The sequence below is a fragment of the Strongylocentrotus purpuratus genome, unplaced genomic scaffold (assembly GCF_000002235.5).
Source record: "Strongylocentrotus purpuratus isolate Spur 01 unplaced genomic scaffold, Spur_5.0 spur5_scaffold_21, whole genome shotgun sequence".
In the NCBI taxonomy this organism is placed as follows: domain Eukaryota; kingdom Metazoa; phylum Echinodermata; class Echinoidea; order Camarodonta; family Strongylocentrotidae; genus Strongylocentrotus; species Strongylocentrotus purpuratus.
In genome coordinates, this window is record NW_022145607.1 from 19,007,312 (window position 1) to 19,079,400 (window position 72,089).

Genomic DNA, 72,089 nt, shown 5'->3' on the forward strand with positions numbered 1-72,089 from the left:
AATTCTGAGAAAGTCATAATTTTTCAGTATCATATTTTCCACTTATTTTTACACATTGATAAGAATTTGGATTGGATTTTTTCAAAATTCTAAGGGCAACATTCATATCACGGTGCAATTCCACAAAGAACATGAATATCTGATCATAATTATTCAATATAAATAGTCTTTGAAAAGGTATTAGAACGAATATGCTTACGTTCCGAGTACTTGTTAACAAGACACAATATGAAGATGATGGGGATAAATATCAAAAAGACTAAGAAGATTGATTTATCTTCAGCAGGTTGCGGTGGTATCGTCGTAGAAGCTCTGAAGGGAACACCTGGAGAAGTGGTGGAGAGTCGTACCTCTTGGTCTATGGATAAATCATACACAATAATCATGAATTTATCGCTTTTTTATTTTGAGAACGTAGAGGCTAATATACATAATACCGGTAGTTATATTTGATTTGTAGACATTGTCAATGTCCGTTTCGTTGAAGATCAGCCATAGACGAAAGAATTCATGCATGGCTGGTTGTCAACGAAACGGGGTGAAGTCATTTGTCAATTCCGCTTGTTGCTACGGCAGGTAGCCAGTGAAAACGAAATCATTTAATCAAATTATGGAAATGCAAGCACTATTTGACATAAACAGAACTTTGTTATTCCTAGCATATTTTTTCTGATTGAGGTGTCATATGAAAGGGCAGAAAGTGAACTTTCTAGAAATGTGATTTCCTCTTTGAAATTCAGATACCGTCTGCCAGATGGTTTTTTTGGTTCCCTCTCTTCAAATTGATTTTAATCACTCATGCGTGAGATATGCATCATATAAGTTGCATCAAATGAAAGAAGAGGATCTAAGCTTTACAAACATGTGTCATTTATTAATTATCATTGTGATTAAGTTATGATCAAACTTCGATAATTTTCGGTTTCGTTTTTCCTGGGACGCACTGTATAGAGAGAGAGAGAAAGAGAGAGAGTGAGGGGGGAGGGCTTGAATATATATGTATTTATTCAGGTTCCTACCAGCAATGACCATGTTAGAATCTTACACATATTTTGTAAAACATGCATTAAAAAAATCAACATACCTGACTGAGAGGTTTGTCTTCTGATTGGCCCTCCCATCGTCAAAGTGACTGCGAACATACAGGTCATGCAGGTAATAATGCCTTCCATTGTTTAATTCCTGTAGTATATAGACAAAATATGATCATATATCAAAACAGTAGCATAACGGGCAAAGGGGTTCTTGGCCGAACAACTTGATGTTCTCCTACCCCACGCGAGATTGTCTTCAATTTATTTAAGGATTCATCCCTAATTTCATGAAGTCCACTAAATAATTTGTATTTTTTTAATTGATATTTTCATCATTACTATTATTATCATCATTATTATTATTATCATTAATAGTAGTAGTATAGTAGTAGAAGTAGTAGTAGTAGTAGTAGTAGTAGTAGTAACAATAGTAGTTTTAGTAGTAGTTCAGGTAGGAGTACCAATAGAAGTAAAGTTGTTACATTTTTACTATACAGCAAAATGTCAAATTAACTATGATTCATTACAACTTTTAAAGATATTCTCCAGTTCTAGCAGTACAACGGAAATTGGACTGTAACTTTTAAAATATGTCCTTATACTTGTATTGTTCCAGTTGTATCAAATTAAAGACACATTTTCGAGTCATGTTCATGTTTCGTGCATGATTTCCGATGTAATCCTGGAGCAGTATACGATCATCAAATACATATACAAGGATAAAATCAAGCAAGACACTTGTAGAAGCTCGGGCTAAAAGGTGGGATGGTTGATAAGGAAATCGACTCTCAGGATTCCTCATGGTACAGATTCACCTAATTTGAAAGAAAAACAGGCCAACTATCAGGCATTCATCATGTTAATATTTATAAAATCCAGATGCTCCATTATCTCCCCTCATATGATTGGAGCTTGAGAGAGGGCAATTTTTGCCAAACTGCACTGAAGACTGTCACATAGATTCAGATGCTAGTAGTTGTAACAGTGATTCTGACCTGATTCTGATGGATATGACACCTAACTGGGCAATAAAGCAGGATAAGCATCATTGAACAATGCGTTTCGAAATAACTGTGTTATTGTTAACCAATGATCCTGATTTAAGTCTCTCAGTAGCCCTTTTGGCAGCCAGTTTGGATGTTCATGGTCAAGGTAAGCTTCTTTACTTTTGAGAGTTGTATATTTGAATTTGCCATGCCAGAAAACTTATTACCAGACACTAAAATCATTAGAATCGGACAATGTTAACGAATTTGACCACCACTTAAAAGTGCGTTGACCTACCAACGTTTTTGACACCAGCGCCCTCATTTAAGGTTGGAGGTATAATAAACTATAGATTTTTAAAATCCTCATGACTAGACGAGTAATTTAATTTGCATATCGACACGTTTGGAATATATTCAAATGTTGACCCCTGTCTAACCGGGCCCCCACCCCTGGCAAAAAAGAGTAAAAAACACCTTTTTAAAAAAAAAGGGCCCCCACCCCTGGCAAAAACAAAAATATTTCAAAAAATGGTAACTACACTTTTCTCTTTTTTGTTGTTGTTGCTCAAAGAGGGGGGGGGGAGGGGGAGGGGTAAACAAAAAATAATGCTCACTACCCCCATCCCCCCCCCCCCCTTGAGAAAAAAAAAGTGTTCATTACCCCCCCCCCCCCCCCCCCCCCCTTCGGTCTTGGCCCTCACCGCCGGCTGAATCCGCCCCTAGTTTCACACAAGCTAGACGTCAACTGCTTTTCTAACCTTCGTATTAAATATGAATTTAAAAAGAACGTTAACAACGTAGAGAGTCCTTCGATAATGAAAACTTTGTCGGAAGAAGATTAATTCATCAATATCTACTCCTAATTTGTACTTCAGACGCAATTAAGACGGCGCTGAGTTGCGTATCGTCCAACTTCAAACTACTGCCAATTTGGCAGTGATATCATGATATGCATGTACAGTTTTCAAATACAACTCACAGTATGCAGGCATACAGTGCAAAAGAAAAGCAAGCAAGAAGAAAAGAATACGACAATTGCTAGGCACCGTTGCACTTTGTAAAGAAAATGATATGAATTTAAATAACAGCAGGCTTCCTCTGTGTCCCTGTTTCATAAAAAGTATTATCAGTGACAAAGTACAATATCTGATAATAGTATATGCTAGTGAAATCCTTGTATTTGTCAATTGAGTGTGAACAAAATTGTTATAGCATTTTTGCGCTTGTAATTGATAACAAGTCTAATGAATATAGGGCCCAGAAGATTCTTTCAGCATTAGTCATTGGGTGCGAATGATCTTGCTTTTTTCCTCCTGTTTGACTCTTAACAATTATTCTCATCCTTCATTACTCATTGAATACTATGCATACTAATGACTCACAGATTACATCAATATCAATATTTATGGGAAAGCCTGCCAGACCGACCAAGCCAGCTTTTATTCGAGTTGTATCTTCTTGAACAATATTGAACAATCTTGTTACATAATGCCTTCTAATAGATGTTTTGAACATCAAATAATTTCAGTTTTTAAGCTCATTCTTGATTTTTAAAAAAAATGGTTTCATATAATGTAAATATTCTAATAGCATTGCATAATTTCAATCTCAATCGTAAACGTTCACACCTAAGTATAAACTGACGGTGTATAGAACCTTGCAAATAATAAATTTGATCTGCTTTGATCCGTGCCTGAATGGGGCTTTGCCTTTTCGCCCCACGCCCGGACCGATTTCCTAGGTTAAAAAAACCAGAGATAAACTGAATAAGGCAAATGCTCTGGAAAATCCTAATGGCAAATCGTCCCAATAAAATTAATCTATTTGAGTCTCTATACCACCAACAAAAACAAACACCAAACTATTTTTCTTTATTAAAATTTTCAATTGAAATTTGTGTCGTGTATGAAGTGTCTGACAAAGCTAGAATGGCTACCACACCATTTCCCTCTCAATACAATAACTTTCACCTGCCCAAGTTATTTAAACCACCCCGCATTGCGGGATCGTGGCGTCTAAGCTAGCTCGCCACTCCGCTATTACGTAATCATTAAAAGGATCTGCATATACAACATTTTCCTGCTATACGTTGTACCGCAGGTAAATACAATTATTATCACAAGTGAATAATCCATCCTAATACATAGCCTACCCACATACTATCGTTTCTCTTGTTTACACTTCCGTGTTTAAAATATGACATAGTTCTTACCCCATCAAAGTGACACACAATACAATCTCACCCAAGCTAGACGTCAGCTGATATTCTATCCTTCGTAGTATGACTCCTTAGTAATGAAGGCCTTGTCGGAAGAAGATTAATTCATTAATATCTGCTCCTAAGTTGTGCTTCAGATGCAATCAAGAGGGTGCCGAGTTGCACATCGTCCAACTTCAAACTACTACATATTTCGCAGTGATCGTATGCATGAACAGTTTCAAAATATAGTCACATTATGCAGGCATACAGTGCGAAAGAATGGCAAACGAGAAGAAAAGAATATGACAATTGAAAGGCACAAGTCTAATGATGAAAAGGGCCCAGAAGATTTGTAAGCATTAGTCATGGCATGGAAATACTACAAATGGACACTGATCGGTACCATAATACATTCATGTACCTGACTCTGTCAAAAGTATCATAATGACATTCCAAACATGCTTCCAAACTTTGATCTCATCACGACCGCCGCCAGTCAGCCAGTGGCGTACATATGAATATTGACGTATATGCAGTTTTCAATAGGAAATTAGTTTACAAGAGAAACCTTTAAATTTGGCTGTAAGTTCCTGTAACACAATGATTTTGAACTTCATTCTAAAACTTATCCTATCCATTTACAAGGAATAGAAGGTAATAGGACAGTAAAGAATGTGTATTTGTTCAAAGTCTGGCAAGTCCAGGTGAACAGGTGTATGTCTACCAGTTTCCACTTCTTTAATAATCAATCTAATATCCCACAAATTGTCATTATTTGGGGTTCACTGCTCCTCTAACTGGTCTTAAATGACGATACTTTTCCTGAAACTACACTCTGGGCCCTGGCCCAGCGAAAAGAATCTGAAGAGATGGAAAAGGCTCTTTAAATTTGTCTGTGATGATGCGTGATTACATAATCAATATTGTTGCGTCAAATTAATGTCCTCATCACCATACACATATCAGGTGGCGGTGGTCATGATGATTAAAGAAAGACTCTCAGTATTAGTCCATCTGTAATAGGGCCCATGGTCACGGGGTGCGAATGATCTTGCTTATAGAGGTGCTGTGGTCTAGTGGATAAGTCGGGGTCCGCATCTCGAGTCCCGCCGCGGCATTAAGGTTCTTTGGCAAGACATTATTCTGCACTACCACTCTCCACCCAGGTGTTAAATGGGTACCGGTAGGAAAGTATTCCTTGGATGCTGTGATATTGGAACGCCTTGAGCACCTTGCATTGTGGATATGTGCGCTATATCCAATATATTTACTATTATTCGGTGGTTTGTTATTATTATTATTATTATCATTTCCTCCTGTTTGACTCTGAACACTTCTTCTCACCATGGACCTATTACGGAATGTTACAAACAGAGTTGACAAAAGACTTAACTCCGTTTCGTTGACTATCAGCCATGCACAAAGAAGTCGAAAGACTTGATGCATGGCTGATCGTCAACGAAACGGAGTTAAAGGGCCCATGACATCGAAATACAAGTGTATTCCTGTCGGTGTGCAGTCCTACATATTATATTTTTTATATATAAACTTCTGAATTTGTTTCATAGATTTTTAAATATTTTTTGAAATACTTGTTTTTCAAACTTGCGAAAAAAACCCCCAAAACCCCCAAAACCAAAACCTCCAGATCTCATTCCCCTTGTGACATCATCTGTCAGTCATCAATGAGTTAACTTGAGAAAGTGGCATGTAACTTTGCCAAAGTTGACCACCTGTTACAATACCACAAATAATAGCAACATATAAGTTGCTATGTCAGACATGTCAGACTAAATTAATATTCTAGAATAGACAATGGTATGTAATTTCCCCAAGCTTAGCACACGTTCATAATAGAATTGCATGCTTCCATACATTATGTACAATACAACATCATTGCCTTTGTCTTCCTGGTAATGCTACAGCATGTCTGACATAGCAACTTGTATGTTGCTATTGTATTACGTATTGTAACAGGTGCTCGACTTCGGCAAAGATACATAACACTTTCTCAAGTTAGCTCATTGATGAATGACAGATGATGTCACAATGGGAATGAGATCTGGAGGTTTTTGGGGTGGAACAAAATAATTCAGAAGTTTACATATCAAAATATGAGATGTATGCGGGACTGCACACCAACAGGATTTCATTTGTATTTCGATGTCTTTTGTCAACTCTGTTTGTTGCTACGGCAGGCAGCCAGTGTTAACGAGTTGGTTTAATCAAATTATGGAAATGCAAGCTTTACTTCAAACAAACAGAACTTTGTTATTCCTGGCTTATTTTTCTTGATTGAGGTGTCATTATGAAAGGACAGAAATTGAACTTTCTAGAAATGTGATTTTCGCCTTGAAATTCAGATACCGCCCGCCAAATGACATTTTGGTTTCCTCTCTTCAAATTGTTATAATCAGTTGTGCATGAATTATGTATCATATGAGTTGCATCAAATGGAAAAGGAGGATCTAAGCTTTACAAATATGTGTCATTTATTAATCATAATTGTGATTAAGTTATGATACAACATCGATAATTCTCGGTTTCAGTTTTTTCTGGGACGCACTGTATATTGCTTTCTCTATAACGTTACAATTTCACTTTTCTTTATTTTTCTCCTTTCTCTCACTTTCTCTCTCTCTCTCTCTCTCTTTTTCTCTCTTCACCTCTTTTGATGGGGAGGGTTTTTTATCTTCTATTTTCGTCATTCGATTAGGAGGGAACGTGCCCCCTGTAGATAGGATGAAGGGTCGGAATGAAAATTACTATAAATTGCTGATTGCTTGTAAAGCACTCGTATCCACCCACTGGCAGGTGACCAAAGCGTTTTGCTACGTATTTGGTGCTCTCAGCATTCAATGAACACACACTTAACAAACTGATTTGAAAATAATTTCTTTGATTTATTTTACATTTTCATTGCAAATGAACACAATCATGATATAAAACACCAATGCATAATTACTTGTATTTATCATATTATTTACATTTTAATTGGATTGAGAAGGGCTGTGTCATTTCAATCCCGAAAGTGCGATACGTGTATTTCTGAAGGGGGGGGGGGTGATTAAATGTACGAAATTTCCAGGCTAAAATATATTTCAGGCTAGCATTATTATCAAAGTGAATTTTAATTGTTTTTTTTTCGCTGAACTGATCTTTACAAGCCCTATATTGATTGAACAATGTCGTGTGCAATACAAGGTTTCTTAAAAAAAAAGCGTATCTCTATACCGTGCTAATATAATGTAATGTACATGCAAGGGTTTTTCACACAAATACAAGCTCTGATTTTTAGAGGATTTCTCTTTACCTTTAGAGTTCGACCTTATTTATTATACGCTTATATATTTTGTATCCTAAAATGCTTCGATGACCTGTCGACATTTAAGATTGTATAATTACAAATAACTTTCATTTTCTACGTTATATTCCATATGTCTTTTATATTAATTTTATGAAAGCATTTACTTATATTTTGATTGAGTTATGGAAATAAGATTATTTTAATAGAATTGAATTGAAAAGTGTCAAGTTAGAGTCTATGTCTGAAGCTTAGGTGATACAGTTGCTGTGTAAAACAATGTCAAGAACAAAGTCATGTGAATATAATTATATTTGTTGTATTTTCTCTGACAATTGCCCAAACTGAAACCAATCTTCCTCACCTTTAATTCAAGAGCTCTTCAAAAGACACTCAAAGTTATCGAACTTACTTCGATACTCTAGATAGACGCTATCATATCACTGAAACTTCTTAGTTTAGAAAGCGCGGATAATAGGAAAAAAATGTTCCTTCACCAATAAAAGTAAAAACTCATTTGATTCTTAAACGAATCATGCCAAACTAAATCAAATCAAAATTAAAAATTAAGATAACTGCTTCTCAGTGGATCCCTCTATTTCCAGTTTTCCTTAAAAACAAGCGTACATATTTTACAGCAAGTTAATATATTTTCTTTTGTAATTCGAGTAATGATTTGAAAAAAATGCATTATTTTAATGTACATTGATTTCTTTGATTGACTTTTGTCATAATTGCTTATATTGATCGTTCTGTTGGAAAAGAGAATTAAAAACTGAAACTAAAACTGAAAACTAACTTTACACTCTTCAGAAAATTGAATAAACCTAAGAAATATTATCTTCATAATTGGGCAAACCAAAAATAATTGTAACGCACTTACACTTTACAGAAATTGCTGTTGTACTATAAGCGCTAAATAAACCCGGAATATCATTATTACAATGATTACTTTAAACATCGTCACCATAAATATTTATATTATTATTATTATTATTATTGTCATTATTATTATTGTTATCAGACAAGTATGGTGTATACTACAATCTAGTTTTGGAAAATGCAGAATAATTGCAAAAGTCTAAATCTACAAAGTTGTCTTACATTTCGAGGGTATGTACATAAACCCTTTTCCCCCTTTTAATTCGATCAATAATTTGTGCAAAATTTGAACACCTCATCTTCATAACGGATGAGAATGACTTAAATTTTAATCATGAATGAACAAGTTATTCGCTTTTGGGTATAAGGCTTTTAATATAATTATAACCCCAATATTGGCGTAAAGGTGAAGCGTGTAAAGAGTGACGCTATCAAGACAGTTTAGCTATCAATGAATAAAATCCCTTTGAAATTAATTTACAGTTGTGTGCGAATATTTTACCCAAGCAATTTTGAGAGTACATAGAAATTATAATAATAATATTAACAGGCATTTCTATAGGGCCGTCTATCTAGATATTCTTATCCAAGGATCATTTATTATTACCCTGGCTTTAGCCTAGCTGCCATTACAGCGCTCCAGCATTTCAAGGAATTAATTCCTGCCAGGTACCCACTTACCTCACCTGGGTCGAGTGTGGCAAATGAAGATTAATGCCTTGCCAAAGGACATCAGTGCCGTGTCGGGGATCGAACCACGACCTTTGAATTTCAAGTCAAGGGCTTAAACCACTCGACTCGACTCAAATAAGTTCAGTCACGAAATTTCGCGATGACAGATATACACTGTATATATATTTATATTCATATATAAAAAAAACACTTATAACACGATTGCAAATGCTTTCAAGAAATTAACCTGAGGAATATTGTTTATCACCTTTTGAAGCGTGCGAAAATCAAAATGACATGTTACGTAATCAGAAAATTTCTTCTTTAGGCCGACAATACAATAGAATTCTGAAATCGCCCTTAAATTGATTTCTTGAAAGTCTCTGCGACCGTGTTTTATTTAATCATTCATGACACAATAGCAAATTCATATTTACTTGATAAGGAAGTATTTTTTGGTTTGATAGATATACAATTCGAAACCCCGCTGAATACAGAAAGTCATAAAGAATCATTTGAGAAACTATTTACATAAGATATAGTATATAATTTACGTCAAGAGGTATAATTATTTCAAATAGTTGTCTGTACAGCGTCATATAAATCGAATACAACAATATCTATCATTCAAGTTATATGAAAAGGGAACATGTCACAAACATTCACGCAGAATACGATATAGCGAATAAGTAAATATTTAAATGGTTTGGTCTTTTAATGAATTTCCTTATCACATTACGTGCAAATAATTTCATGAGTTCGTCATAAACTTGTAATATCAAATAATGTTTAAACAATTTGATCATGTCATGTGAATAATCTATTCTATTCGGGGTAACTGTTTGCGATCATGTATGTAATACAAATAAAGCGATATGAAAAGTAGCTCAAAATCATAAAATAATATTCTACAGTGAAAGTGATCATTTTCTAACCCTATCTACTTCTATCGTGTTTCCATCTACCAGGACAGTGTCTAGATGAGGGGAGAGGGTACGAATCCCCCCCATTATAACATTTTATCGGTGAATACAGCATTTGTATATGGTGTAGACAAAATCTCAAAAATTAATGACCTCTCTGCTTCTCTTTTTTGAACACCTGATGGCAAATCTGACGAACAATTTTTACCCCTGTTGGGAATTTAAGACTCTGATATTCATTCCGGTTTTCTAAAATGTTCAGCTATTAAATAAATATCTTCTAACATTTCGCCCCCTCCCCTGTCTAATTCAAGTTGGTTTATTGACGCCGCTGCTTTTAGCCAATATTCACCTGTCATTGTATTCAAATTTTTTAGGCTTTTGCTTTTGATCAATGTTCAGCTTATTGATTTTCCACCTGGTCTATTGACATAAAAAATAAACAAAAACAACAAAAGAGATCGAAAATGAGAAATCAGTCACCCCAAAAATATTGTGTGATTTTCGCATCTACGTGTTTTTAGGAAACAAAATAATACAAACAAATGAACCTTTTACTGACAAAATGTGAATCACTTTACTTGAGACCTGACTATACGAGTTTTCAATCAATTTAAGATATATTCATACACGATGCGTTCATTTTACCGTTCACTTATAACTTACACAATTAATGAGTCATAACTTTGAGCATGTTAAGCGGATGCACTGAGCTGAGAACAGAAATGTGAACGGGATACATAGAGTGAGGAATTAATATTTTGAAATTATAAATGACATGAAATTTCAAAACCAATGAGAAGAATTAACGATAAGACATTGGGAAAGACGCATAAACCTTTGATATACCGGTAAATATTTGATTCAATAATGGATGTAGGTAAAGACATAATTTGTACAATGGATGCCTAGTTCACTAGTATAGAGGTAGATACAGCAAAACAGGGACCCAATATTGGTACACACCAACTGATACATTTGCAGAGATAGACTTAATGTGAATAACTGGAAGACTGTAGTTGTCATCTAAAACGTCTACCTACACCAAGTTTATATCTACTAGACTACTACTCTCTTACGCAAGATGAACGCTTTAATATCGACGGCAACAGTTCACGAAACAGACCGACAGTCTACGAGACCGTCGCGACTGTCAACAAGATCGATGGGCCTTCTGAAAAATATCTCGGGGTTCACGAGACCACGTGGATCTCACAGGTCTTCTGACAACTTTACTTAGTGTTCGTCAGACCGGCATAGTCGGTCTCGTGGCCGGGGCTGATGGTCTACTGCAGGGGACATCCCCTTATGAGCATATCGGAACTACTCCCGTCGTTCAATTGAAAACAAATATACATACTAGTAACTTATATATCAAATCAAATCTTAGTGCTATTCTTTTTTTTTACTGGGACTCTAAATTAAACATTCACAATGTCACACGCATTTGATCTCCCATCATGAGCCTTATCTTTAATTTTTCAACTGAACATGCAGAAGAAATTTCCCAAGGCATCATTTTTATAGCAAATAAAATAAGGATATAGATGAAACATGAGAGAATATACACAGTCACAAACGTCCTGATAGTATTCAAAGTTTTAGCAGCACTTTGAAATGAGTACTCCAGCTTTGCAATGTAAAGCCATCAATTAACAACTTTGATTATTGGAGTCCTCTGAGATGAAACCCGATATGAAATCTTTAACAAATCACCGAACGTGTCTATTTGTATACCTATAACCCTTCACCATTCACAATAGCGGAGTTCGTTATTCTCATAGCTGCTTCTTTCTACTAAATGTTCTACTAATATTATGCTCGTTCTCCTCTATCTAGACTGTGCCTTCAACTGTTCAACAAATCTCCTAATTTGCTTCTCCTCGTACTCGTAGCATGACGTTTCCTTTGTAAACAAATCTTCTTCCTTCTCCTCCATTCTGATCTTGTACTTTTTAATGAAACAGCAACAGCAGCAAAACATCCTATTCAAATTTCTAAGTAGAACTCGACGATAGGGGTCGACAACGACATTAGAATATAAGATCTGAAATCTCTTCAGGAAAATGCGCCAAGATGAGTGTACGGATCGTCCAGTATAAGTCCTTCGGTTCGTACCTTACCCGCGGACTCTCGTTCAAGACCGCATCCAGAAAACAATCTACCACAGGCGACGTGTCCGCCGAACCTATTGTCCTTGAGAACCGAACAATGTCAACCATGCTATTGAAGTCCTTTTCGAAGACAGTCTTCTGCTCGTCTTTCATGTTCGCCCAGAGCTCGTCACGGACGCCGTCGATGTTCTCGTTGGTGTAGATGTTGGTGGCGGCCATGAAGTTGCCGGGCTCGACGATGCTGACGCGAACACCGAAGTTTCGGAGCTCGTAGCGCAGGCATTGGGAGAAGGCCTCGACGCCATGTTTGCTGATGGAGTAATGGGCGAAGCCTGCAGTACCCTGGCGTGCCAGCACGCTACCAATGTTCACGATTCGACCTGAAGGGGATGAAGATGGATAAACAACGAGTTTGTAAAATAAAATCCAATAAGAAATTAATACAAATCCTAAACATGGAAGAAACAAATAACCATAGTAAATTAGAATCGGAGTTGATAGATTCGGCACAACACAGTAGACAACAGCCAACGAAACCGACGGCCCACGCGACGGTCCACGATACCAACAGCCCACGAGACTGACAGCCCAAGGGACCGACGATGTCTCGGGGCATGATGACACCTTTTGTGAGGATTATCTAGATCGGCAATGTCAGTCTCGAGAACTGTCAGATTGTTCAGCCATCGGTATCGCAGGTTTTCTGTTTTCAAAAATAGGCTAATTTTAACGAAAACGAAAGTGTACAAAATTGAAAGAAACACGTTTTGGTAAGGGCAAAGTTACAATCTGCCTATAATAATACCTACGAATCATAAGCCTATTTTTACAACAATCTTAACAAAGTAATGCAGTGGCACCATTTGAATCTTGTTATTAAATGTTGTCGTCAAATGTGAAAAAAGGGGCATAGGATTTCAAATTTACAGGTAGAAGTTAAAAATAGTCTTGCAACACCAAAAACAGTTTTTCACATTTGGACAAACACATCCAAATATTTTAAAACATGCCGATAATAATTGTTTATGAATTGTTTTACCTTTAGATTTCCTAACGAGTGGCGTGAAGGCATTTGTCACCCGGACGGTTCCCCATAGATTGACATCAGCGATTCGTTTGAACATATCAACAGTGCACCACTCTGCTTGACCAAAGCAAGAAATTCCGGCATTGTTAGCAACGGCCCATAAACCTGCAGTAAAGAAAAAATATGAAAACTTGTGTGAAAATTATGTTGAATTGTTCAAGATACTCACACAAGAAAAATTCAAAAGAAAAAAAACCCAGAAAGGTTAGTGTAAAAATAAGGCAAGTATATGCAACTGGTCACCCAGTGACGTGACGTAGATGCTTGGGGTGGGGCACTTTTTTGCTCCGATTCGATTGGGAGGCACGTGCACACCCCCGTATCTTCGCAACTGTTACCACCCCACCCCCCCCCCCATCCTCGTCCCGAAACTCCAGGCGACATGACTCAAATCACTTCTGACGTTAAAAGAAACGAGAACATAATACATCATTTAAAATTGCATATTGGTTTTGTTCACAAAGTTCAGCATTATAATAAACCAGCTGAATTCAATTAAATCATAAAAGTTGGAATATAAACTACGGTGATCATTAATGTCTCGAAATATTATCGTTGATCCATCAAAACACGACAACTCTAACACTCCATCGCAATCATTTATTGTACATTTAATCGCATAATCATGATTCCTTCACATAAACGTCGAAGCGATAAATACCTGTCGAAAATATCGTCAATGAAAGTGACAAATGAGCTTTCAAAAATGACGTTTCAAGTTATTATGAGAGTAATAACGTCCCCGAATGATTATATACAAGGAAAATTTGATTGACATTAAGAAATCTTATTATCCCTTTCCTCTCCCCCCCCCTATCCCTTTCTCTCTCTCTCTCTCTCTCTCTCTCTCTCATCTCTTCCACCCTCTCTTCATTACTCTTGTTGAGCCAGAGTCACGTCTTTTCTTCATAGAAAGGGTCATTGCCCGAATGGTCACTTGCGTTTCTGACCTTTGCAGAATCTCTTTAAACGTATGGAGATAGAGTCGATGTTTAAAATATAACACGTCTGCCTACTTTAAAGCAACTTCCTCGACTAGAATGAAGACAGACGAACGGGGACGAGAGGGAAGGGGAGGGGGGGGGGGCTGACCAGGGCTGACCAGAATGTACATTTTCCCTCTGGCAATGAACTACCAAATATATAAATGCAGCATGCGTTACAAATATCAAGTGGTGTAGTTTATTTATGGCAAAGGTAGCATTGTTATGTGAATTGATTTAGATAGATGATTGCATGTCTTCATTGAATTATTTGAGACACATGAAATCACACCCCCTCCCCCACCCACCCCAACCCGCCCCCGAAAAAAAAAACGGTGACAAAACATCTGGCACCAGTTTGAGAAAAATAAGATGAGAGAGAATGCAAGTTGCTTGCGGAATTCGTTTCATGCTCTGCTGTGATGTCGAGCAAGCAAGGCGTGCTTGCAGGCCAGCCGGCGCACGAGGGGCATTGGCTTGGACGGACTCGTTGAGCTTTGGGGTCGATGTCCGAGCGGTTACAGCCCCCTGAACGCGAAGTCAAAGTGAAACAGACGAAACAGGGATGGATACTCTGAAGGAAAACACATTCCGTAGTTACTGACCGAGGATTAGACGCCTTGAGATATTATAATGATATTTCTCGTCCATCGCGACAAGTTGTTGTCATATTAGCCATCCAGGATAAACAAACAGAATTGGTTAAAAGCCTCTTGGATGTGTCATAATTACTTTGGGAGTGATCGTGGCATTGATGTCTGGTGCTTCACCAAGAAGATGATCAGATAATACGCATGCAGTCATACTCAGCCCCAAAGGACAATGACCCCACGAGGTATTCCAACAGAGAATATTTCTGTGCGTGTGTGCGTGGATGTGGTGGAGGTGGTGGGCCCATTATAAACCTCTATTGCCATTCCTTTTTTGAGGGGCGTTCACGAAAATAATTTCAATATAGAAAAAAATCATGGGAAGAAACTAATGTCCAGCCTCCCCCCCCCCCCCAAAAAAAAAAAAAAAAATATTGTTTTTGTTTTTTTTCGTTACAAGATGTCTCTGTTATTTGTCATGAAAGTTTATTTGAGCAAAAGGTTCACTGTCGAGAGACAAATTTATTCACTCGTAAACCCATAGCGGGGATAGACCAAGAGTGCTATCGACCTAGCGGCCATTGACCCGATCTGTTTGGCCGAGGTGTCGTTTACCAGCGACAAAATGGCCGCACGGTGTCTGTTGAAATCTTTGCTTGTTTTGAGTGTAACTGATATATTTGGAGAGTGTATTGATCGCGGTGCACATGCCGAGCGATGTTTGAATACTTGCCGTTTTACGGCTACTTAACATGAAGATATGGATGAAAGATAAGATGAGGTGAGAAAAGGAAATAGAAAGCAAGAGGGATTAGGGTGGTGAAATGAATGAAATATTTTGTAGATGAGTGCTGCCATGAAAATTCAAGTAACTTGTAAATAATAAAGCATATTTTTCTTCTTCTTCTTCCCAACGCCCTCCTTCTCCTCCCCCTCCTCATCTTCACCCTCCCTCTCTCTCTATTTCTCTCTCAATCACTCGTTCTCTCTATATCTTGCTTTTGTTTCTATCTCCCTTTCTCTCTATCCTTTACGTATATAGCCCAGTTCACCCATTTCATAAAATTCGTTGGTGTTATTACAAAAAAAATCATTACTACATCGAAACATCTAATTTCTATGTCTTAATTTCACTCTGAGTAATTCATTTTCCCATTTATCCTACGCCTATCCCTCCCCCCCCCCCCCCCCTCTCTCTCTCTCTCTCTCCACACTATCTACTAAACGCTCCCATTTTTTTATGCTACGTCATTCGATCGTTTCTGATTGTTAAAAAAGAACGAGAAAAAACGCTTTCAGTTAATTTGTGCTTCGCTGCTCCAGTCAAGTGCGCCATCTCGCTATCAAAAATGCTGTGCATAAGCTCCATGGTCATACAGTAGGCCCAGATTCCACAGTTGTCGTATGTCATCGCTGGGGGACAACCATGATACATCCCCCCCCCCCTCGTATTAAGTCAAATATGGCATTGATTTTGCTTGCCAGGGATTTTCCTGAATAATGCCTCTTTCGTTTTATTGGGCGGGCCTCAAAGTAACTCTAAGTAAGGAAAGATCTTGAGGGCTTCTTCTCACCGGTGCTTTCCAAAAGTGCAACGTACAGCATCATAGTATTTTGTAGTGTAATATTGCGTTAAAGCATAAACCGAATGGTAATAATTTTGTCGAATATAATCAAACTATGAAGATAAATGATTAACAGGTAAGTGAGAGCACACCACTGTTCAAAAAGTATTGAACGAATTCTGGAGTAGTGAACTTCAGAAAAAAAATTGTAATTAAAAAATAACCGAAATATACCGATATACATGTATGCCTAGTTTAAAACTAATTGAAATGTGCATTAATTATGCATTCAAACTAATAATGTTGTCGGTACGTTGACAAACACCATTGTGAAAGTACACCGAAAACACATCCTGGCCAGTTTGATTTTTCCCGGTCATTTGCACGGAATATTTGGGCGAGTAATTAGCCTATTTACCGCACCTGCTGTTAATGTCACGTGTCACTTGTCTCACCTGGTCAAGTCAATTTCTGATGTCGTCGGCTAGATCAAAGCCAGAAAGCAGGCCACATCAAGTAAGGTGCGTATAATAACTCAGCGCACAATAGTCTTAAACGCCATACGTTTTGCATTCGGTGGCTTTAAAGTGGCTTTAAACAATAAAGTTATGGACCATTTTATAAATGAATGATACATTTTAAAATTGAAGTATCAATTAAAATTGTAAATTGCAGTTGTGCGTCGGTCAATGGAGGTGCGCACCATATTTGTCTTTATTTAGTTGATTGCCACTGTTTTTCTTACCTTATCTATGTTACTTTTGTATTTTTGCTTTTTCTTCTAATTTAATTCTACGGGTTATAGTCTTCTCTTAATCAGAACACTGTGCGCTTAGAAACATCAGTATTAAGCGCCTAATAAATGTTATGTATTATTATTATTATTATTATTATTATTAACAATTTAGATACAATTGTTCACATATATATTTATATTATTTGTATATGTAGGCCTATATATATTTTTGTTTTGTAGGGTGGATGGGGGGATATGAGGGGGAAATCGACGAACCACATATGAATTATTGTCTAGTTTGAATTCATTAAAAAATAGTCGTGACCATTCGTTCGGAGCCAGAAGGATACAATATCAGATGCATCGGTGGGAAGCCTAGACAGCATGCGACAATTAACGAAAAGTTAACTAGCCGATGATACATTTAACTCTAGTCTGCGATAGCAGACTAATTTTAATAAATAAGGTATCATTTCAGTCATTTTACTAATAAGGGACACGACATGAATCACAAAATAACTAAGATTATTCCAATCCACCTACGCCTTTCGCATAGAGCTTTATATGTCTGCGAGTTGTTTCTAGTTTCTTTGAAGAATCAGCCTGGTAAAAGAGTTTACTTGTGGTCTGACAACCTTTCGGTCAGTCCTCCGAATGCTATGCGCTCATCTGCTGACATTTCCATGACCGAGTTCGAGTATCTCTAAGGAGAGGGGAAGAGAGATGGGATGGAGGGTGGAGTGTTGAGGGGAGGGGCGGAAGTTTAGCGTCAGCAATCTGTAAGGGGGTACAGGAAGAGACGTCGATGTAGGATGGACTTGGGGGGGGGGGTGGTTGTGTGTAGTGTGAGCAGTGTATGTAAGAGGAGAGGGAGAGAGATGAGGAGAAAGAGGGATGATGAAGGAGGGGGCTAGCTTTATACGTAAGTTATCTATTTCAACCTTGCCCCATATTCCCTATTACGGACATTTAATCTTGTCGCGTTATCGGTGGGGCCCGATGCACTGGCGTAGCGTGTGTCCAGCCATGGAGGGGTACTTAGATCATGGAGGAGGGGGGGGGGTCAAAATTTGCTGAGTGGATAACGTTTGGATTGGCATAGCAACCGATTAATAAAGAGGTGTAGTAGGGGTCTAATCATTTTCGACACCCCCACCCCCTCCTCATCTTCCCTTCTCCCCCCCCCCCCCAATTGTTCGTCCTTCGATTGTGTGTCGGATTGGGAGAGGGGGGGGGGGCACGGGGCTCTTTCGTCCTTATACCTACGCCACTGACCCCAACACCGTAGAACGTACATGCTACATGTGAAGTAGCATAGATAGATACATGTAGATGGGGCACAACGAAAGACTTATATGCACATCCTTGGAATTACCACAGCCCCCTAAAAAGCCCCCCCCCCCCCATGCGCCCCTCTATGGATCTGCCCTATGCCGCAGTGGCCGACGATTGGGTGACAATACGTGAATACTGCCGAAATAAGATGAAAGAAGTTTGATTATATAAAAGATAAAGAAATTGTAGAACAGCAACACCAAAAAACAGAGTTAAACGGCAGGAGTGGGGAAGGGGGCTACATACAGGCCCTGTGAATTTTGTAATCAGTAAACCATCACATTGTAAACTTAACTTGGGGCAATGCAAAGTGGGGGTGGGATGTACACAATTAGGTTACGATGGCACAACGGTCGAAAATGTACTGTCAATGGTATATCAGTCAATCCGCCAAGAATTCAATTACAGCAAGCTGTTACATCATGGGGCGAATGACCGACCGATGATATAGCCAGCACGCGATAATGGACATGCATGCACAGAGTTTAAATTCAGTTCAGGAAAAGTTTGCGGGTACTTTTTTTCCCCGCCCAATGCCCTGAGTGAATGCTAGAGGGTCACTACGCCTGGTAATTATTGCTTGCCGTCTGCACGAACCCTGCTGAAGATGTCTTCAACTTTTCCGCTGAGAAAACGTTTCTTAAAGGTCTGAAGGTATCATTTGACGTAAATTCTCATGTCGGCTTGAATAAGAATTCTCTGACAACGGACATGACTTGAAACATTTTGACAGTATTAGCTTTTGTGAAAACCGTTGTGGGACACAATGTAGCATATTGGGAGTTATAGAGCTCAGAAAGGGTATAGGGACCACAGCGTAACAAAATTTTAAAAAAATACTATACTGGGATTAAATTCTCATTCATCATCATATGTGAACAGATTCCGTGATACAGTGTGGAAGTTTGTGGCTAGGGAGTTCATGCTCACACACAACAGTGAGAGCACATAAACATTTTGACACGCTTGCAGAGAGTTTGTGGTGTGAACAAAAAGAATGGAACAGTATGGAAAGCCTGTGCCATAAATCTTCACATCACACTGTGGCCACAGAGAGACTTTGGAACATAATCAAAGTATTGACTGTGTTCAATCAGTGTGTGACACAGTGTGGTTAAATGGCCACATCGCTCAAAGAGAGTACTAGACAAACACCAAGAGATGATGGGGGGGGGGGACTTTGATCACTTTAATTTAAGGTATCTCACTACCTATGTGCTTACTTTATTTAACACAGTGTGGGAGACATTGGCCATAGCAGGGATATGTGAGTTTATCCCTGGCCATAGTGATCATGGAACGAATTCTAACAAACTGTGTCCAAGATGATGATTGTAAGAATCTTATACTGTGGTAACTCTTTACAGAGATTTGCCTATTGAGTGACACAGTAGGCTAAACTCTGTTCACATAGCCCATAGAGTCTGGGCACCAGGATATTACCACAGTAATTATAACGAGAACATTAATATTCACAATGTTTTCAAATTTTGGAACATTGAATTTTATGGCCCTGTTCTTTCTGGCAAGGTCAATACATATGCTTCGCTCGAATTAAACAAATAGTCTGCATCGTACAAAGCTATCCTGGTCTTGCTACGCTTTTACATAGGTGGCATAATGTATAAACGTATGTGCCACAGGCCCAATTTATAACGACATCGACATTGCAAACATTTCTTGAAACGCATCCAAGATGAACCTAGATTTCAACGAAATGCAGGACTATGCTACATGTACATCAACCGGAATCACATAATGCATCAATTATATCTGCTAAAGGTATTTTATTCATCACCTCTTTTAGCCTTTCTTACAATATCTTTGGCACGTTTAAGAGTTGATACATGGCTGCTATTACCTCCCATGTCGATAACCTCATTCTGATCACGCGTTCTCTCTAACCCTGTAAACCAATTTGCGAATTATGCCTGGCTTTCAAACATGGGTTCAATGGCTTCCAGCACAAGGGGAAGATGAACAGGTTATCGAGAGAACATGTCGGGATCGTTTTGAATTAATGATGTAATTGACTGCACGTACGGGTTGGTTGGGAGGATGACACATAATGCCTGTCGCACACGAAGCGTTATTCCCTGACGTAAGCGTGCGTCAGCAGCTGGCGCGGTCTTTGACGCCTCATATGAAGGTGGAATGATACAACAACTCAAAGCAAACTGAACAATGCAAGAACTGCGTTGAATTACTGGCGTTCCGACTACTTTCATTAGCGCAGGTAATAACGTAATCGAAATAACGCCTCGTGTGCAATGGGCATATTAGAAGTATTAATCGATGAAACGTTGTCATTTTATATCTTGTTCTTGTCACGTTACTTACTTAGTCCCTGTAATACATCAAGAGTAGTGGAATAAATTGGGCTTGTCTTCTCAAATTTATTGTGTGTATTTCGCAGGTACTACATCCTTTATCCCAATCATATCTGAAATCGAATATTCCCACTTTGTAGAAAATGAACTTCTTTCGAATCAGTTTACACCCTTTTCGTTTACTAAATTAATTTTCTAAAGTGCAGAAGTAAGTCACCAAGCTGAAGATGAGAAATTTGAAACGAAATTCATGCAGAGCTTGCGTGTTCTTAACCGACGTGATCAATTTCCAATAATTAAGAGGTTTCAAGTCGAGTACGAAAGTGAGACTTTAACTTGACAAATGGATGTTTATTACTATTGACGTTTTGTGATGTAGGTCAACTCTGCAAATGAAGCATGAAAGCCTGTGAAATGTAAAGGTTTGGGAAGGTTAGGCGATGTAATATTAGACAAATTCTCAATTTTGTTTTGTGATGAAGATATGATTTCGAAGAGAAATGAACAAGCGCGTTAGAATTCAATTCAAATGAGAGACGTTAGTTCGAGAGCAGAGTTGAAGAAAAAAGAAGATGGAGGGGGGGGGGTAATAAAATTAAAAAGAAGCGGTTGAAACTGTATGACAGGGGTGGGGCAAAATAGAAACGAGTGTCTGTGATCATGAAAATAATTTCTTAAGGAAGGAAAACTACGAATCTACACAATCCTAATGAATTTCATGCTTTACAAAACCAATGGAAAATGAATATCATAGTAATAACATTAAGTCGACCTATACATTGTTCTTGATGAAACACAGAAAGACAAACGAAGATATATAAATAAATACAGAGCAGATGCAATGTGAAGAAGTTTCATTGACATAATAATCCATTTTAGTAGTAGTGTTCTCTAACAAAAGGATTTAGTCGTGTTCATGTGGTGAAATAATCCAATCATTTAGGTACACGTTTATCCATTCTAAGTCTTATGCTACAGTCACAAAGGTTCGTACGAACGCTAATTTCGTACGAATCTCCCTGTTTTCCATTGTCTTCCCGAATTTCCATTGTCTTTCCGACTTTCCATTGTCTGAAAATCGTTCGTACGGCGTTCGTAGCAGTTCATAATGGCATGTGTGACCGAGGCTTTAGGTACATCACAAGTTAATGCATCCATTTGAAATTATAAAAACTACATTAAAATGATAGAAACAGGGTGAATTCAATGACAATGAAATAAATCAAGTAAACAAACTTATAGACAATTTAAACACAGTACTTCGTTCAACAAAATTAAGTTTTTTTTTACTTGGCGTTGTTTAAATTCGTGCGTTTGCATCTTGTCAAATGAGAAAGGGGCGGGCTTACAGCACTGCTACGTGCGCTCAGCTCAGAAGGGTTCCAACTCGTCAGGAGTGAAAGTGACAGGGTGTTAATAAGCGCAAGTAGATGCTTTGAAACGGTAACATATCTGTGTCATGCCCTTTTGTCCCTTCAATGCATGCCGAGCAAGAAAAATCTCAGCGAAAATGATCTGTCAATCAGATAGTCTTTTCTCCAGACTGCACTCCTGTTTGTACTTGTAAGACTACACATCTTACTTCTACTTCATAGATAGTCCATATTTCTGGTAAATGGTTATAATAATGCTGGGATTCACGGAAAATTGGTTCGAAACTAACAAATATTATGTGCCATGCCCTTTTGCCCCCTCAATGCCTGCTAATCTTAAATGATAGCAGGCATTATACGTCAATCATAAAAAGCTCTTCTCGTATTGAAGTCGGAAGACAGCTTACTATTATTTCATATAATACACAATAGCTATAGAGAAATAGCTAAAATTAACTTATAAGAAGTGTACATTAATTCGGAATCTGTCTTAGCATCACGGGCAGTCATGATTGAGAATGATAAAGGAAACATAAATTATAACAGTCTTGTTTTGGCTGGCCTCACTCTCCCATATGAAACGGGATCATTGACCGCTGAAGATGATCATAAGGGATATGCGATTGGACGCGAGACTACACATCACACAAGAAAAGTTATTTCAGTTAGCGCTATTATCGGTCCATCTGCACAAATTAGATTTTGTTGCGATGACACAAGCTGCAGAAAGGTTCAAACAGTTCTATTAAAAACTGGGTTAATTCGATCGGAGGTCCTCCGAAATCTTGGCGGGAATATTTGTTTTGGAGGAGAGCAGGGATAATAGCTGGAGTGCTTTGGAGTTATTGTGACTGGAGGCATCGCTTTTTCCCTCCTTCCTCGAAGCCTCCGTAAGCGTGCGACATGTAGGCTAATAACCCCCTTTTTCAGGGATCTTATCATTTGTTACAGGAGTCTCCTGTTGACTTAGGAGTTCCTTCAACCCTCGACGAGATGTTTGCAAAGACAATGGCCGGTACTCTAGAAAACCGTCTCGTTTTAGACCAGGTTTAAACCCCGCCATTTTGCTAGGGTTACTGCATCTGCATCGATATATCGAGAGCCAAATGTCACAACAAATGCATTCTGTTAAAATGTAGGGGGGAAAGGACAAATAATTGTAACATTCTTTATTTTAGTAATTTATTAGAGTCAATTGGGGTCGACACCTAGCTTTTCAAAAATCAATGAATTAAATCCGCTATCAAGAATATGGACCTATTTTAAATCTTTAGGTCTAAAAAAAAAACACCCGACTGGCTCAAATAGCACTCGACATTATGGCTTAGTATAATCGTAGCTGGTTGGTCCATGGTTCTAGGAACTGTTTCAAGTTTATTACCTCGTGCTCAGCTTTTTCTACATTCAGTAGAACTTTCATTTGTTAGATACGACTCACGGGTGTTTAAGTTTTTAAGTACTCAGTGCAAATACCTTGATCAGCTTCTGAATCTTCATGTCTAGTTCTCATCGCCTTCTAGCAATATTCATTTCAAATTTTGAATGAACCACATTTTAATCACTTTGGGAGTAAAACAATCATCCCCAACAGCCAAAATTGATCCCCCGGTGGAGGAAATACCAGCATGATGCCATCCCACACGCCCCTCTTATCCTTCACCACTACATGTATTACGCAGCAGGGAGTCCCCAGTCAAACTCCCGCAGGCGATGCCGATGACCGGAAGTGCAAGATCATGTCGTGCGATGACTGACCAACACAACCAGATGAGGTCACAGGGTCATTTGAGGACACGATGGCGCGTGTCTCACTTCTATGTTTGTATTGCTTTCCCTGGACACGAGGTAGGCTCGGGTGACAGTGATTGTATAATGACTTGCAGCTCGGCGTTTATTCTACTGCATTGTCTTTGCCGGAGTATATTCTAGGAAACCTCTTTCGATTTGACGATGGTATAGGCCTATTTTTAATAGCCCATGGGCCAGATAAAGTCATGAAACTTTCACATAAATTTAAAGGACGAATACATAGGGCACAAAATACCTCGTAAAGACCTCATCCTTCTCCTTGAGGGCCTTCCCTTTTTTCACTCTCAGCATTGTCCCTTATAGTGATTGTCTAGCAAAGTAGCAATATAATAAAGGGCCCTTGCATCGCACTTGTGTCAGATAATCTTAATGGTAGAATCCTATCAATAAATTAAACAAATTATGATGAGGGGGCATGCAGATTTATCAAAAACATATCCAATTGAGACCAACCTTCAAGAATTAAAACTGTTTTCCCTTTCAACCCTGTTTGAAATGATAATGATACATGTACAGTAGCAATATTAATGAAACCTCTTGACTGAAATTTCGATAAGGGGAACGGCTTTAATACTTAGGGTAAGGCCAAAGGGGCACAATTTTAGAAGAGAAAGAGTATTTTGAACGCATATATTTTTTGAATGATGTTTACCTTTCCGCGCAGGTGATGTCATTGGCCTCAACACAGGATATAGATATAGACCATATACATGGAATCAGAGACAATAGGCCATTATGGTTGCTACTAATATTTGTTCATGAATACTGCATAATCTTGCAGCATTATCCAAGATGATCTAAATCAAGCCGAAAGCATCATGAATAAATTACCTATCAATTATAGTATTTCGTTCCTGTAGACCACTTATCACCAGTGGTAAATGTATGTTCTTCATAAACGTACCTTTGAAGAAAAAAAAGACCATAAACATGACAACAAGCCAAGTCCCAAATGTAGATATCACTTGCCGAAATATATACATGCCGCAGCTGGGATTTGAACCCCTACCTCTTGACCGCTCTTTCCCTGACTTATCCACTACACCACTATACCTCTTTGTTGAGGTATCTGCATTACATATTCAAACTTCATACAAAAGTGATCATAAAATGTCCAAGGTTCATCACAAGTATCCTCAGTTGCCTTCAGGATGACTGCTGTAAGAAATCACTCATTAACCATTATCAGCGCACGTCGTATACAAACCCTATCAAATATGACCAATCAGCATCATCAACAATCAGTCTTTAAGCTGATCGATGAACTTGAGAGAAATATAATGTATAAAGTCTTTCATCATGGTCTTACTACTACTACTCCTGATCAAACACTTTCCTCTGACAAAGTGACATCTCCTCACCGTGTGATCATAGCCCTACCTACTCGACTGTTCCCGAGACATATTTTTCTTTGCCACTCAACTTTGCCAGCTCGGATCATAAAACATGTCAAAACACGGTCTCAAATCTCGCTTTACGTCTTTAACCTCCAGCGTCCTGTCATAAGTCAAGTTTGATGTTCTGTCAGGATTTCCCCGCTCTGGGTTGTTCTCCTCATGTGCTCAGCGTGTCTCATTCACCTTCATAAGGGCACTCTCATAGCCAGAAGATGATGAAGTTGGGATGGTGCTTAGCCCTTTAGTGTCACCAGCGCATCCCTTTTTACTCGTTTTGTTGCATTGCAGGCCCTATATTATATCCAGGAACTTCATAAATAGGTGTCTGCAGAGCATGAGTTAATATTAGGATCATGAGGCAGATATCCTGATAACTATAGTTAGACATTTCCTCAATGCTGTTAAGACCATAGTGTTTAAGACATCTAGTCAGAAGATCCCTAAGACCAAATTACCATCTCGCGGCATCCCTGTGAACTTACGGTCTCAGAACTTTGTAACCTTTTCATTTTAATCTCTGTGTTTCTTGGTATGTTTTCTGCTCCCCAAGATGAGTTTGGAATACACCGCTGAGGTTTACGGGAAACAGAAACGAGTACACAGAGGTGGGAAACACACGCAGAAGAGCAGCCATAAGAAACCCACAACGACATTGAGTTGGCCCAAGGAGCTCCTTAGTTTAGCTCCTACATCATTGCACATTTAGGCGACATTGAGTTGGCCCAAGGAGCTCCTTAGTTTAGCTCCTACATCATTGCACATTTAGGCGACATTTGGTTGGCAGCCTGATAGAGGCCTATGACAGCCTCAGAAAGTTGTACTCTGTTTGAGGCTCCATGTGCATGCGACATCGTAGAGAATGGGAATGCAACATGAACAGCGCACCATTGCTAAGAAATGTTATGGTATGGGCTGATTGCTTTCACAGACTAGATTAGAACATGTAATAATGCAATCGAAATGACACCTCCTATGCAAGAGGCATAACGGTGGGGGTACCCATTCACCGCACATAAAAACATCATCACAACAGCTTTGGATAGGGAAATCGAGAAAGAAGTGGGAACGGACCCCATGTTGTCGCTGTGCAAACGTTAAAGACCGGGTTCAGGTAGGTCAAATACCGCCACACTTCTCGCCCCATGGCCAGTCGTCTGCGGCTTTGGATAAATTGCACCCTGGAACAGCCCTTGCTTTTCACAAAATAGAATTGTGGTAAAGAGAAGCGAAACCTACCTGTGATTGTAACACTAATTCTGTTTAACTTGTTCTCATTGTGTGACAAGTGACAGCATTTGCAGGTTTGAGCGACCTTTAGCTAAAGCAAAGTTCTCACCCGAGCGAACAGTTCAAGATTTGATTAACGACTTGACGATTGCAAAGTCACATCCAATTAGATTCGACTGATGCAATATCTTTTCAAGAAATGAATAAGATATATTAATGAGACAGCAACGACACCCATCCTGGTCTTTTCCCTTCCGCCCTTTGACATTTTAAGAAGTTTTCAATACAATTCATCAAAGATAAAATATGTATTTAAACTATTATAAATTGTTCCTTATAATAGCCTATGCCTATGTCTGTCATTAGCTCCGACTCTTTTGCCCAACTCTTTTGAGATCATGCATGTCAACGAGATAGATATCAGTTTATTTTTTTTTTAAATAAAAGCCAATTGTGTAGAAAGCGAGGAAATTGATATAATTATAGACAATCAGAGATAAGATTTAATCGATGATAGACGCACGTGCCACGAAAAATCATGGATACCACGGCGAGAGAATGGATGAAAAGGTAGAGGATAGGAATGAAGAGAGATAGAAAGGGAGGGAATGGGCTGAGAAAAGTGAAAAAGGAAAACAAGAAAGAGGGTTATAGATTGAGCAAGATATGAAAGGTGAAAAACCTCACGCTTATTTTGTTCTCCCTGAGAGCCGCGCGCGAAAGCTGAGTTTAAACATTATGTCAGAGGGCCCGGGGGGCTGGTCGGGCGAGAAGTGTGTCAATACGGCCCTCTATGACCTCAGATAACCTATATAGCTAGCAAAGAGAAGACAAGAAATCGGATTTAGAGGGAGGAGAAACACAACAGGGGTGCACGAAAGGGACCATTAATAGCTGAAAATAAACAAGGAGGAAACGATAGGGATATAAAGAAAAGGTATTCTAGCTACGATGGGTGTCTCGCCTGAACTGAAACTATTAATGATCACTGAGTGTATTAAAAGAGGAATTACCTATGTCTCTTTCTTTATCCAAATACCGGAATTTGGTCATGGACCGAGTAAAAAAAACATTTCAGGGTGGGTGAAGCTAGCAGTCACTATACATTGCTGTAAATTGGTGTTGTCAGAATTCGAAATAATGAAAAACATTTTCTAAAATGTAAAAGATTATATTCGGTCTTTTAAAAGATAGGGAGCAAGCACTGGAACAAATAAGGGTGGAATATGCCATCCAAAAGATGTTTGAAGCAAAAGGAATCACCAAGCATTAATCCAGGATTTTGATTTTAGCGACAAACAAAATGTGTTTGGGACAAAGTACGTCAAATAACAACCGTATCTGACCTTAGTCGGCAGAAACTTTACCATAATTCCTAAATCCTTGAGCAGAGCCTTATTATGTCCGTCGGCGTAAATATTCATCAATGAATGGCACACGCCATTAAAACTAAACAACAACAACAATTAATGTGTCCGGAGCAGCTAAGTACAAAGTCTATGGAGTGTGCCGTCAGCATAGTCTCACAGTGCAGGCAGATATACTGTCACAACGACTGACAAGAGTTTGTGCCTTTAAACTAATCTGACCTCAGATAACCTATATCTTTCCATGGTATAGGGAAGGTGGATACAAGATGGTGCATCAGCCTCATGGGCTTACTTATCTAGTGTTTTCGGAATTTTTTCGCTTTCCTATATTCAGATTCTCATCTGTTGCTAACCACGATGGCTTAGATCTAACTTCAATCATTTTCAAGAGTTCTTTAAAAGTGAACTTCTCGGTCGTTCCCCTCCATGACTAAGGAGCGAAGAACAAACCTACAAATGGGTCGAACCCAACCGAAGTGATACCTGCGAAGTTGCACGGCACCCCTATTATATCTAAAGGCGTACATGTCAAAGAATATAATTTCACTCGATCCTGGTGCTTCTCGGAACACGTGACCCAGAAAGGATTGAAAATTATTCCTTTCACATATGCACCTGTATGTTTGCCCTAAAGGATAGAGGCTAAAATAAGATCATTCCAATAATACCCAACCCCTTATAATGTTCACCTTTCCTCCCCCGAGCTTTGAAAGGTTACTAGCGGTAAACAAGTGTTGTAGGGAAATAGAACGGCGTTATCTAACCCCTTCACATCCCCAATGCTTCTCATGACACCCCAAATGACTCCCACAACACGAACAAACCCACACGCACCCGCAAGCGCACCATCGCACGCGCACACACACAAACAACCCGCCACTCCGCTTCCATTTCTTCCGGAGTGCATGTGAAGCTAGTCGATATCAGTCGATAGAGGTACACCTGACGAGACATGATCGGGAATACCCGCTCACTAATCACTTGATACAAGCCAGAGGGCTTGGGATAGGCTCACCTTAACATCCTACTCCACTCCTACACTCACCTCGCGATTACATCAAACAAGATCACCGTAAAGGCTTGTTCTGATATGGTGCGGTAAACCGCCGCAAAAAAAAAACCTACCGCGGTTTCTTTTACACGTGTAAGTGAATGGCAACTGCGCGCAACAAAGGACTTCCGCGTATTCACTGAGCTCTGTGTAATGATATGCAGAAGTGTGAAGCATATTACTTTTACGTCATCATTTAAATAGAAAAATGCCTCCGTTTTGCCGCGTCATATCTGAACGAACCTTACTAGTTTGCAGAGTGCAGACACGAACCCTTGTCAGATGCTGTTCGTACCTGTGTCTGCACTGTGAGACTATAAAGCTCAAGGTGTACTGCATACGCTCCGGACATTAAACACAGAAAGAGAATAGCAGAGAGCTAGGCTCTGCTCAAGGTATTATGAAGTATGGTAAAGTGTCTGCACACCACCACTGTACCACCAAAAGTTATCACTGTAAGTCTCCACGCTTCAGACTCAAATATTCGTTCCACTGAAAGAAAATCCAAAAAGTATTCTCCAAATTGCTCCACAACCATCTGGCTCGCACCATCAATGGCCCATAATCTTAGACCATCTTTAAAAAACGTATACTTCTTTTCTCCATTACAGGCCCCTCATCCCTAAAATATTTACCCTAATTATTCCGGTCTCTTGGAAACTCATAATGGTATTACATTAAATTGTGAAGAATAAGGAGAAAAATAGCAACAGGGAGGAGGACGATAGAAGAGATGAGAAGAAAAAGAATACAAATGTACCTGAAAACTTGTCGTAAACAATCCGATGTGGAATCGAACTATAAAATGGCAAATATCACTTTATGTACATCGCAGACTACGACGGAAACGCACATGAAACGGCGCCCGATTATCTCCGGAAGATAACGTGGCGCCATTATTGGTTGCCTTAACCACCATTTCCCCCTAAATCACCACTGTCGGTTTACTACCACTTTAGGGTGACCTTGGGAAAGGGGAGAATGACTAATAAATGAGACAATCAAGTTCAAGGCTATCTCTATCGGCTACTAGCTGATTGATACACGTCTGTAAAAACTCAATACACACACACACACACACACACACACACACCAGTATACAGGGATGAATATATTATAAAGTGTAATTGCAAATACTTTGACTCTTCTAGCCATTCTGCAGCTACTCACATGACACAATCAATATTTAACTGGCATGAAACATTACGAAACCCTTTTCTGTTTTACTAGTAGCAAGTGTGAAATAGTAGTGGTAGTAGTATAGCTCTATACAGAGCGAATTTATTTTTCATTTCTTTTCACATAATATAAACAATAAAAAAAAACAATGATAAACGTAATGATAAATTAAACAGAAATGAGCATTGAAATATCTTTGACATTGATTTTTGGTCATTGTAATGCAAAATGATTTAATTACAGGAAATGTTTTTTCTGATATTTTGTTTTTTCCACTTTGTTCCAAGCCAGGTATTTTGTTATTAGTGCAGAGCAACTCGAGGATTTACGACTATCCTACATATATCAGGGAACTAGTGCACTGTATTACATTTAACATTGACAATTTTGGACTTTCAAAACGAGCTATTGAATAATCTGAACTTGTCCAAGCAACACACCTAAAATGACCCTGAGCGTCTTCGGACATGGAAATATCCAATGCAACAAAAAAAAAACGATTTTGGTTCGAACGCTTCCGTAAAATTGAAGACACTGATCGAATAGCTCAAGTCAAGAGAGCAGAGGGCGAGTTATTTTTGCGCATCTTAGTTCAGGTGTTTTGCAGTAGCGATTCTAGAAGGGGGCTTAGGGGCTCAACCATCTTCAAAGAATTAATATTCGAAGCCCTCCCCCCCCCTTCCAAAATGAAATCTTGATTATTTAAGAGAGGTACACGTATAAAATGAATGCACGAACCCAAAGCTCCCCAAGCCTTTTGAAGCCCCCTAAACATGGGAAAGAAAGAGAGACAACCTCCAGCTAGAACCGCGCTTACTGTTGTGTGGATATCCAGACAGGGGTTCACACGAATCCGAGTTGACATTCGGTAAGGTTCATTAAAGGGTAATTTAATTGCTGGGAAATAGAAGCCTGTAGATGGGCGATTCGGGATCAGTTATCGGTCAGCGGTTCATGCAGAGGTGACAAAGTCAGCCAGAGGCTTGAGCAATATCAAATGATAAGGTAACCTTTACGTAAGCACCTCCTTTAATCGTATAAACGGTGGTGTCTTCTCTCATCTTTAGTTGAGCAATTACGGAGGTTAACTTTAAAAGGGACATGCCTTGCACATTTCCATGAAATCCATCCTCTTTTTGTTCATGTTTTCTTTGGCTTCTTCGGGTTTTTGGGAGACTCGCGAACAAATTAATTACTAATACTGACTTTTAGTAAAAAGAGTAGGTATATGACCATGCTGACCGTCATTTTCTGTAAGTAAAAAAAAACTCACAAGATCCAAATCAAGGCTTAACCTTCATTACTGAATATATCTCTAAGGTCTTATCTTCAATATTCTTCCTACATCGCGATTTCCAACTCTGTTTCACTTTTCCTCCATCATTAAAGAATAGATTGATCACGGCATCCTGGCTATAGGGTGTATCCCTCCCCATCCGTCCTCTGCAGTTCATTTGAAGTACATGGCAAAATATAGAAGTGGATTTACAGGGGGAAGTTTGCATGATAACATGTTATTACATTCAAGGATCCCCGTGATCATTTTGTGGTTAATTCAAAGCCTCACACATCGTGCATTGAGTGCGTTCAATTTTTTAAAACGGCTACCAGGCAAGAATTGTATTTTCCTTTACTAGAAATTTCAAGATTTTGCTAATATTTATTTTAATTGCATAAAGTCAAGAAATTGGTAACCACGTTTTCATTGTTGGGTAATCGCATAGCAACTTTGTATCCACTGCTTTCTAGTCTCTGAAATATTTTTTTTATCATCCGCAAATTGAGTTAGAAAGTTTAATATAGTTTGGTGTATACAGATGATACTCTGCAATCAACCAGTTTTTGGTTACCAAAGACAAAGCGACTGTTAAAAAAATACTGGGTAACGAAATTATTGTCCCAAGTACGGTAATTTTGCGTCCGACCAACTCAATACGGGTTTATATTTTGTCAAATCTTCAATAAAAAGAATGATTATGATTAGATAATTTATTAGCTAAGCTAGACAAACAATTACCCTACGTTGTCCTAACAACACTCATGACCCTGATGTTGGTGGGGGGGGGGGGGTTATTACTCACTATTTCTCAGAGTACTCTCGGCTCTCTTGGTACGAAATCCCGATGAGATCTATAGCAAAGTAACCATGGCTGATATAAGTATATGTCTCTCTTTCTATATCCCTCTCTCTCTATCTGTCTTTCAAAACAACGGCGTCAAGTGGGACATGACAATGAGGGGGCACTGGCACCACTGGGGACAACGGTTTCACGAGATGGAGTTAGTGAGAGTTCGTAAAACAACAAAAGGGTGTGGAAGTGGTTATATCTTCGTTCTTTTTAGGGGATACGTGTATAACCCCTGGGCCCCCGTGGCTACGCCATTGTTCAGAATCGTGTAATCTCCCATTTCATTAAGTGGAGACACATACGATTCAACCTTAATGAAGTGAACTTTCTGCGACTCCGAGAAGTAGCTTAGATGTAATGAATCCGACCCAGACCTAGATAATTCAACCCGGCCTGGGTTCTCCCATTGCAATCCAATAAGACTTAACCCTTCCCCATGCTTTCTCTTTCTCTCTCTCTTTCTCTCTCTCTCTTTCACACAACTCCCTTACACTGCCAGATTGCCATTCAAAGATAGAGCCTACTACGTATATAAGCTAAGGGGGTGATATACCAATATATATATATATATATATATAAATAAGGAAGGGTTCGTTTTAATTAAAAGCATAACAGGAGCGCATCTTTCCAAACCCACTCCCTCCCTTTTTTAAATCATATATTATAAATATTAGGTTCTTGCTTTTGACCCTCCTGTTTCTCCGTTTGTCTCTCCAAAGGCCCTATACGCTTTGGCTCAATCTCCCCAAAGATTCAGTTTGTTCGAACTTTGGTAGCAATGCTGAAGTATAGGTCCATGAGTAAACGTAGATAAACAAGTCAGTGAGATATGGCTTTGCATTAACTGGAGTGATTATCCAAAATACAATGACTTTAACTACTGTATAAGAAATCATCCCTAGAAACTTCCCTCCTATATCAGTGTTGCAGACGAAAACGGTACAACATAAAATAAATTTTCAATGTGTCCTCAGTCATAGTGAACTTTACTTGGCATTTCACCGTGACCTACATTTAGATGGAGATTTCTCCGAAGCTTTCCGAATTGCATCTTCATCCGTTTCCTTTGTCTTCCCGAATCATCCGCATTCCTCTACTTAGTTTCTGCTGCATCACTTTATAGCAATCATTTATCCCAAACCATCATTAAGGCATTGCCTATTGAAACGCACTGCTTTGCGTCTCTTTACAATGTTTTGATTGGGAAAACGTACAAGGGGAGCATAACAACATAGACCACAAGTTGGAACAAAATGTTACAAGGTTTAAATCTGAAATATAAACTCGTCGTAATAATAATGCCAGGTTTATCATTTTTAAGAGCAATATTGCAGTCAGTCTTCTGCTTCATCCGTTAGAATAAAAGCAAAGAGTCTTGTTCGTATTTTTAACTCTACCCTGATGGCAGCTCTGTTAGAAGTTTGCAACTTTTCATGCCAGTTTCTCCTTTCCATTATTAATAATCTAATCTGAAAGCTACAATGAAATCTCAAATTAAAAAAAGGTGTACTACTGAAGGTGAAAATAAGGGAGGTGGGGGTTACAAAAGATCTGTGTCACGAATTGCACAATCTGACATCACAACCGTCCATCGCAAATTCAAGTCGAGTTACTCACATACATGACACATGGGAGACTAAGAAAAAAAACATAATTATTAAGCAACATATTCGTCTAAGATCTATTTCAAAAACTTACATTTATTTTATTGGAATTTTCTCACCTTCTGTAGTTATAAAATCTTAGTCTTTGGTTGAAAATTACTACTATTTAAAAATGTTACAAATAGAAATATTGGAAATTCCCAATTTCTGAATTTTTAGTGGAGGTATCGTGGTATAGACATTAACTTGACTCTCATTCAAAGGGGTGAGGGATCAAATCCTTACCCGGCACTATAACGTTCTTCTTCAAGACATATTATATCCAAATATGCCATTCTCCACCCAGGTGTAAATGGTTGCCTGGCAATTGCTGGGGTAATAATAATAATAGGGGACCCTCATAAAGAAGAGCATTAAAGCTGATTAGGCTTTCTCATTATTATTATTAGAATTAGTAGTAGCAGTAGTAGTAAAAGTCGTAGTAGGGGTAGAAGTAGAAGTGGTGGTAGTAGTAGTAGTAGTAGTATTCTTCGGCATCTGTCCGTCTCGAAAGACAATATAATATTGCTCTATATAGTTGTACTAGTCAGTTTCTTGGTGTGCAGCTCCTGCTGTGACTGAACAGTCCAATCCTAGAGAGGCAGGTCCTGTTGCAGTTGCTGCAGATAAAAGTCATTTGTGGCTATGCTGTTGGAGCCGTAGCTAGCTGCTGTCTTTGTTGTTGTTATTAGTAGTAGTATTATTATCATTGTTATCATAATTATTATCATAGTTAAATTTCGTACCACCAACGCTCTTTAGGTACCCATTCCCGTTGTCTACCTTAATTACCGTCGTGACAAAGCTGCTTTATATTATGCAGTCACGATACAATAAAGGCGCCATTTAATATTATATCTAAGAAATGGATTTGTCAAGAGCATTATGCAGAAGGAGGGTGTATATATTCGTCGCTGTTTTCACGAAGTGACGGTAGTGAAAAAAAAAATTGCATTCACTTTGCTTGACGATTTTCCTCACTACCGTCACTTCGTGAATTGTGCGTAGGAAAAAAGACAGAGGTTTGGAAAAGAGACGACGAGGCCGTTATTCTTCTACCTTAATTACCATTGTGACCTTCACTTGATTACACTTATCCTAAACACCGAGGCTATATTAAGACACCAATGGATATTTGGCATGATCGATGGAGTAATAATGGCGGTGCCTTTAAATATAATTTATTTATAGCTCTAATATAAGCCTCATTTATCAATCATTGTTTATGCATTATCAACCAAGCATATCATAGGTAAAATGCAGTTTCGTTCTTATTGATTGCATACTCTGTCAATTAATTTCTGACGCTCGAAGCTTATAGGCCTTCGTCTTATTAAATTTTAGTTCATAGAGTGAACATACATCTTATCCACCCAAATATTCGTTCTGCTTCAAGATTGGAGTAAAGTGGTGAAGCAGTACAGTTTTGTGTTTAGTGCTTGTAACGTATTCTAATGATCAGTTAAAACAAAAATGGCTTGGTTTGCAATTCGTATAAAAAGATGATGAACATATAATCCGAGGGTAATAGTTCATTATGTTTGCGAAATATCATAAAACATTGAAATTTATTCCGATTTAATCCCAATTTTTGGATGTTGTCCCACGCAAAAGTTACAATATCATATTCTGATTTTCTAAATGTCTCAAAACAGACGAAAGAACTTCCATGCATTAAAATGACACAATGCATATTGGTGAGGCATTACATTTATGGGTGATTATTGATCGGCCTACGCTTTTATAAATGTTAATGTTAGTGCTATAGTTAGGGTTAGGGTTAGTGTCAGGGTTAGGGTTAGGGTTAGTGTCAGGGTTAGGGTTAGGGTTAGGGTTTAGGGGAACGTTTTGGTTACGATTCTCAATCCTTCCCTTAAACAATCATGATGCATAATACAGAAAATATTAGTGTAGGACCGGTGGCACTTTAGACTAGTGGGGTAAGATCGCTGTCAGTGTGACTTTCTTCCTATGAGGACACTTTACAGCAAATCCATCTCAACAAATCAAAATACGATTTAATTCACTCCAGCCGAGAAACAAATTGGAGAAGAATAAAACTCGTCACTCTCCTTCGCGGTCAACTGCCGATGAAATATAACCAGGGCTCACTTCAAGCGGGCGTACGAATTTAAAAATGTAAAGAAAAATAAAACACCCTTTCTAAATTTCCTCAGGGATCACATGATTTCACGGTCGACATAAATCTAGCTTGGAGATATCGACGTCCAACGTAATGAGTTTCATGTCGACTATAATTGTGAGAAATTCCATAAAATATTTCAACTCCATCGTTGACCTTTGACCTAGGAGCCGTCAATCTGTCGAAGGTTTACCCCCAGTCGCAGTTCAATGTAACACCTGATTTTTACGACGTATAGAAAGCTACAGTATGAATTATATTCGATTTGACATTTATTCCTTGGATACCCGAACAGAAAATAGACACACTTGCGCAAAATAATGGACAACGATCATCGGAGAAACTAATGCTTTTTTCCATTTCCATGAGAAGCCCTGGACATCGAACTTGTGTCTAAAAGCGGCAAGTCAGTTTGGAAGCACAATGTCAGAGACACTTTAAATTTCTTTGAGGAAAACTGTTATAATCTGATAATACACTTCTTCATCGAATTTCGTCACAATAAAGCACGTGTCCTCCGATGGGCGCAACTATCAGCATTCTACAGAAAACCCCTGGGCATTGTTTCACGAAACCGTCATAAGTACAAGTTCATCGACATCACATTGGAACGCGTGCTGCAACGGGTTATTGCCGAACTTGTACTTATGACGGTCTCGTGAAACACTGCCTTATTATGCAGCCACGTTACAATAAAGGCGCCATTTAATATTACAAACTGTATATCTAAGAAATAAAGAGTTTGGATTTGGATTTTGGATTTTGGATTATGCAGAAAGAGGGTGTGTATATTGTGCGTAGGAAAAAATACAGAGAAGGTTGAAATTGGAAAATAGGCGATGAGGCCCTTATTCTAAGAGTTAAACCCGACGCTGGCAGTCTGAGGTTGACATTTTCCTTTGTTGAACGTGATTTTAAATCCAGTGTCAGGTTTAAATGAATTAGTAGAATACGGACCAAAGAGTTGACGAGAAAGTGTATCGTTACTTAGCAGATTAGAGACAAATATTGTGGGTATACTGACGGATGCGTCGTAAAAGGAATGTGAAATAGGAAGAAAAATGTGTGGAGGAGACAGGAGAATGGCTCAAAAGTAGGAGATGAAAGTATGGGGAAAGACATTCCGCGTGCACTTCAGAGACATATAGGGAAGGTTAGCGCGTGTAAAGAATAATAGCATGTGTGCGCGAGGGTGCATTTGCGTGTGGGTGTGGGTTATTGTGTGCGTGACTGAATGATAATGATGGAGGAAGTCATGAATCAGTCTCGATTAACCGGTCACTTCTCTCCACAAACCACCGTGACCACAAAACACCCACATCGGTGCAGCTTCAAACCTCGCAATGACGGGCAAAAAGAAAAATCCTAACACAAGACAGAGGTACAGTCATTATACTTGACTTCTCTTAACAAAAACTGCTTGCTCAGCATTATTTTGTTTAAACGTTTCGAGAGGAACATGTCTTCTTTAAATGACGAGGTTTTGTTTAATATTTGAACAGGACTATGCCTGATACTATGGATAGGTCCATGCTGATACGATAATTTTAATTTATTTATAATGAATGTTGTTGATATTTTCTACGTTGTAACGGCGAGTGTCATTCAGTTGTGAACGTTAACGTCAATAAATGAATCGGGCAACCTACTACTAAGGGCTAATTTTACAATTCATGAGATTTAAAACCAGCAGTCCTATGAAATATTGTTCTTAATTTTTTTTTTAAAGGCTTAAATGCTTTGTAACTTAATAAGCCCTTCGAAGCTTGAGGATAATAATAAATGAAATAGTTCAGTAATTTACAGATTCGTTTTATTATTGTCCATTTACCTGTTCATCAGTTTCACGTTCATTTATAGCATGCTGTGAAGATAAGTGAGCCTTACACGTCATGTATTGGCCACTCCTGGTTTAAATGGACAATTATTGTCCGGGTAGCACAATAAAGACGTGATAATGAAATATTTACAAATGCTGGAAACTGATCTCTGATAGTCAACAGAAAGTTTAGATCTAGCATATGCAAATTTGACCACTATTTATTCTGTTTGGGCATTCAACTGACCACACAGTGGCCGCTAGCTGGTTTGATAAGTTTGCACACACACTGACCGGCAGCCGAGGTGAATGACCGCTCGGACATTGCTCTCCAGCAACGATTCGACATCAGGTATAGGTTCGCATTTCAATCTGCAAACGTTCGGCAATTAATACCGTTATTTTGAAGAAGCGCAAAACAAATCCTGTGAAACAGATGAAATACAGATAGGTGATTTCACGACAAATGCATAACCACGGTGACAAATCAGTTCAAGGATATGAATTGCCATTGATTTCTGTCACAAAGGGGCCGCGAGCAATGGTAATTTTAAAGAAATGTGAATATGCACATTTATAACAGCAGGATTATTGATTGGATCTCTGATCACTCGAAGCATACGGTAGAGTATACAGAGAGGAAAATGGTTATTTGACAAAAACAATATTGCCATGCATCCCCGTAGCCATAATCGATGCTACCGGTATATCGCAACCTTTTGCATGCAAATAATTAAATGGAAAAGCAGCGAGATACGCGTATTGTTCCCCTAAACTTCGAAGTATGGATCGAAATTGTAAACAAGAAAATTCGCCATAAAGCATATAAGACCTTTTGATGTTATTGAATGCAAATCCTAGTTGAAAGTTAAAGAGTTATGGGATAAAAAGGATGACAATTTTAATTCATTACGAGGGAAGAGTTGGAGAGTGTACAATGTATGTAGGACGGTGTTGTTGGTCAGTGTAAACCACTGAAAGTGGAATGATTGATATTGAAGTACAATGTGTACCTTTATTCGCGAATCATATAAATCTTAATTGATCAAATTTTCTCAAATTCAAGAAAAGAACGGACATATTTAAAGAATTTTAGATATACCGCTATTCAAGTACATTTACAATATCGCGGAGGAAACTGCATTGCAAATTAATTATATTGAGGTAACGTTTACGTTTGAAATCCGAATGTCCTACAAGTACAAGACTGTTCAAAAGGTTTCTGACGACTCCATTCAGTGTCGTACTAGGAAGCTGAACTTTAATTTCTATCATTTAGAATTTTAGATAATAATAATAATATCAATAATACAAATAACAATAATTATACATAAATTTATAATGCCCACATATCCCAAACGTTCCATCAAGGCGCGAAAACAATGAAAGGCAAGTTACATTAAAATAGTTCAAATAGACAGATATTTAACAATTAATAAAAAAAAATTAAAATGTCACATCCAAATAAAATGTCAAACAGTCAGCAAAGGCATAAGCTTTGACTCACATGGAGCCAACAGAAATGTCATAATTACAGACTCGAAAAGAAATCGAAAACAAAAATCGGGAAAAAAAGGGTGAGACTCGGGATCACCTGATCGAGAGTGACATCGCAAAAAACTCCTAGACGGCCAGACAAAATGGTAGTCTCTTACCACGTGACTCATAAATTGAATGTGATTGGTTGTGGGCGTGATTATGACATCCATGTTGCTTTCATTTTATATGACATTTGAATACCTTTCAAGGAAGCAGTAACGTTTAGAGTTTCGGCGTAAATACCCGCGTGTCTAAGTGCAAGGGAGAGCCACGTGTGTGAGCATGTTGAGGTCTCGTGGTACAGTGTTTTAATCACTTCGACTCTCAATCCGGCAAACATGCCATGGATTGAGGGTTCAAATCCCGCCCTCTGGCAAGACATAAGTCCAAACTTACAACTCTCCATCATGTGTAAACAAGTATAGGCCTAGTTTTGCCCATCAGGGCCCCGTTGCATAAAAATTACCATCGATGGTAACTTTGCCATCAATGGTAACTACCATGGAAACCTTGATTTTGATAGGCTGCTGAGCCCTGTTACCATGGTAGTTGCCATTGGTGGCAAAGTTACCATCAGTGGTAATTTTTATGCAGCGGGGGCCAGGTATATGACCTGGGCAATATTGCTGGAGTGCTTGTGTCACGGACATGTGCTTTATAATAAAGCAGCCATCGTTAGGCCTACTAGTCATGTACTAACTTGCATTGGTGATATTTCTTGTCCATTCTTTACTTAAGAATAAGTTTTTCATTACTTTAGCTTATTTCTGGCAATTGCTCTTTAAAACCGAGCGTCTGTATAGTTATAGATTCCCTTCGAAAAACAGGTTTATTGCTACTTGATTCTTAATTAGAACTCTCTGGTTGTCGTGTCTCATTGGAATAAAATTAATGAACGACGATATCTTAATGTCCTACAAATCTGGCTATGCTCATTTTATTTTCTTCTTTTCTCGAACTAGCATTCTCATGTCATGCTGAATATGTATGTCAGTGGAAATACATTATTATCACATCTGACAGGAATGTACGAAAAAGCCTCATAACAACATATGTTTACACACCGACAAAACAACTCGAACTCGAGTAGGAAATAAACATGACGAAGACAAAACGACGGCAGGTGCTTCACTTTGCCGAACGAAAACAGATTTCAGAACCTCAAAAAAAATACGATTTAAGTCATTCCAAGAGATCTGACCGTTTGCAGGGGTCCAATACATTGGGGACATTATGACCGATCTGGGAGTAGAGGGAGAATTGGGTCGGACTAAGTTTGCGATTCCAGAAGATAAACATCCGAAATATGTTTGGATGGAAGTAAAATATGCCGACGCAAATATTCAATATTTAGTTAGGTACTAGAACTATCCACCGACAAAAAGTGTTTACGTGTTTACGATTTTGACTAAGACCATTCAAAAGACATTCATTAAACGTATATTATGTCACAATTTTATCAGCTTACCCTTATAAAATATACAACGAACTGAACACATCAATATTTTATTTGACTTTAGTAACCGTAAAGGTAAAGAAACGAGCAATAATGGTATAGGTAGGAGTTTCACAGGGTGCAGGTGATTTTTAAAAATGATTTAATCATGACATTTTGGACAAAAACAGTTGTGACAAATATATTAAAATGAGTAGTTCTCATCAGCAGAACGAAGAGAATTTGAATATTATAACGTACTAATTAAAAAAAATATTCGAGAGTATGTAAACTAGTTTCATTTAGTATTGAGCATATTCTTTTATATACATATAAATATCCAACCAATCTTTTATATAAAACCAACCTCATTGCATAAAGCAGTGACATGGAAGTTGAAAAGAAATATTTTGTATTGTAATTTAGAAACTATAATAATGGGATATTCATCAATGGCCCGCGTTTTATACTCCTTGTTTTCTTTAATCACAAAATAAGAGGTCGTAGTATATGCATGCCTATTAATTGGATAGGAATATAATATACTTTTTTAAATTCTTTTTATTCTTCGACAGAACTGCATTTTTTTTTTTTTACTTGCGTAGAGGTATATCATGCCCTGTTTAATACCGCAATGCTTTTATATTTCAGAATGTGCATGACAGTACATGCATATTGGGTAAGATGTGAAAGGGGAGCCCCATCTTATTGACTATTGTATCGAACAAGTAGATGAGGCCTCTTCTTTATTGAAAGGTCGCCACGATGTGACCATATCAATGACTTGCTGATAGGCTTCACTTCCAAGTGGGCATCTCAACCATCATCAGTACATAATAGGTTTGACAGCATGCACAGACTTCACGGAAACCAGTCTCGCGGACGACGACATTAATTTCATTCAGATTTGCTACTGATTTGAACTAGGGGTGTATCTCGTCAGAACGTGCATTCATTCACGAGAATGAACGATGATTGTGGCATAGGAAGGATACTGGAGAGGCCATTCCTCGAGCAGTTCCTCAATGGCCACAACCAATATCGCATCACGTCTTATTAATGCTACGTGAACTTTAAGGCGTCATCGAAGAGTGGGTCTTGATGCGTCGCCTGAAGATCGGAGTCTGGCGTCATTAGCGAGCGAAGGTGGTGCGTCGCCAGTCCAAACCAGGTTTAATTTGTTGCGATGTCTTTCCCGCGTGTCTCGACTGATGGTTACACGATCGGCCAATACGGAAGACGGGTTGATAACAAATAGACAGTGACACAGAACATCCACAGATCATCCATCACTTCTTAACATGGCGTCTTTAATCGAGCTGAACACGGCAGATAAACATTACAGCCCCACACGTAGACTTTGATTGATGGTTCTCATTCGGACTTCACGTTAACCTTCCATTCGTTGCTGCGAATACGATCAGGGGCGGCTTTAAGATGCAGGTTGAGGGGGGGGGGAGACGATTGCCACTTCCGTTTATTTTTTGCCAAAAAATGTATCTCCAAAATGTTACAACTTTTGTCTTTTCCTTTTTTTGTTTTGCTTCTCAAAATTTGAGACAGATTTAACACCTATGAGAAAGATATGAATCAAAACATGGTATTGCTTGGATATATTTTAAGACCCTTGCCACCCCCCCCCCCGAACAAAATCGGGGGCGCCGCCTCTGGATACGATCGTACAATGCGTCTTCTGGGATACGATGGCTAGGTGTGGCATCCGAAGAATGCGTTAAGGTGACAATTCTATCTGGGAAACTAGACTTGTCAAAAGTAATTATCGATCGTTCTATAGTTATTCACACAGTTAAATTTTCACTAAAGTGTTTCAAGTTCAGTCTTCATAATCATACACGGCAGCACAAAGACCCTCCGGGACGCTGAAGAGGAATCGTTGACCTTGTTATTTTGATGAAGCTAAATATGAAAGGGAAAAACACCCTGTCCAAGTGAATTAGTGGCCCGCGCTAAAAACACCTCAAATGGAATTCACTGCGAACGACCGCTCCAAATTGCAAAAGCAACTGAGATGTGTATATCTTTTGAGAATGCATTTTAGATTAAACAAGGTCAATATGTCACAATAAGTTTTATCACAAGGCCGTTCAGGCCACAAGATAATTCACGTCAATGTATTCATTCCCATCTATGATTCGACTAAGAATCCATAGCTTTGTAGAACCTACAATATCCCGATACATGCACACTAACAAATATACACAAAGTTAAGATGAAAAGTATAAGGCGTTGCTTTTTAAGTTAACCATTGCGATCCGCCGATTGTTGTTCATAGTTTACCATAACTCAAAATACTGAAGTAGAAACTGATTGGGGAAAATGAAAGCAACGTTAAAAACCAAAGCAAAAATAGAGATTATCCCTAATTGGAAGGTAAGAAAGCAACATGGTCGGCATCGAGCAGTGTCAAAATTAGGAGCAAAGTTCTGTGTCAATATCATTTATGTAGTTAAATGTCACATTACGTTCCAAATCATGGTGATACGGGTGATACGTATGGTCACGTACGAAACAAAGAATGTATAAAACAACACGAAGAAACATTGTCACCATGTTGGCATGTGACGATGTCAATTTAAACAACTTCAAACATGTTGAGAAGCCAACATAAGCCAACATGTCAACTTAAACAACTTCAAATATGCATTATTTGAAATTTGATCCGACCTGACAAAACATGCCTCTTAAAAGCGTATCCCTCCCAAATATCATGCCTATAACATGTAGAAATGAACATTATTGAACCCGACATGCGACACTGAGTTTTAAGTCCAGTTCAAACCGAGTTTTTCGAAGCAACAAGTTAAATCATGCTCGTCATTGGACTGCGTCAAGAGTGCGGTCTTTCACGCACATTGAAAGGATAACATATTGCCAAAAATCATTATAAAATGAACAGTGGACAAATTGCATTGATTTATTGGCGTGTTGATTAATTTCATTTATTCATTGATAAACGCAAGTATAAACAATATCGACATTAGACACCTCGTGTGTAGCCGGTAAAAAGGCAATGCTTATGCTTCGTCTTCAACTGACGCAGTAAACCGCCTAATGAAACACCGCGGCGAAGTAAAATGACAGTAAGTGTGATATGCCTCATATTTCTGTGCCTTACGTGCAGCCACTTTTTATCTCACCCCTTAAACTCTAAATATCGTTAATTCATACATTAATTTTGATCGTAAAATATTTCTTAAATCTTGCCGCGGCGGTTTACCGCGCATGTTTCCACGAGCCTTCACTTAGGTAAACAACAACAACGGTGTACTCACGTGGGTAAAAATAAACATAATCTTTTAGCTCGTGACAAAGTTTTGTAATCAGTTTTCATGTTTAAATTATTTTTGAAAATCTTCAAAGCCGGCTCACCCCTTCAACTCTAGTATCGTTAATTCATAAATTTGGTCGTGGGTAAAAATAAACATAACCTTTTAGTTCGTGACAAAGTTCTGTAATCAGTTTTCATGTTTAAAATATAAAAATATACTTCAAAGCCAGCAGACCTGCCAGACTCGGTAATCAACAAAACTAGGACAGAAATAAACAAAAATCAATATCATTTATTCGTCATGTGAGCATGACCCTATTCGGCCCCATTCACATTAACAAAATAAGAACACTCTAAACGGGGTAGTTGACTGGGGATGGTTATCCGGGGGTGGATGTCCAGGGGGTAGGTGTCCTAGAACCGACTTTATCATCAGATAATGCACAAGCAAAAGATACAAATGTTTCTTGAAGATACAACAATCATTGATATGATTATATCTTGCAAATCTTAAAAGCATTCGTTCTTTTGACAACCCAACGTTAAAACACCCTTTGGTCCATGTGTTATGCCATGGTGTTATAGGAACTCTTTAGTGGCTCCATTGTATTGGTCACATGAGTTCTTTCCTCAAGTGCTTGTTTTACGCAGTGTGTCACAGGCCGGACATTTCTTCCTGCATGATTGTCTTCATACCCAACATATAGAATATATTATGAATACTTACTCTCTAAAAAAAGAGAGTGAATTTTCACTCTATTTTCACTTTCTTGGGAGTGACGTCCGTGATCACTTGTTTAGGAGTGAAAATCGATTGATTTTAGAGTGCTCTCTAAGAAGAAAAGAGTGAATGTTCACTCTATTTTCACAACATTTTCACTCTCCAGAGGAGTGACGTCCGTGATCACTCGATTTTTTTTAGAGAGTACTGGAGTTTGAAAAAGCAAAAGTGTGTAAATGATAAATGATATGAAAAGACCTCTCTTCGCGCTTTTTCGTGCAGTTGGCAAATGGTTGGCAACGGGTCGGCAAATGGTCTAAATTATGCTTAAATTAATGCTAAATTATCTTACGAGAAAGTGTGTATACTTCTAATATTAACATACTCATAAATAGAATAAGTGTGAATACGGCTCCAATTGAAAGAAAGAGGACACACATGCACACACAAAAACAGAAAAGGGTTACGAACATACAGACTATCCGAACATGTGCTCAACTACTGACAGGCGACCTGTCCTCACGTGACCTACATCTGGCTCTTGGTGACCTTGACGCTACCTGACCTTCAGGTGACACCTACCCAACCGCGCGAGCCCTTTGCACTTTTGTTCAAATCCAGCGGGTCGGGGAGCCGCTTGCACCAGTGACGAGTGAAAACGGGTGCAGCAACATTTCTCATCGCGGTAAATATTTGCCATGTAACGTGAACCACGGTGATCTATGTGCATTTATAACTCTGATTTTTTTTGTGGCTTGATTTCAATCTTTGGTAAGGCGAGATCCATCGAACTTAAATCATCAATTCAACATTTTGAAGGAATACAACCTCTATCATTGTATCGGCATTGGTAACGGTTACAGAAGCAGGGTAGAGCTGTTACGGATCTAGTTGTAGGCTTAGTCATACGTCCTCGGAGAGGACTTAAAGCCGTCGGTACTCTGGTTGCTTACTAAAAAGCATTTATGCTTTCTGAGCAGTCAGGTAAAATAACCACCACTACTACACGTGGACAAGAGCCAACTAATAATAATTTTTAAGAAGTTTTGGTCTAAGACTTTGCATTGAGAGAACCTGGGTATGTGTCAATCTCAGCTTTAGCTTACAAGTTTATAAAAACCCTTTCCAGGAACGAGTTTCACATTTCACATGCACTATGCACACTGGTTCAAATTCGATGCTAATTCTTGCACTGCTCACTTCAATGTGAAAGATAAATCGCATTCTCAACAGGCTGAATCCTTATTAACAAAACGAATTAATTTGTTGTTGAGATGATGTATTGTTTGAAAATAAGTAGGCCTATAAGGGAACAATTTTGGACATGAACAGATGAAGGAGTGACGTCTTTGCCCCAACGTCAACTTTCCAATTTTGCGAGCGAGCATACTTTTCTGATTGTGCATAGTTTATGTACTGCTTAAATAATTTCCTCTCAAAAATATTGCATCTTTCCATATATACCTATCACTTCTCCATCATTTGTGTCCTTCACTAGACGAATTACAGCCGAGACCAACTCGTTCATTTCAAAACGCCTTTATTAGTAAAAGACAGTCGTGACAATTTAAACAGAAATAAGTCTACATTATATCTGAATAAAATAAAAATCCATTTGAGACGAAACGAAATAAGACATTAAATGTGTATTTTGTGTTTTTTAAATGATGTAAATTAATTTATTCTTTGTTTCTGTTTCATATTACATTATATTGCGGATCTATTCAAGAGCCACTGACTCCAAGTGCCGTGGTAAAGGTCTTTAATATACTTAGTTTATCAACGATAGGTATTTCATTCTTATTTGAAGAGTATATACTTTTTTTGGTGGACAGTTGCTAAAATCGATTTTGATTTATCATTATTGATTTACCAATAGAAGCCATTTGAAGAATATCTAAAGTATTCAATGAATTAGACTCATGCGAGTACTCAACACTCTATACAGACTTGGACTTTAACAAATGAAAACTGCTCGAGACATTATTACGAGAACTCTTTCGTCACGTTAATATTTGATATCTATAATAGCCGGCTAAACTGGTGACCTGGATAAGTCACTTGCATTTAAAATCACTGCTATAATTCCTGAAGCAAATAACTTTTTCAGAGAATTAAGAAATGGGTGGAATAGCAAGCCATTGTTAAAAGGTATGAAACCTAGAAATATGAACTTTGAAATATATGAGTGAATATGGTAGCAAGAGTCTATTGCAATGTGCTTACCTATAATTCTTACATATAATGCTTTGCGTTGTGAATCTATTCGCACGTTTTCAACGAATTAATGAAACGCCACTGGGTACGTTGCTTTATCGGGACGACACAATTTTTATTCTCTGTCTTCAACCGCCTAAGGGTTTTTTGTGCAAGGAATTGAGATGGCTATTCATTTCCTTTCATACTCTCCGTGTTTAACCAGGGACATGATAGAGATGTCCATGGTTTAACACCTTCATTCTAACAATAAATCACCATATGTGGGCATTCACTTTGGATGGATTCGACCTGTACCTTTAATAGTTATCAAAGAGTGGAATACTTTTCATGCAATTTTAATGTAAAGGAAACCGTATTATAGGCCTAAACTATACGGGGTTTCTTATGTGGCAAGTAGGAAACATTGAGTATCTTGAGGCTTAAAAACTACCAAGATTTATGTTTATTTACTAACTCTGAATATCATCAAAAAATAAGCCGACACAGATATGTCAACATGGGGCTACATGAACATGTGACATCAAAACTTCGGTCCGACGTAGTCCTAGTCATGTTTGGGAAATGGGAAGAAGTTTATGAGCAATATTTCTCACGGAACATCTTATGATGTTTTTCCAGACGGTTTAAAAAGAATGATCTTTTTCACAAATCATTTACCAGAATTCAACCTACGAAACGAAAGGTTCAATCTACACCTCTTTGCTTTTCTTTCTACTCAAAGTTTGGCGGTGGAGCCCCATGCATGCTCTACACTGATCCCTTTTGATATACTCATAGCATGGGGTAAAATGAGGTCATTTAAAATGTGGTATTCGGTACGTGATTTGAGATTCAAAATTGGGAAAATTTGAAGGTAATTGGTTTTCAGTTCTTTGTCGGATTAGCCTTTTATAGGACGCTAATTCATCTCAAAATACCACAATAATATGCTTACGCCACGGGTCCATACAAATAAGCAGAAAGGACTTAAAAGGCCTAAAAATAATGACAGTACAAGAAGTGTACTCACAATGAATATCTTGAAAACGGGTTTTGATTAATCAAGGACTCTAAAATATTGTACTGGGTATACAAATATTTACATCCCTAAACCCCATATAAACGCACACACGCACTAAACACACGCACCCACACACATACAAGGATTAGACTGGACCAAATGACCTCAATGCCCTTACAGACTATTTATATGTCACTGAACCATTATAAATACGTTTGTTGGGGACTTTTGATTACATTTTTATTGCCCTTGGTATCTTTTTTATGATTTCTGTTGGTGTTTGAGTGTAAGCATAGCCTGGCATACACATTCATCGACTTTTAGGGATTAGAAAAGAAGTGAAAATGAAATACCATCATGTAAAAACAAACTCAGCATTGGCTTGCGGTATAGATTGCCTTGGAAGTCCCAAAGTTTGTTTGAGTAGGGTACGTTGTCTGAAATAATTTTGAAAGGAATCCACATGGTACAATGGATGTCGCAGAGGCAGAGGCTGGAAAGATCACAAATCTAAAGCGTATTAGGAACAAGCTTAGCAAAATTTCTATTGAATGGCCCATCCGCACCAACAACAAAAAAATGACCCCACTCGTGTGTGGATAATGATTTGTGTCTCTTCTTCACCTGTATTCACCGTCGATTTATAAACCGCACTTTATTGTCATGAGGCTCGTGGTGCAGAGTTTACAATGAAAGAGAGTAAACAACAACACAGACATTGACAACCAACAAAAAGTTTTCTTTTTTTTCACACTGAAGTCTGAGAAACTATTGCATTTTCACCAAGAGATGAAAAAGAGCCAGCGGGGTCAACGTACGCCAGCTCAATGCACGTCCGTAAAAAAGACATATTTTACGAGCGCCATATTATAGTAGTTCATGCGGTCCAGTATAATTTCATTTGTGTAAGCGCTAAATTTGTATGTCGCCATTTTTGTGATGGAGCATCTGTAATTCAACAAAACTATACACTCTGTTGTGGTTGGTTATGATGACAAATAATCCGACAGACGAGCTTCTGTGCGGATAAAATGTAATTCGTCAATACTTATTTTTACTAATCTGTTTCTTCAAAAATAATTGAGAAATATTGTTTCGCTTTTGAAATCTAAAGTAGCTTACATTTTTCATCGAATATGATATACAGTACTAGTACCAGTGATTTGACTTTACCTATAATGCAATTATATACTATATATAATATACAAATAATGAATGTTTATGAGTTCAATAGTGCGAATATTTTCATGAGTTGAATAGAATTAATGTTAATCTTTCAACGAATGAAAATATTCGCACCATTGAACGAATGAATAACATTCATTATTTGTTTTATACAACATCGAAGAAGATCTAATAGAACGTCAATCAACAAATTATGCTTTACTCCTTATAAAAGATAAATTAAGGTTGGATTCAAGCCTTCTCGATTACATTCAGATTGCCTTCGCGTCAGATACACGCAGGGATACGCGCGCGCACGGCAGAGAGGTACGCAGTCTGCATATAACCAAAAATGCACGGCGCATATAACCAAAAATGCACGACCGTGCAATATACCATCTAATGAATATCATGTGACCAACAATCCTCCAATCAAATGACAGGGATTCACGTAGGTGTTGTATAATATTATATTATATACACATAATTATCTCCCTTTAATGGTTATGATATTGGATATTTTCATAACGCTCATTAGCCATTATTACCCCGGCTCTTGCTAGGCTACCGATTCCGGCGCTCACGGCATTCAAGAAATTCCTTTCTATTGGCACCCTTTTAACACCTGGGTGGAGAGTGGCAAGTGTAGTAATGCCTTGCCAAATGACGTTATTGGTGCGACAATAGGGACTTTTCGATTTGCACGACGAGAACGTGAACTGCAACGTGTGGCATCCTTTAAGGACGTCACACGTGACTACCAGTGCCTTAACAGGAAGTCACACGTCCACGTCCACGCAAATCGAACAGTCCCTGATCGATTCGAAGCCCTGTACCCCGTGGTTCAGAGTCCGGAGACTAGTCCACAAGATCACAAGAAACATACCCACTACAGGCAAGGTTATCTAGACTCGAGTCAACGACCCCTAACACAATTCATGAACCATTATGTTACATATTACTGGAATATTTATCATATCTATCGATCTATCTGGGTTGGGTAAATACAAAGTGGTTTAATAGGTTCTGAACACCTGATGTCAATATCGAAGGTTAGTTTACAAGTTGACACAGGGAAGAATTAAACATGTGCATAATTATAGCGCTATGTTTGTACTGAAACGATCAAGTTATTTTTAGATTTCTATGGGTTTCAAAGGTAACAATATTTCAAAGTAAACTATACACCGTCAGCTGATCAAGTAAAGGGTGCACGTTCAACTCATGAGAAAGTAGAAGGTGAAAGAACGTGTATGGAGAGGTGGGGAGGGGGAGCAAAGAAGGGCTGGTGGGGGGGGGCACATGCTGATGATAATGTCGGCAAATACCGAGGTATAACTGGAGGTGAGAGAGAAACGGAGAATCTAAAGTCTAAAAGTGTATAAGTGCATCACATAAAACGTTTCATTCCTCTTTTTTTGAAGCTTTCTGCCTCGATGTTGACGACTTATAAGTGATACTCAACGTAACAATAAACTACTTTATTGACATGCGGTTGAAGGCAAAAGGGAATAAGAGAGAGTTATTCATTTTCATTGCTTCTTTAGCTTTATGCCTCGATTTTGACGACTTATAAGTGATACTCAACGTAACAATAAACTACTTTATTGACATGCGATTGAAGGCAAAAAGGGAATAAGAGAGAGTTATTCATTTTCATTGCTTCTTTAGCTTTATGCCTCGATTTTGACGAGGAGATACAAATCATAACCAGTGCATAAAATAGTATTATTTGGTTAGAATTGACCTACTTATTTCGAAAGGACGTTTGGTTTTCCATGTCGCTTTCTTTTAAATTTTGTTTTAAATGGAGAAAAGCAATTTTCAAGTATGAATCAAGAGAATATTTCGTGAATCTGTTATTAACAAGACTATTATTTAAAAGTGACGGGGATATATCCAGCAAACTCATCACTTATTTTATTTATGTATTTTATTGGTTTTTCCATGGTAAAACAACAGTGCGTGAATAAAAACAATCACAGTTGTACTAATTTTTAAAAAAACATCGAAGTAAACATGCGGAATTGAGGAATCACATTAGAAATTCGTATTATCAATTCCGTTGACTTGACATTCTTAAAAGCAGATGAAGGATCTCGTTTATAAAAATCTGTTTTGGTATTGTTAAAATGAAAAGTTTAAAAGAGTTATGATCACTGTCGTCCAGAAGAATGTTGCAAATCGTGACAACGCTGTATGCACATATTTTGGTTGCTTTCTTGAACAAGTATGGTATTTGGCCATATCAAGCAGCACCGGTGGGTCATGGGTTTATTTGGCAAAGGCACTTCCGGTTCTCATAGAAATACAATGGGTAGAGAAGACCGACAGAAATAATAGTTTCGGAACCAAGTAATTAAAGTAACTTATCATTATGGTGCCTACATAGATCTTATCAAATCTTCAGGGAGTTCATTAAACCTGAACAATAGTTTAGTGAAATAAGGAATTAGTTGACACTGCTGTACATTCTCTGAGGAAGCCAGAAATTCCCCAGTATCGTATCTGCGCATGTGCTGACCTGCGAAGTGTTGGAGAAAAGTCACCATCTACTGTTGAACATTGTATTTGCGGTAGGGACAATAATGTGATTACTATTTACCCAAGTTTAAAAATAAAATGACAAGCTAATAAATAAAACAAAGATTTTTAAATCGCGTTTTTCAACAAATGAGGGCATACATTTAGAAAAGAAGGCTAACACCTCGACGAATCAAGAGACATCGGTTAAAATTGATTAAAATTAAAGTAAAAGTACTTTGACAAAATATGCGTTTATCAAAACTTCTGGTATGATTGATGTGAGAGAAAAGCAATGGGCATGGAAGGTGTACCTCGTTACCATAGTAACTACGTATGGTTTATGGTAAACGTATTATGGTCCCACAACGAGAAGCACGAATCATCAGCATGGGAGGGAGGGCAGTGGCAGATCCAGGATTTGCTAGCGAGTGGGGGAGGGGAGGGGGCACAAGTGCGTCAATTCTGTGAAAACTAATACAAAGTTCATCATGTTTTTGAAGTGCTGTTTTTACTTCAAATTTCTTTAACAAAAAAAAAATAGGAAAGATTCTTCTTCCATGATACCTCTTTTATTCCTCTTGGGGGCACACGCCCCGTTACACCTCCGGCCGCCCCCGCCATGCACCCCTGGATCCTCCACTGGGCGAAAGGGAGTGTAGTTTGAGGTCATGGCCCGGTCATCCGGCCTTGACCAGTTTCTCTCGAAGCAATAATCCTCATAAATCCTATCAAATTCAAGAAATATTATTCGTTTGTTCTTGCTCAGGCCATGGGGAGTAAAGCTACATCATGTATATGGCGCATGCATGCCCCTCAGCAACACTATAGGCCCTTATGTACAGTAAAACAGGTTTATGATATATATTTTTCCGAATGTTGGAGCAAAAAAGGCATTTCCAAATCGCCATTGATGTATAGCATGTATATGTCTGTAAGCACTGTTATGGACTTGTCAAAACTGTTGACATGTTTTGGCAGTTTCTGCTGAGCCACTAATGGAATCATGGAATCCATGTTATAACCTTTATGAACAAAAAGTGGATAGTTAATTTCTCGAAATGTATTGTTGGTGAACTGATTTCCTACTCTTATTTCAACTAGAGTTATAGGGGCGTAAATAAAGGTAAAGGACAATATCGAGGGTCAATTATATTCGCTAACTCTGCAAAAAGTTGAATATTAAGTAGAGTAATCTATCTTTGTAAAGTTGGTATAATATTTCGTTATGGACGTAGGTGGAAATAGGCCTGCTGTCTTCAAACTAGAGGTATACTATAGAGTGGTTTCTTTTTTTGTAGACATCATACAAGAGAGTAACATATTCCATTATATTTCTTAAAAAATATTGTGAGCCTGTATTGATTGATTGATTGATTGATTGATTTTATTTATTCATTTCACATAACAATTGTTTGCACAATGAAGAATATAGCTGACAAAGTAAGATCAAAATTATGAAATGAAACAGGAACCTCCTGGAAAGCATAGCTTGTTTTTGTAGGTTCCCAAGAATAAATATAATATGAAGTAACCCAGGTTTGAGAGTCAAGCGCGCTCGATGAAGAGGCAAACATTCTCAATCACTCTTGCTCTCACCAGGTCCATGCTCTTACAATGTTACGTGATTATTACAACTTATCACTCAAAGTCAAAAGCCCAAACTACACCGGGATTTGAACTTCACAGTCAATATTGACCTGTGTACTGACAGTTTCCACTAGAATACAGATATTGCATACAATGATCTTTGCTTATTTGTTATCTGTATATAATCAATCATGTTCGGTGACAGCGAGAAGGACCATTTTTGTGTTCAGTTACCGAACATTGACTTCCAAGCAGGTATTCATATTTGCTTCATATGCACTGAGCATGATATGTCATACCTAAAATTCACACGTTAGGACTTAACTACATGGGGATTTTATTCACGTTCATTCGCTCATGGTTATAGTTCGTCAGTTCACATGCAAGCGACGTCAACTGAACTTATATTTCTGATGATTTATTGCTTTGTAAAGAAATACATTTATAATACATGGAAATATAATTTCGGCTTATTCGGTTTTCTAAATGTTCTACATCTATAACCTGGCCAAAATGATTCGTATTGCGGTGGATTTACCTATAACATGCTAGAATCCATCTGAAATAGCCGAAGACAGACGGACTGACCATGCTGACATCGTCTACAAAGTAAGAATTCACATCTCTGGATGCAATCTTTATGTCATTGGATCCAGCAAAATGCAACACTTTGAAAGCGCTGTGACCCTCGGCCCTTTAAATTTAAAGTGATATACTGGACAATGAAGAGTTTTTGGAGCATTATAGTCTCGAGGATTTGGACTTACCCTTGTCCGGATCAGGAAGGTGCTTCTGGACATAGTCAACAGCCTCCTGCACCTGGGAATCCTTGGTCACGTCCATGTGGATCACATGGAGCCTCTCCGAACCCTCTGCACGGAGCTTCATGGCTCCAGCCTTCTCTGGGTACAGTACTCCAGCAAACACAGTGAACCCCGCCTCGTCGAAACGCTTGGCGATGGCGTGCCCGAACCCGGTGTCGCATCCGGTGACGACCACCGCGCGACCTGTCGGATCGAGCATCTTCTTAGGTCGAGTGGACCGGAAGACGAACAACGTGACGCCGATGATGCAAATGACGGATAACAAGATCAAACAACACATGGTCCTAGTTGAGAGTTCAAAATAGATGAAGAATATATACTGTTCGTCTATATAATTATCAGAGGCAAAATAACTAAAGTTTCAACGCTGTTACTGTTCCCCTATCTCTAAAAGCAGACGTTTAATCAAACCATGGACCTACTACATTCAGACTACTGAACCAGGTGTTGCCTTCATTTGGTAAAAGTATACAATAATTTATACATTGACTGGCGTTGTTTGTAATCATATTTCTAAAGACATTCTTTAGACTTTGAACGCAGTAAACGACTCTTATACAAGTAGGTCATTCCAGCGGAGCAATGATATTTAGGTCGATAAACTCATCCCCAGTCACACAACTAGAATAGCCTTGAATGGCCTTTGAAGTAATGTCGTTCATACAAATTGAATAAAATTGTCGAGGTATAGAGATTAAACTACTATTGTCAAAATGGCTGGCCCCACTTTAAGCTTTTATGATTTATCAATTTAATCCAACTTTTGTGTTTTGCTCGGCTTTACCTCTATAGAGTTGTACGTGACAAACACATACAGGGCTAAAGACGTATGACTATAATGATGACATCCAACAGCCAAGAAATGATTATGAATAATCTAAGTTTTAACCAACAATTGCGATTCAGTTGTGGGTGTAATTCAACGGAGGGCGGGTCTGGCAGAGGCTATTCCAACGCCTTCCACGGTGTTTTTCTTTGAAGCGGCAATTTGTCGCCTGTCGCTCCCGCACCTCCTCCACGCGAAGAAGCGAATACGATACTCCGCCACGGGGCACAAAAATCACGACTCTGTAACGTTAGGAAACTCGAAGAGAGGTCGGAATTCACTAATCCAAACACTTCCCAAACATTCTAAGCACCCTACAGATCAGTAAGTATGTCTCCTTTGAACATTCCGCGGGTGTTTGGTGCTTCTTTTTTTCTCGAAGTACGAAGTTGGCGAAGGCAAGGAGCGGGGTGTCTACGCACGGAAACGGCAGCGATGTTTGATGAAAGAAAAGTCGAGTCTACGGTTTGTGGACTCTAGCACGTGTACGAGTGCAAATTGTGTTTGGTATACGTGAGGCTTGAGGGAGCTTGCACAGCTAGCGACGACCAAGTCACAACTACAAGCTCTTCGACTCGCAGCTGCGCTTTTATCTACCTAGATCACTGTCGCTGAACTGCTCCGAGAGTTCGATCAACCATGCGCCAGATCCAACGATTCTCACTGCACAGGATGAAATGACGCGGTACGAATACAAACATGAAAAAAAGAGAGGAATAATGAAAAGGTGGGAACGAGAATCAAAGAAAAAAAGTTACGCGAGACTTTTGTCATGAATCAAAAGAATTGGCTTCTATTTGTTTATCTCACGCTATGAACTAATAGCATTTGACGGAGAGTGAATGACTCGCTTACGCATGCGCAATGAAGCATGGCAGAGGCCAATGACCGATTGCCTTATCAAGGAAGTCTCGTGATTGGCTATCATACGGTAACTTAGGCGATAAAGTTCCGCTCTCGCTCAAGAAGTGGGCGTGACCAGGTGAAAAGTTTGTTTGAACCTTTAGATATAAGAATGTTGTTTGCAACAATTTTGCCTGATTGTAATTTGAGTTTACTGGTGCATTATTCTATTTTAATGAAATGCGAGTCAAACAGATAACTGTGTTAATGACCTGAGGTAGTTGCCCAAGGGGTGGTCGCCTTAGGAGGTCATTGTCCTGGGTATCTAGAGCGATTGTAAATGTCCTGATACTGTCCTGCACAATATGCAGACTTCGCTTACCCCCCCCCCCCCCCCCCCCCCCTAATTTTTTTTTTTTTTTTTTTATTTTTTAAATACATATAATATTATCTATCTCTTTTTACAATTTCACTTCATTTATTGATATCTGCTTGTTGATTATCATTATTGGTTGAAAGAGTTTTTTTATAACATTTTATCATGCAGATTTCCTTATCTCTCTATGACAGTTGTATTAGGTCGCTATGACCTTGTATTAGGTCGCTGTGACCATCGGGTTATCAACCCAAGAGCAGTAGAGAACAAGGCCAGCCAAATGCAATCATGGTGTGACACCCCTGCCTTTGTTATACATAACATTGTCTTCGCTTATGTATGCACTTTGTACACCCACAAATACATGAACTCCCCTGTTTTTAATATTATAAATTGGGCAACATTGTTTGAATTAGCCAAGTTTTAGGCATGGTCACCAACCCAAGAGCAGCATGATAGAGGACAAGGCTAACAAATGTAATCATGGTAATGACACACCCTGCCTTTGTTATGCATCAACAGTGTCCTTGCTTATTCATTAATGTATGCACTCGGTACGACGAAAATTACCTGAACACCCACGTTATGGCTATATATTAGCCAATATCATTTTCGTTTGCCAAGTTGCAGACACGGTTGTGTCAACATTTAGGGCTTGGTTGACTACATTTTGCCTTCAGTAAACGTGTACGGATAAAATAATTTTATCTTAATTTTTCAAAGACATTACCATGCTAGATAAAACATGATGTTTTAGACGGGAGAGGGAGAGAGAGAGGGGGGGATGGGGGAGATTATTTCAAAATAATTTCGAACAGTTGGCTATAAAACACGTTTGATGACTTATAATCATGTTTCATTGCCTCTTTCTTATTGTCAAATTTCATACCAGTCATCAGTATGCATGGAACAATTATTCTCTCAAGCATGTTTGCAGATAGTCATTTTTTAATGTTATCTCCTTCCCATTTCCTGAACGCATTAGGGAACAGAAACATGACTGAAATGTTTGAATGAGCAGAAATTTCGTTTTATTGTGTCTGGTATCGAAACGATATCTTGAAAGAATTTGGGCCACCACTTGTAATCTAACGTGACAGGTTCACATGACAGCAGGTATGATTATCATACCACAATTACAGACAAGTGCAGTCAGTAACCGATAATGAAAGAATTTGAACTTCTATTTTATCATCCTGCTGTTCTCTCCCTATCTCTCTCTCTCTCTCTCTCTCTCTCTCTATCTCTCTTTCTCTTTTCCTATATTTCCCTACTTCCTTTCCCTCTTTCACGTTTTCATCTTTCTTTTCTCGCTCATTCTATTTCAAATTTGATAAAATTGTCATCCCAATACCCATTGATGAGCAGGGCTATAGTATTTTCCATTTCAATACCTCCACCCCCTCCCCAACAAATAATGACTGAAAAATGACAAGGCTTTTTTTCTTTCTTAATCCTGAATTGGTGACTCTGTCATGCAATGATTTCATAGCAACTTAAAGATAATCTTGCATGTAAGGAAATATTGTCTGTATGAATGCCACCAATAGATAGTGAAAACGTGAGCCCGACGTGATTTTCATCAAACAAGCACCTGGATTGACACAAAAGGCCCCTCGACATACCGAAGCGTGCCAACATGAAACTTTTTCATGACAAATTGCCTCCGTAACACCCTAACCCCCCAAAACGAGCTGCCCGCCTCTTCTTATTCAAGATACATGTATTTATAGTTTGTTATTTTACATCCAAACATCGAGGTGATAAATTACGATTTGATATGAGTGATGGGGGTATATTTACGCGGCAAATATTTCAAGCCGGTTGTGAATCCTCGTCATGAACAGAGCTCGTGGAGGGTGAACGCTCGAGGGAGGGTTGAACCTGGTGAGTTCATTGTCATTGTTCTATTTGATTTCGGTTTGTAGTTCCTTTTGTAGTTACAGATTGGTTAATTTAATTACTCATTATTCCTAAGTATCATTTGAGGTGTTCACACTGGTACAAGCATTGCTTTTTAGTGGACCCCTCTGTGTCCAACATGTATTTCTTACATTTATTTTAAATGCTTATAATTGATTTGTAATGTTTTGTTGGAAACATGAATAAATTTGAAGTTGGCTATCATTTTTAATGTAAGTTAAATATAATACCAAAACGTAATTCATGCTTGTTCTTATTTCCACTTAGGAGATCAAATTTTAGGAGAAAAGGGATGATTTTGAACGATATAAAGAGAGTATTAGCTTCCTCATAAGGAATTCCCTAAAAAAAACAGACCAAGAAGTGTTCACAATATAGTTGGCCACACTAGTCACCATTTGCTGTCAGTTCTGTTGTCATCGAGACTTGGGTCCAACATAAACAATAACCAAGACCATGCTTTTATTGTTCAGGGTGCATCTTCATACGAATCTTGCCCTGATAGTCCGAGATCATCACTGGGATGAGAAGGTGACAGGAGGGAAGGGATGGAAAGAGAAAGAGAGGGAAACTGAGAGAGAGAGAGAGAGAGAGAGAGAGAGAGAGAGAGAGAAATAGACACACATAGATGAGAGATACATGCAGGTGAAAAATGAGAGAGAGAGAGAGAGAGAGAGAGAAAGAGAGGGGAAGAGACAAATGAAATATTGAAGGAAGAAAAAAAGTATGACTTGGGCCCCGCTCCCCAATTCAACTCAGGCTTTATACCTTTACATGCGACCCCCATGACTTTGGCCAAACCCCCGCCCCCCCCTCCTCTCTCTCTATTAAACTCAGGCTATATCATAAGTAAATTTAAGAACAATATGCATGGCTACATTTTGAGTTTCAATTTGTAACAAGTGATCTTAATCGAGCATTTGCTGCAGGGTTTGTAAAAACCCAATATAAGTAGCTTAAGTGTATTCATCACTGAATGCCTTATCTTAGAATTATCGACCCCATTACAAAAGAAAACCCGGAAAGGGGCGTATAAAATAATGATATTAATGATGGGCAATATAGGCTACTGTAACATCACTCATACTGATTGAACACTGCGTCATTATAACCTTACAGAACCTCGATGGCGTATCCAGGAAGTTATAAAGAAGGGGCAGCTTCCTTCCGGATGAGGGGAAGGGGTGGGAACCCGGGATGAGAATTATAGAAGGAAATCCTGCGTGACAAAGACCCTCTGCATTTTCCCCATTTTGGTTAGGCCTTTGAATGTTGGGGGGGGGGGGGGGTCTTCAGCTGTGATGGAAACACCACTGCAAATGTTTGAACTAACAAACAGGGTGCAAAATATATTATGACCTTATTTTCGTAAGTTGCCTCGGAGTTGTTTTCGTCCTTCTTTTCAACCCCAAAGCCGAATCTCGATGTACCAAAACGAAAATGAAAGAGTAATTCCCACTAGGAATCTAGACAAAGAAACTTTTGGAGGGAACAGGGGGTAAAGGAGGATAGAGGGTTCCATTAGCGAGGGAATCTCCCCCGATCGGATGGGGGGAAGTGGAGGGTGTACAACGCCGGAAAAATACCTGCTAGTAGTGAAGCATGGTGTCGAGTGATGCTTTACCAGAGCTGAACGCTCTTTCCCCTGAAGGGGGAGGCGTTGTGGGGCTAGCGGGTGTACGCCGGAGCTTCGGCTTGTTGGCTGGCTACCGACCGGGTCACTGGCATCGGGTACCACGCGTGGGGGTGACACTGATGATCTTGCAGAAATTGAAAGAGAGAGAGGGGGAAACAAAAACAGAGTCAAGTTCGAAGGGGAGGGGGAATGAAGGAGAAGGAAGCAAGATAAAGAAGAATGTGAATATGAATGCAAACAGGTAACTACGAGAGCCAGATCGAAGTAAAGGGGATTACTGTAACACTGCACACAATATGTGTGACAGACGGAAAAGGGGTACATAGGCATGTTCCCTCTAAAAAAACTTTAAAAAAAGATACCCCCCCCCCCCCCTCTACTACTTCTATTATTCCCCTTGTTGATATATTCTTGTTACTTCGCATTATAATCCCAGTGTTAAGAGTGTCTCCCCCTCCCCCCGAAAAAAGTACATATATATATATATATATATATATATACTATATATATATGTAAATATACAAAATATGGACAAACGCTATTCCATTAGAGGGGAGGGGGTCTGGACGAGATGTGCCGAAAATAATATAGGCATATAATTATCTACATTGTTCTCTAAGCGTACGTCACATTTATATTTCAAAAGAATGAGTGAGGATATCAAGAAAAGGTGACTGAAAAACAAAGAGATTGAGAGAGAGAGAGAGAGAGAGAGAGAGAGAGAGAGAGAGAAAGAGACAGACAGAGAAATGAGCGAGTGAGTGGGCAAAAACTCTTGGTTTGACAGAGTAAGTGTCTATCAAAACCACAAAATGGCGAAACAATGCAAACAGAATAAGTATACATGTTCCTAAATGTTAAACGTTAAAGTTTAACAGATCGAAAATATCAAATTGGTGTGAAAAATTGTTTTAGTATCTGAAAGCTTTAAGTAAACATCTTTAATTGGGATGTTGCAGTTTACACACATACACCAAACTCCGATCTAAATAATATGGATCTAATGCTCCTGTTTTAAAAGCATTATCAAATATTCAGCTCATCTTCTAATTTTCCTGGCACTGCTTTTTTTAAATCACAATTTAGTTCATTCAAAATCGTATTTAGATTTAAGCTTTATTTCAAATTTCGCTTTGATGTTAATGACAAGGGGTTGTGTTGGGAGTGAATATGAGTCATTCACCTCCAATGGGTAAACAAGACATAACATTATAATACACTCAAATCGGCAGCTGCCCTCGCAGATTTAATCAAGTAAATTTTGATTTCTAACTCTGATAGCAACGAATGGGAAAGGGAAATGCAAGCATGATTCTGCAGGCATGGTATGCAATCGTACGTGTGACCCATTTTTGTTTGCAAGTTGGAAAAGAACAAGAGACGATGGGCTGATAAAACCATACTTAAAATGAAATATTCATACAAAATAATGAGGAGTGAAATCACAAAACAATGAGTTTTGCACGATCAGCGTGAATCGCATGACGTGTCGACCCAATGGTGACAGTGTACTACACAGCATAAGGGCTACTCCCTCCCCCTTTAGAAAAATAGATTGAATTGTAAACATTTTGCAGACATTAAACTACAATGTCAATACATGTTGCAACTTGCAACAATGATGAAACATGTGAAATAGAATATAAAGTTATCGAAATTAAATAATTGAATCAATTATAAGATATAGGGCCACTGAAGTTTCTATTTCCCCCACAATGATATTCCCCGGAATTTTGTCAATGTCATATGAAATTGCATCCGCCCTGTATGTGATCTCATCATTCAAACACGAGTACTTACAATAATTATTATCGACATGGAAATCTACTACATACACCTCTGGTTGAGTCTTCATTACCTTTTATCCCAGAACCTCTTTAGTAACATCGCTGTTAATTGGTTATGCCACGGCGACCGACATTTTTGTCCATAGAGCATAATTATGTAGTTACATTCTTAAGCAATCACCGATATTGATTTCATACATTATACGCCCCCCCCCCCCCCATATTAGCAATGCATTTTAAGATCGTTCCGACAGATATCCCAGTTTTACTTGAAACAGAAACACAAAATATCATTCAAACGTTGTAATCAACATGGGTATTATCTCTCATATCTTTACAGTATTCAGGTTCGTCAGCTGCGAGTTTTCCTTTTAATAAATACCGGTGTGTACCTCACCTCATTTTCGATAACATAATGTTGAATCTGCAGTGCATGCCGTATGAGTGAAAGAGTAACAAAGCTCTCGTCGGCTCTTGGTGCTAAGTATTGTAAAAAGCAGTAATTGCCTTCTTGCAGGCGACGGCCATGTTGTTTTAATTTACATTTTACTGTTTTTAGAGGTTAAATATTTGGGAGTATACATGGACAACAAACCCAGTCAAAATTTAAATTGGTGACAAGACAAACAAGATTTAATTAGCGAGCGAAATTATTCTCTTTAAAATGTGGTTTTGTAGGGAGTTGCACCGTTTCTAAGTGTTCTAAATTGTTTAGATATGAGAACATTACAATGATATGTTACGTAATCCGACCAAGATTTCTACAAATTGTGTCAAGATATTGCCCTTGAATTTATTTCTCCAAAGTCCTTGCGGTCGTGTTGAATGTCTACTCAACCATTATCTTTAAACTCCGTAATCGAAAATTCGGTCAAGAAGCAGAAGTGCAGGGGTCAATGTCTAAAACTAATAATAAAGATTGATAATTTTTCTCTTGTAATCATTCATGAAATAAAAGGTTATTTTTAGCGCTACTTGATCATCTATGAAAAACATTAATCGCAATGCAGTCACGCTTGGTTCAACGAATTGGTGTTTATTCAAATTTTAGAGGTGTAAAGTACAATGTTTTAAACAACAATCACTCTACTCAGTCAAGCATGCATGTGAAATCTTGCTTCGAACTCTTCTAAATTATTTTTCCGACCATCATTTGTCTATCTTCAATGCAGTTAGACACTCAAGGCCAGAGGGCCACAGTGACCTCTGCCCAGCCCAGGTGCGAGAGGTGTCCCTTTTCATTTCTGATAATTACACTTTCTTTAACTTTGAGCCGTGCCCCTTTTCCTTTCAAAAAAGTGCACTTCTTCCTTTTGATAAGTTACCCTGTTCCTTTTTTTTTTTTTTATAAGAGCCCTTCCCTTGTTACAAATGTCCCTTTTTACCTCCAATAAATGCCCCTATCAAAGTCTGATAGGTACCAATTTTCTCCATTCCCTGCATTTTTTTCACCTCTGGAGAGTGCCCCTTTTCAGGTGCGAGAACTGCCCAATTTCCACTTCTATTAATTGCCTCTTTTACTTTGACACGTATTTCATTTTTTCTAATAATGGTCCTTTTCCCTTCTGACAAGTGGCCCTTTCCCTTTCACCATAACATTTGCCCCTAATTTAGAGCGACTAACATAATTTTTCTTTAATTTCACCCAAAGCTCGCTCGTATTTATATTTGAAATAATTATGTTTCTTATCAAAGGTCTTTTCAGTCTTTCTCTATTAGATTGTGCTTCAACCCCCCCCCCCCCCCCCTCAGGATTGTTTTATTCCTTTTTAAGATGTAATTTTTCGCACTGCGAACTAGCAAATTTTAATTCTTTTGAACGCTCTCTTCGCCCTCTCGCAAATGAATATTCAGACCATCACACCCACCTCCAAAGTATGAACCAACTATTGAAATCATCCATGATAATGAAAACTCTATGTATACCAAAGTCTAAAAATTGTATATTTTCGCTTTAAGATTTCCCTGTGTATTTGCCACTTTTTGTTTCATAAAGTGCCCTTTTGTCCCCCCCCCCCCTCCCCTTGGAAGATGCTCCGCCGCCTCTGCTCAAGGCAACTAACTAAATGACTGTATAGTTTTCTTTTTTTTATGAACACGATGCGAACACGATCATATTGCCTACAATTATGTTTTTTGTTTGTTTGTAGTTTTTTCTTCTCTATTTCTATTTACATTTCAACCAGATTTAAAAATAGACTTGATTTGATTTGATTTGATATTTGATATTCAATTAATTCATTTACATGTTCATTTGTTTATTTTGAATTGTATTGTATTGTATTTGTTATGCAGATCGAATGTTATAATGAACAACCATTGTAAAAAAAATTGATTTGAAGCAATAACCAAATAAAATTTTTTTTAAATAGACACAGTCATGTTGACAGCGCTTTATGTTGGATTCAATTGCTAATCCGAACATGATATTGCATACGCTCCACTCCCTGTGGAGTATTTCTCCCAGAGGTCATTTTACAAGCGTACACATGCCAACCAACCACATAAAGTTTCGTATCCTACCAGGTACCCATTTAACACCTGGCTGGAGAGTGGCAAAGGACATTAGTGCCACAGCGGGACTCGAACTGCGAACCATGTGATCCACAGTCCGGTGACGTATCCTCAAACCAAGACACCTAGATACATCGATATAGTTTTTTTCCCCCATGACCTTAATAATTAGGTCATGTCCTAGGTAAGTTTAAGTTGAATGTCGTGTGAAGCAATGTTGTTACCCTTTTTCTTTATTTGTATATTTTCTAGTTGTCGAACTCAGTATTGAGTTCATTATTCTATTATGACGTCAGAGTCTACTATGTGACCTTCACACATTACAATGATTGCATGGGCGGGTTCATTATCAAGCGTTGTTCCGTTTCCCCAGGGTTTGTTTTGTCTGGTCTAAGCATTATTTTGTTAAAATCTAAAACGCTTGAATCGCAATGCCGTCACGCTTGGTTCAATGAATTAGGGTATATTTGCATTTCATTACAATCATAAGAACATTTCATTCGACGATTATTCTAATCAGTCAACCAGGTGAAATTCGCTTCATAATATTATCAGTACATCGCTCTTGTGACATGTGCATTTACGGTGGGGTTTCGGTTTATAGAGGGTTTTGAACTCTCCATGGTGACCTTTACTGATAATCATTTGTTTATCTACCGACTATGATAATTATTTAAATGCAATGATACTCACGAGGCAAAAATGAAAGAAAGATACAGCCTTAATTATTATCAATGACCACAATACAAACCCGATCGCATAGTCTTTTGTTATGTTTTTTAATTTTGCTTTCATTATCATAGTTCTGTATATTTCTTTCGTTTCGACCAGATATCTGTATACAGATTATCATTTCCCGTGACCTTTAAAATAATGGGTCATGTCCTATGCGAGTTTAAGTTGGATGTCGTGTGAAACAACATTGTTATCCTTTTTCTATATTTATTGTATACGTTATTGAACTCAGCATTGAGTTCAATTTTCTTTCTTGACGTCAAAGTATTCTGTGTGACCTTCAGACACAATTATGATATTGCATGGGCGTGGGCGGGTTCATTGTCAAGGGGTGTTCTGTGTACGCTTGGCTTATTCTGTCTGGTTTCAGCATTTACTTAACCAAGGGCAACCGTTAGCACAGATATTGCTTGTAAGGTGTTGTTGATATTTTGAGTGCAATACCCTGGTATCCGCTGAAAAGTAACTGCTATGTGAAAGGAGTATTATACCAAAAGGGCGTCCATCAAATTTCAGGATCGGGCTGGGGGGGGGGCAGGAAAGCAGGGTCATATCTTCCCAGTATTGTGTCAGACCCTGGAGAACCTATTTGGGGAATCACGCAGAATTTTCCCGGATGAAGGAGACTAGGAACACATTTGTTTTGGACACAATTCTTTACTGGTATTATGATTTTGGGATTATGCAAAGCCTCCCACATTCATTCACGTGAAGGGGTGGCAACATAAAAAAACTGCACTTTTGGAGCCGTGGTTTTGAAAAGTGAAGACCAGGGTTTGAAATAAAGTGTTATTGCCTTTTGGTAAAGCATTGACCTTCATCTACAAAGTTCTATAATTGGCTTGTATTTTTACTTACATGCGTAATTGATAATAAGGCTATACAAAACTAATTATCACGTTCATAAAAATATTTGACTTGCTATTGACTAATCATTTTTGTTAATGCTCATCTCTTTACTTATAAAACTGTATGAAGAACATCTCGTTCTACTAAGAAAACAATAACTTTACATCAATTTTCAGACAAAGTATAGACTTTTGATAGCAAAGAGAGAAAGAGAGAGAGAAATATACCAATAACCTTTGTCTAATTTACACAAAACCAAAATTGTTTCACTTGCGAAATCATTTTCTTAAGGAAGTTGACTGTCTCGACAAAAACTAATGTGGCCTGAAAGATTGGTCCAAAATTGATTACCCAAGTCATTGGATTCAATTGCTAATCCGAACATGATATAGCAATAATAGCACACGCTCTGCTGCCTGGGGTGAATTCCTTCCAGGCGCCATTTTACACGCGTACACATGCCAACCAACCCCATAAAACATTCGCATCCTACTAGGTACCCATTTAACACCTGGGTGGAGAGTAGCAAAGGACATTAGTTCCGCAGCGGGACTCAAACTGCGAACCATATGAACCATAGTTCGGTGACGTATCTACTATAGGTAACGACACCTCTTCACCTCTACATCAATAAAGCTTTTTTTTAATCTGATCTTTAAATCGTTTAAGTCATATGTGAGTTTATTACCGTTTTCTATATCTGAAGTTCGTTATTGAACTTTCACCCACAATGCTGATATTGCATGGGCGGGTTCATTGCCAGGCGGTGTTCTGTTTACACTTGGTTAATTCTATCTGGGCTGAGCATTTTTTTTAAATGTGGGCCAACCAGTAGCAAAGAGTTTACCTGTAAGGTGTTGTTGACTTTGTGAGTGCAATACCCTGTTATCCGCTGAAAAGAGACTGCTATGTGAAAGGAGTACCAGAAGGGCGTCCATCCATTTTTAGGATCGGGTGGGGGCAGGGTAACATTGTCATATTTCTTCTCTTTCTTCTTCTTATGGATAATCTGCCTCCTTCAATACTGAATATTCTTGCAGATGTATATACTGGGGTGTGAAGGTGGACCACTACACCGGGGTTTCCCCCTACTCTTATACGAATAGTGCAGTGGGTTCTTAACGTGCAAAGGTGGTGACTCTCCTTTACACGGGGCCTCCATTTAACGTCCTATCCGAGGGACGGAGTATTTAACACTTAACATAACATGCGACTAAGAAACAAGGGGAGGGGCACGTTAACACACATCGCGGGCGTCAGTCATCCGCCGGGGTGGGAATCGAACCTGAGGTCTTTGGTTCGACAGGCAGACGCTTTACCGACTAAGCTAACTCGCTTCCTCTGGTATTGTTTCAGTTCCCGGAGATCCTCTTTCGGGAATTAAGCAACATTTTTCCAGATGAAGGAGAGTAGGACACATTCTTCATTGTTATTATCAATTTTGGATTCTGCTAGCCCTCCCACTTTCACTCACGTGCAGGGGTGGCAACATTCGAAAAAAAACTAGTACAAAAACGGCACTTTGGGAGTCGTGGCTTTGAATATAGGGAAGTCCCGGGTTTGAAATCAAGTGCTATCGCCCTTCGGTAAAGCAATGACCTTCATCTATTCTACCTACATGCGTAATTGATAATAAGACAAAGCAAAAGTCAACATCATGTTCATGAAAATAACTGACTTTTTATTAAATAATCTTGGCTTTTAAATGCTCATCTCTTTACTTATAAAACTTTAGATGAACATTCTATTCTCATAATAGGCTGAACTAAGAAAACTATAAATTTCCATCAATTTTCATCAGGTAAGAATAAACTTTTGATAGCAAAGAGAGAGATATACCGATGGAGCCTAGTCAAATTAACAAAAAACTTTTAAAAAATCCACTTGCTCCCTTGGGAGTATCCTTTCATGTGCCATTTTACAACTATTTACATGCCAACCAACCACATACACATTCGCATCGTACCAGGTACCAATTTAACACCTGAGTGGAGAGTGACAAAGACCTTAATGCCGCCGTGGGATTCGAACTGCGAACCATAATGATCCACAGTCCGGTGACATTATATCCACTAGACCACGACACCTCTCCATCGATATAGCTTCTCTTTTTTTACTCTGATTCATAAATCGTTTAAGTTCGAGTTTGTTACCCTTTTCTATATTATTTTGAAGTTCGTTATTGAACCTTCACCCATAATGATGATATTGCATGAGCGGGTTCATTGCCAGGCGATGTTCTGTTTACGCTTGGTTTTGAATGGGGAAGTACAGGGTTTGAAATCAAATGCTAGTGCCCTTCTTTAAGGCATCGACCTTTATGTATTAATGTCTGTAGATGGGACTTTCAATTTTACTTACATGCGTAAGTGATAATCAGGCAAAACAAAAATCAACATCACGTTTAAAAAAAATAACTGACAGTTTATTGAATTATCATGGATTTTAATGCTCATCTCTTTACTTATAAGAATTTTAAAAAAAATTGTTAATGTTATAGTAGGCCTTACTATTAGAAGACAATAACTTTTCATCAGGTAAGAATAACACTTTGATAGCAAAGAGAGAGAGAGAGATATATATATATATATATATATACCGATAGAACCTGGTCAAATTTACCAAAAAAACAACTAGAATGATTTCACTTGCGAAATCATTTTCTTACTTAAGTAGGATGTTTCCACAAAATAATATGGCCTGAAAATTTGGTCCAATAATTAGCCCGGTCATTTGATTCAATTTATAATCCGAACGCTTCGCTCCCTGGGGATTATTTCATCCAGGTGCTATTTTACAACTGTTCACATGACAACCAACCACATAAACATTTTGCGTCGTAGCAGGTACCATTTGACACCTGGGTGGAGAGTAGCAAATGGAATTGAGGCCGCAGCGGGATTCGAACGACGAACCATATGATCCACAGTCCGGTGACGTATCCACTAGACTACAACACCTCTATCGGCATGGCTTCTTTTTTACCTGTGATTTTAAGTCGGTCATTCCCTATGCGAGTTTGGGTTGAATGTCGTGTAAAACAATACTGTTACCCTTTAGATTGGACTTGGACTATATTGGTTTGTCGTTGTTGAACTCATTATTGAGTTCAATATTCTATTAAAGCATCAGAGTCTACCATATGACCTTCAGACGCAAAGATGATATTTCATGGGCGGGTTCATTGTCAAGGATATTGTCAAGGCTTTTTTTTTCCTGTGATCTTTAAATCGGTCATGTCCTATAAGTAACATTGTTACCCTTTTCCTATATTTGTATTTCGTTGTTGAACTCACTATTGGGTTCAATATTCTATGAAAGCATCCAAGTCTAACGTGTGACCTTCAGACAAAATGATATTGCATGGGCGGGTTCATTGTCAAGGACTGATCTGTGTACGCTTGGTTTATTCTATAGGGTCTGAGCATTTTTTTAAATCTGGGCCAACCGGTAGCAAAGATATTATCAATAAGGTGTTGTAGAAATTGTGAGAGCAATACCCTGTTATCCGCTGAAAATAAGCTTCTACTTGAAAGGAGTACCAGAACTCTCAGGATTTCTTAAGATGGGAATTTTGCAATTGATAATAATAATAATTATCCTTGCTTATATAGCGCCTAACACTTACTTTATCAGAAGTCTTTAAACGCTCTACAATAATGCAGCATAATTACCCTGGCTTTACAAAACTTAACATCACGTTCATTAAATAAAACATGATTATTGAATATAGTGTGTGTTTGTTTTTTTATTGCTGATATATCTTTACTCATTTAGATGATGATGAACATTCCATTCTCATAATATAGCCGTTTAACTAAGAAAACATTAAATTTTCATCAATTTTCAGAAGAAAGAATGAACTTTTGATAGCAAAGAGATAGAGAGAGAGATATGCAAATTGAACTTTGTCTAATTTACACAAAACTAAAATTGTTTCATATGCTAAATCGTACTAAAGTGGGTTGTCTCCCTCACTATAATCTGCCACCCCCCTCCCCCCCCCCCCTCTCTCTCTCTCTCTCTCTCTCTCTCTTTCTCTCTCTCTCCCTCCTTTCCTCCGATCAACTCTCTCTTTCTCTCATCTAACAAATACAGTTCAAGTTTTCGGAATACTAACTTTTAAATTAGTTGTGCAAAGTACCAGCGTCTACTAGTTGATGAGAGGAGTTATGATAAAGGAAGTTGCATGGTTTGAGGGGAGGGCTCGGTTGTTTCCCCTGCCCCCTCCGCTTGAAACGCAACCGGTTTCCGCCATACTCAATAGCTGCTCGTTTTAACCTTGTAGATGATTTTAAAAGTTTTAAAGGTACACTCTAAAAAAATATTGAGCAAAAACTCGCCCAATTTTTCCCAACCAACTGTTCGGTAAATTAAAGATTTTGCATGATTTACCCAGTTTTGGATAAAAAGAAAATACCCAACTTTTAACAAACAAAACTTTACCCAATCAGAAATTCACCCAATTCTCACCATAATTTGTAGCATATTAGACACTAGTTGGGCAAAGAAGTTGGATAAAATATTATATATATTATATCAAGGACATCAGTGCCGCGGCGGGACTCGAACCGCGGACCTTGTGATCCACAGTCCTGTGACATATCCACAGTCCTGTGACATATAGGGTAAGAATTTCACAATTTATAGCACTGTCTAAATGATACTGGGAAAACGAGTCTTCAGTTGTGGCTAAAAATCGATCAATTCAATTCTTGTCATCACTTCCTTCCAACAAATTATTTTTGACAAAGGTAATCCACATTATTGTAAGAAAGTGTGTTTACCAACTAATGGATAACTACTGCTCGTAAGCATGCAAATCATGAAGTTTACCCCCAAAATCAGATTCCACATTCTACTCACATAATGATAAAGAATTTGATCCATTTATTTTGCATCCATAGATTGGATTCTATAACATGGCTATGAGCAAGAAGATTTTTTTAAAACTTGAGACCAGAGTTTAACAAGGTTCATGCCCGGACAAGATCGTGAAGATGATATCCTGTAAGGGGTCCTGACAGTCCCCTATCTCATCGGTTCCCAGAGGAACAGAGGATGAGCCTGCCGTTTCCTGCCAACTTAATGTCATCCAGTTGGGGGAGGCACGTCCCCACTCCCGCCGTTATCTATTCGTTAGTCTTCGAGCCTCCTTGAGTTGAATGCGTCTGTTCACCGCTCCAATTGATGCAAATGCGCGCAGCGGTGCAATGCCTGTTAGGGTGTGTTGAATGAGCAAGTGCGCGCATCGCGACGAATACATAAATGCGCGCGACGGATTGAAAATTACACTGGTGGCAGCAGTGTGAACCGTCATCAGGAAGGGTACGTCCACTGACCTCATGTAACCTTCCCCCCTCCACACTGCCGCCAGGTCGTGAAGCTCCCTTGGTGTGTGATAGTAAATAGAGCTGGCAGGACAGATAAGATGCCCCTCATCACTTTAAATGTCACTCTCCATGAGTCTTTGTTATAGAATAAGGGGGTCATTGAAGGGTAAGAGGAAGGGATAGGAGGGGGTCAGATGAGGACATCACTTGGTTCTTTAAAGACGAATTGATATCTACGCTGTAGGTCGATAATAATCATTAATTTCTGAAACGGAAGGGCAGTGGACAGATTATTCGTGGATTTAGCGTTTTCCTCCGTTGACATTCACAGTTTATGACGAAGTGATTAGCAAAGAATCAACAAATAAATGTCAAAGAAAGATTGACTATTTTCTATCATTATTCAGCAGTGACCAGAAGCGCTTACTATAAATATTTATCTCTATCGCTGAATTACCCTAGACGCTGAAAAGACTTAGATATATCCATCCAATCAATCATTCCGTTCTCCTGTGTCGAGCGAGGCAATTCTAATAACATTACCTGCGTCAGGCCTTACGGATTAACCTGCCTGAAAGTCCACGATATCATGTTCCCATCCCAAAGGATGGTGCGTGTTGGGGGGGGGGGGGGGGGGAGGGTGCCGGTGGATGCGGGTACTGATTGACGTTTTAAACTTTAAACTCATTAGTGCAGCAAAAAAATGAAAATGGGCACTAAAAATGAATCTCCGGCACATTTGAATATTTTGTCGGCAAATTACTATTTTGCATTGGCAAAAGTGCATACCTATTCAATTTCGTAGGGACATTCGTTTGTGCTGAATCTCCTGGACCCCCCCCCCCCCCTCCCCCTCCCGAATAAGTGTATATAAGATTCAACGAAAAAATATAGGTCATGTCCATTAGATGTGTATTACCACTTTCATCAACATAACGTGCAGCTTTCGAAGCCTTTGTTGAAAGCCAAAAAGGCTTAGGGGTTCCTTCTTGTTTCTAGTAGGCGAATCTTAAGATGAGCTGTAGGGTATGCTAAGGAGATGCAAAAGAAAAAAGAAAGAAATCCGAGTTCATGGAAG

At 38.6% G+C, this 72,089-nt stretch overlaps 1 protein-coding gene across 1 annotated transcript; it reads right to left on the reverse strand.

Annotated features, from left to right (window-relative positions):
* Positions 1–9,857: 9,857 nt before the first annotated feature.
* Positions 9,858–54,469, reverse strand: LOC590976 (D-beta-hydroxybutyrate dehydrogenase, mitochondrial). Its single transcript, XM_790561.4, has 3 exons — positions 54,133–54,469; positions 13,158–13,310; positions 9,858–12,498 (listed from the first exon to the last, which is right to left on the reverse strand). Exons 1-3 carry the CDS (start codon positions 54,467–54,469, stop codon positions 12,038–12,040), a joined length of 951 nt encoding a protein of 316 aa, XP_795654.3. The 3' UTR covers positions 9,858–12,037.
* Positions 54,470–72,089: the final 17,620 nt, after the last annotated feature.

Coding starts and splice junctions, on each gene's coding strand:
- LOC590976 (XM_790561.4), bottom strand. CDS start 54,469: ATGTGTTGTTTGATCTTGTTATCCGTCATTTGCATCATCGGCGTCACG. Junction 13,311..54,132: donor CCTTCCTGATCCGGACAAGG/GTAAGTCCAAAT, acceptor TCTTTACTGCAG/GTTTATGGGCCGTTGCTAAC. Junction 12,499..13,157: donor ACTCGTTAGGAAATCTAAAG/GTAAAACAATTC, acceptor CATCCCCTTCAG/GTCGAATCGTGAACATTGGT.